Here is a 72,089-nt window from a genome sequence, read left to right as displayed (position 1 = left end):
AGCACTGAACTGTGAACTATTTTTATAAAGTCCAGTTCTCAGTAATATTACTATAGACAAAATAATTCCTTTTTTGCTTATATCCTACAATTGTTAAGGCATTAATTAATTTATGATTTAATGATTCATTAAATCATTGATTTAAATGCATATCATTGAAAGACATCTTAATTTAAAAATATATGTCTCCAGGAATGCCTGGGTGGCTCAGTTGATTGAATGTCAGACTCCTGGTTTTGGCTCAGGGTATTGAGTACACGTGCTGCCGAAGTGAGCACTCGGCTCAAGGACTTGAGATCTAGCCTCCCACTGGGCTTCCTACTCAGCATGGAGTCTGCTTGAGAGTGTCTCTGCCCTCCAGCTTCTCCCCCAAAACATGCTCTTTCCTTCACTAAAAATAAATATATCTTTAAAAAATATACATATATGTCTCTGTAAAGACTATATAGTAGTCTCGTGTGCTTTTAAACATATGCACATATGTTATTACATCTCTCCTTGTAACTTTTTTAACTCCAATATGGTATTTAGCTCAATTAATGTAAATTAATATGGATCTAATGCACACTGTGACTGTCTATAATAGTTCATGGTATGAAGATACTATAATTTATTACTCACTCAATTAGGGGCATTTCAATATTTGCAACACACAATTTTTTTAACAATAATCTGGCAATAAACATTCTTAAGCAGGTCTTCTGGTCTAGAGGAATGAGAATGTATCTAGGATATATATACATGGAGATAGAGTTGATGGGTCAAGAAAAAATAATTTTAGTGTTTATTAAATCCTCCTATACAATTTCTAAAGTATACTGTAATTTTAGGAAATGTCCATAATTTTACTTGGTTAATTTTTAACTAAACTATTTATATTTTCTTGTTTAATTCAAATAATTTATCTTTTATAGACATTAGGGATATCTCCTAGTTTGTTTTTTTGGTTATAAGATTTTAATATTTCCTTTCTTGGTAAAAGGCTTTTTAGTATAATTTAAGGAAATTTTAAATATATCTTCTTTCTTTGTAATATTATCAGCAGTTTCTATTTCTTTGATGTTTAATACAATTATAATTCATTTTGTAATAATGTAACATGAGGCTATTTCTTTTTTTCCGTATTGTCGACTGTTTTTCAAATAGCCTGTTCAGCCACTGATTTATGTTGCAATATTAATCTAGGTGGTGTTTTGGCCCCTGTTATCTTCCACTCTTCTACTTGTCTAATTCTTTCTGAATTCTGCACTATTTTATTCATCATAGCTCTGTAGTATTTCTTAATATCTGATGGGATAAAATCTCCTCATCTCAGTCTTCCTTTTAAAGTTCTTTTAATTTTTGTGTATTATCTTTCATATGTATTGTGGAATCAGTGAATATTCCACAATTCAAAAATTAAGAAATAATGAAAAAATTAATAAATAAAAGGATCTAATTTGAGTGTAGTTGCATTAAATGATTATTAAGAATTTAATGATGTAATAACTTTATATGATGAATCATCCTATTCATGACAATTTATATTTCTGCATTTATTTGGGTCTTTGTAAATGCCCTTCAATAAAGTTTTGAGGTTTCAAAAACCATTTTGCTAGTATTTTCCATTTATATCACTTTTGTGATAAATAAACGTTTTCCTTATTAATTCTCTAATTTATTTATTTATTTCAAAATTTCTTTTCAGCACAGTATTCATTGTTTTTGCACCACACAGTGCTCCATGAAATACATGCCCTCCTTAATACCCACCACCTGGCTCCCCCAACCTCCCACCCCCTGCCCCTTAAAAACCCTCAGGCTGTTTATCAGAGTCCATAGTCTCTCATGGTTCACCTCCCCTTCCAATTTCCCTCAACTCCCTTCTCCTCTCCATCTCCCCATGTCCTCTGTGTTATCCATATGCTCCACACATAAGTGAAACCATATGATAATTGACTCTCTCTGCTTGACTTATTTCACTCTGCATAATCTCTTCCAGTCCCGTCCATGTTGCTACAAAAGTTGGGTATTCATCCTTACTGATGGAGGCATAATACTCCCTACTGTATATGGACCACATCTTCCTTATCCATTCGTCCATTGACGGGCATCTTGGTTCTTTCCACAGTTTGGTGACCGTGGCCATTGCTGCTATAAACATTGCGGTACAGATGGCCCTTCTTTTCACTACATCTGTATCTTTGGTGTAAATACCCAGTAGTGCAATTGCAGGGTCATAGGGAAGCTGTATTTTTAATTTCTTTTTAAAAAATATTTTATTTATTTGACAGAGAGAGATCACAAGTAGACAGAGAGGCAGGCAGGGGGTGGGGGAAGCAGGCTCCCCACTGAGCAGAGAGCACGATGCGGGGCTCGATCCCAGGACCCTGAGACCATGATCCGAGCCGAAGGCAGAGGCTCAACCCACTGAGCCACCCAGGCACACCATCTATTTTTACTTTCTTAAGGAATCTCCACGCTGTTCTCCACATTGGCTGCCCCAACTTGCATTCCCACCAACAGTGTAAGAGGGTTCCCCTTTCTCCACATCCTCTCCAACACACGTTGTTTCCTGTCTTGCTAATTTTGGCCATTCTAACTGATGTAAAATAGTATCTCAATGTGGTTTTAATTTGAATCTCCCTGATGGCTAGTGATGAACATTTTTTCATGTGTCTGATAGCCATTTGTATGTCCTCATTGGAGAAATGTCTGTTCATGTCTTCTGCCCATTTTTTGATATGATTATCTGTTTTGTGTGTGTTAAGTTTGAGAAGTTCTTTATAGATCCTGGATATCAACCTTTTGTCTGTACTGTCATTTGCAAATATCTTCTCCCATTCCATGGGTTGCCTCTTTGTTTTGTTGACTGTTTCCTTTGCTGTGCAGAAGCTTTTGATCTTGATGAAGTCCCAAAAGTTCATTTTCGCTTTTGTTTCCTTTGCGTTTGGAGACATATCTTGAAAGAAGTTGCTGTGGCTGATATCAAAGAGGTTACTGTCTATCTTCTCCTCTGGGATTCTGATGGATTCCTGTCTCACATTGAGGTCTTTTACCCATTTCGAGTTTATCTTTGTGTATGGTGTAAGAGAATAGTCAAGTTTCATTCTTCTACATTCTCTAATTTATTAATGCCAATTTAAAAGAAAATCAACATGTTTTTAAATGTTGGTCCTAGATCCAGATAACTTGTTATCTTCTTTAATAATCTATACGTTGGTTCTTTTAAATTTTTTCTATTAAGACTATAATACTGTCTGCAAGTAAAGCCACTTTAGTTTCAATCATTTGAGTGTACCTACTTTCTTCCTTTTATTGCATTGACTGGGGGCTCAATTACTATGTTAATTAGTAGGCATGAATAACAGGAATGATCTTCTTCATTCCAGCTGCATCATTAGAATTCTCCCAAATTTTTAGCATGAAACCTGCATGCATCTTCCAAACTTGCTAATTTTAAAGTCTTTGATCAAATGGTACTAAAATCCAATTCCTTATCAATTTTGCAGAAGAAACCAAGGTTTCCTGTACTTCAAATCAGAAGGATGAGACAATAATTTACAAATAAGGATGATGTTTATGGGATGTTTACAACTTTAAAATACTGATGCATATGAAAACACTGAAGAAGAGTATACAGTATTCTGTACTTGCAGAACTGCAAGTTAAAATGAGAAAAAATAACAGTCATGAATGAATATATTTTCCTTGTTTTTACTGGGGAAAGAACAAGAGATGATATAGGAAGAACCATATATTATGGCATATTCATTGAAAAACTATTCCAGGGCACCTGGATAGTTAAGCAGCTGCCTTCCACTCTGGTGATGATCTTGGGACTCTGGAGATCAGGCCTGCATTAGGCTCCCTGATCAGTGGAGAGTCTGCTTCTCCCTCTCCCTCTGCTGCTCCCCTGCTTGTGCTCTCACTTGTACTCAAATGCTCCCTCTCAAATAAATGAATACAATCTTTGAAAAGAACTACCTAAAGGTAATTGAGTAATTACTGAATTAAGTAAAAATGTATCTATTAGGTAAAAGTGATCTCCTCAGTAAAGATTAATCCCCACCCATACTACCTTGAGGATGGGTTAGACGTAGTAACTCATTTTGAAAGAATAGGGCAGGGAACGGGAAAAATAGTAATCGTAGATCAGAAACCTCATAAGCACTATCTAAGTGATGAAGTGGTGAAGGTTAACATCACCAGGAATGTCAATGGATATCATATACTCCCCATATCATTTGAAAGAAGAGCCTTGACCTACATTATATTATTTCCAAATACTCATAACTCCAGTTTTATCATGAGAAAAACAATAGATAGGCCCAGATATGGGGACATCCTACAGGACACCTGGCCATTACACCACAAGACTGTCAACACAAAAAACAAGCGAAGACTCAGAAACTATCAAAGACCTGATGTGCCTTGGGAGACATGATAACTAAATGTAATGTAGTAATGTGTAATGTAAAATAGAAAGAGCACATTAGGAGAGGACATTGATAGATAACTGGTGAAACCCAATAAAGTCTAGAATGTAGCCAATAATAATATATCCATATAATTGTTTATTCTGACAAATGAAGCACAGTAATATTAGAAGTTAATAATGGGGGAAAGTAGGTGAAGGGAATATGGGAACTCTGTGTAATCTTTGCACCTTCCCTATAAGTAAAACATCCCTAAATGAAAAGGTTATTAAGAGAGATTTCTCTTTTTTTCCTTTAGTTTTATGCTTTTTGGGTGTGTGTGTGTGTGTGTGTGTGTGTGTTTTGGATTCTTTATCTGGCTCAGCTATTCCATGATTTTAGGATAAAGAGATAGAGGGATTATCACTGTCTTCTAGTAATCAATGAACTTTAATGGATACCAATTTCCCAATATGAGCTGCATTAACTTCTTTTAGAGTAGGTTAGAGGCTGGAGTAGGATAAAACAACAATAGGATGAATTCAGACCCCTACAGGAAATGGACTGTGCATTGACCCTCTTGTTCCCAGAAGATTATCCGTGCCATTTATAACTTGGGGTTGTAATGTATGACACAGCCATAGACACTTAAGTTTCCATAAAAATGTTCTACTTGTGCATTAAAAAAAAAGTATGATTTAAACAGTAAATAGTAGGTTGTATGCCATATACCTACAAAGTAATGTCTGCTTTTATATACTGTTTGATAAATATCTTATTGACTTAAGTCATGCCAGCCATTCAGTCACATACTCTAGTAAAGAAGCAAGCTAAAATTTAAAAAAAACCTGAAACCCTTGTTCTATGATTTCTACTTCTAATTAAAATATTTTGTGTTTTGGGAGACTCTATACCACACATTTCATTCTTGATGTGCCGTCCATCTGAAAACTGGTTGCCAGGACTCCCAAGGTATCCACGAAACAGATGCCAGTCTATGTAACTATTCTAGTTACATCAGGGCACAGTTGAGGAAGTGCCACCTCCCAATATGTTCTCTAGTTTGGATCAAAAGCCTTCAATATTTACTCCCAAAACCAGTATTGCCAAGAAAATACATGTGCACTCATTGGCAATGTGTATAATGGAACCAGAATATTCAGAAACCATCCTTCTGCCACTATGGCAAGTTCCAAGTTTTTGTTCCTTTGTTTTCCTTGTAATTTGCTCTTTGAAGAAACTGGGTCATCGCCCTGTAGAATTTCACACAGGCTGGTTTTGCAGAATCCATTCCATGGTGCTGTTTAACATATTATTCCAAACTGCCCACTTATCTGAATTGCCTCTGTAAAGTTAACTTCTCCTTATCAGCTATGCTGGTTATCCTTAGCTATAGTTTGCAGAGTAAAGGAAGACCACACAACTTCTTGATACTTTTTATTTATGAGGATTTCAAAGATCAAGAATTAGTTTCTTGGCATCTTTTAAATGTGTTAATGAGGGGTGCCTGGGTGGCTCAGTGGGTTAAAGCCTCTGCCTTTGGCTGGGGTCGTGATCTCTTTGGCTGGGATGGAGCCCCACATTGGGCTCACTGCTCAGCAGGGAGCCTGCTATCTCCTCTCTCCCTGCCTGCCTCTCTGCCTACTTGTGATCTCTGTCTGTCAAGTAAATAAATAAAATCTTTAAATGTGTTAATGAGCTTTAAAATTTTTTAAAGTATCATTATGAACTCATGAATTAAAATATATTTGAAATGTTTTAAATACATTTCTATTGTTGTATTCATATTCAAACTGACCTAAATTAGGTCGGCTGATCCTAAATAAATGGGTTCCTGGGTCCTTTGATCCAGATTCAGAACTCTTTGATAACTTCCTCTTTCCTGATAACGACAAAATTCTCCCAGTGCATTTTGGATGTTCCTACATCTGGAATCAGTGATTTCTCTGAAGAATCTTGGTTCCTTTTAGAGACATATATTTATAGACCACAATCTGAACACTACGGTTGGTCATTGTTTCTAGAATTTTCACTTAAAAAGATGAGGAAATAGTTTTTGACAAAATATTTCTTGAGTTTACACTGGCATTTCCAATTTAAACTCAGAGGGTTTAGAATTTTAACTTAACTTCTTTAATCTTCTATATGTTTCTTCTTTTTACCATTCTGATAATCTCAGCTCTCTTGTTTCATCACAGGCTATAAACTTTAAACAGTCTCAGAATCATAATGCCAACATTATACTAACAAAATCATTGATAAAAAACATTTTAAAATTTTTGTTTCTTGGCAGGACTGGGTGGCTCAGTCAGTTAAGCATCTGCTCAGCTCAGGTCATGATCTCAGGGTCCTGGAGCCTGTGCCCCTCACTCAGCAGGGAGACTGCTTGTCCCTTTCCCTCTGCCCTCTCTCTGCTCATGTGCACGTATGTTCGCTCACTCTCTCACTCTCTCTCTCAAAAATTAAAAAAAAAAAAAATAGCATAAATAAATAAATAAATAAATAAATAATTTTTAAAATGATTTTTGTTTCTTTTGTCCTCAAGTGTATACAACCTGTGACGTGGCAGCTTAAAATAATTCCTTGATACAAGGTATAATCATCTGTTATTTTTTATCATTTTTAAAGGTATTACCAGACTTTGTTTTATATTATAATAAGTAAAATATGTGGAATTTTCAAAAATAAAATACATGAAAGAAGCTACCTTCAGGAAAATCCAACTTCCATTGCTTTCCCCTCTATCATACTCTCTACTTTCTTTTACAATTTAAGTTTTTTATTCATTCTTTTATTTTAATATAAAAAGGCACACATATATTCATCTACTTTTATTAGATGGGTAGATATATGAATATATGCTAGCAATACTACATGCATTTTTCTCTACCATGCTGTTTTCACTTAATATAATCTGGAGATCCTACTATATGAGTATTTGGAGATATCCTTCATTGCTTTTCCAATTGCAGAGTATTCTATTCAGCAGGATACCAACTTTGTTCAAGTTGTACCATATTACTGAAGCTGTTTTCTAATCTTTTACTAGTATAAATAGACGCATAATAAAGGGTCCTGCACATAGATTTATTCATACCAGCATGACTGGGATAGATTCTTACAAATGGAATTGCTGGATTAGAAGATAATATATGCATAATTTCACCAAATCTTCTTTTAGGGATTGTATTGTAACATTTTGTATACACGTAAGCAATATATCCAAGTACTTACTTCCCTACTACTGCACCAACAGAATGTGTTATCATACCTTTGATTATCGTCAACATGATAGCCTTCTCAGTTTAATTTAAACTTGCATTCCTCTTATTATAAGTGAGGTTAAAGATCTGTATATATTTTAGGAACCATTTGCATTTCTTTTTCTGTCAACTCTATTTTCCTGACTTTCTATTGTGCTTTAAAGGTTTGTTTTTTTAAAAAATTCTTTATTTTTAAAATCTCTTTATATATTAAACATATCGCTTTTTTCTAGAACAGGGATTGGCAAGAAAATTTTCTCTGTAAAGGTCCAAATAGTAAATATTTTAGGTTTTGTAACTGTATGTCCATCTGTTTTAGTTCATTCACGTTGCTATTAAAAAATATCATGAACTAAGTGGATTATAAACAACAAATATTTATTTCCCATAATTCTACAGACTAGGAAGTCCAAGATCATAGTCTTGGCAAATTCTGTGTCTGTTGAGGGCCCACTTCCTTATTGATGAACATCTTCTTACTTTAACCTCACATGGAGGAAGAGTGAGAGATCTCTGTGGTTCTATTTTTTAAGGGCACTAATTCCATTCATGGGAGCTCTACCCTTAGGATGCAATCACCTCCCCAAAGCTTCACATTCTCAAACCATCTCCTTGGGAGTTAGGTTTCAATGTATGAATGAGGGTGGGAGGAGGCATAAACATTCAGGCCATTACATCATTCACCTATTACAACATCCCTGCATAAAAATTCATCTTTCTCCTGCTGATTTGTGTTGCTACTTTTGGAGTATATGAATGACTCTTTACAATTAGTTCTATATCGAGAATTTCTATTACTTCCTTAGTGTGCCTGTGTCTATTTATGTGACAGTAACACACTTAAAGTTAAAGAAATTCTATATACATTTTAACATCTAGTAAAACTAGGCTAACTCCCTCCATTGCTCTTCTTTTGGGGGATTTTCCAGCTTAATTATACTTGCATGTTCTTACAAATATATTTACAATCAACTTGTCTGGCTCCAGAAAAAGAAAATAATCTAAATATAATTCTATTGTGAAAGAATTGAAGTTGCCACTAAATTAGAATTATTATCTATAGAAGGTCAATTATTCCTATCCAAAAACATGGTATGTCTTTTCATTTCTTCAAGTTTACTTTTGTGTCTTTCTGGAACCTTTTATGGTTATTTCATAAAGATTATATCCTGTTTTGCTTGTTCAATGGCTTGTTAACTTGTTTTGTTTTATTATCCTATCTGTAATCTTTACTTTCATATGAATTCTAGTTGGACTTTGCTTTAATTTTTGAAAGTTATCAATTTTTACATGTTAAATCTATAACTTGCTAATTTTGCTAATTCTCTTCCTATTTGAAGTTTTCCATTGATTATTCTAGGTTTTGTAGAAACATAATTAAATCAGTTGCAAACGAAGATGCTTTTACTTCTTCCTTTCCCATTTATACCTCTAATTGTTTTCTATTTTCTAACTTAATACTTCCAATATAATCATTATTAACACTCCCTACATAATAGGCACCCAAGAAATTTTGAAATCTTGATCTAAATTGATTGAAAGTAAATCTTTAAATTAAAAAAATTATTTTTAAATTAATAAATAATTTTATTGCACTTTGGTTATGAATACTATTTGTATTTGAAACTTTTGAGGCTTCCTTTGGTGCCTAAGACAATTTTTATGAATTTTATCTATTTTATGAATTCATTTTTTATGAATATTATCTATTCACTTGTAAAGAAGTTGTGCTAAGAATCATTTTTGTCTACTTGACTTTCATGGATTGAAGATGTATTAAAGTCTGCTTCTACCATTGGTGTGTTATTGCTTATAATTACATCCTTGTATCTATTCTAAGAAAGCTGTTGTATTGTGGGAGGGTACATAATTATTAATAACTATTAAATCTTTACTGTGTTTTGTAGTCAAGAGCTGTGTAAAGTTCTCTTTTTTTTTGTATGTCTTGGTCTAAACTTCACAATAATAAATATCAAGGCTGTGAACTTTGTTTTCTTTTTCTTTAAATTTATCTGGTATATTATTTCCATCTTTTTACTTTTCATCTTCTTAATCTTCCCAAAACATCTTGTTTTAGTATGTATCTTGCAAAGGTCATAGTTTTGAATTTTCCTTTGTTAGTCAACTGAAAGTCTAGGTGTCTCTCTTTTTTTTTTTTTTTTTTTAAGATTATTTATTTATTTATTTATTTGACAGAGAGAGAGAGATCACAAGTAGGCAGAGAGGCAGGCAGAGAGAGAGGAAGGGAAGCAGGTCCCCTGCTGAGGAGAGAGCCCGATGTAGGACTCGATCCCAGGACCCTGAGATCATGACCTGAGCCGAAGGCAGTGGCTTAACCCACTGAGCCAGCCAGGCGCCCTAGGTGTCTCTTTTTATAGCCAAGTTAAGCTTATTTGTAGAGATGGATAGAACTGATGTATTTCAACTCAGTTTTGTCATATTTGCATTATACACATATATATTGTCTTTTTTTAATCGCTCTTTTTATTTTGGAGGATATGTTTATTTAAATAGGTTATTTCAGGGGCACCTGGGTGGCTCAGTGGGTTAAAGCCTCTGCCTTCAGCTCAGGTCATGATCCCAGGGTCCTGGGATCAAGCCCCACATTGGGCTCTCTGCTCGGCAGGGGGCCTGCTTCCTCCTCTCTCTCTGCCTGCCTCTCTGCCTACTTGTGATCTCTCTGTCAAATAAATAAATAAAATATTAAAAAAAAAAACTTAAAAAAAATAGGTTATTTCAATATTTATAAAAATAAGACATTTTGTCCTAAAGGTCACATTTGTTGTAATATCTTTATTATAAAATCATTAGTCCTTTCTTTTTAACCATTCTGTCTTGGTTCACTGCTATGAGCAATACTGAAATTAACTCATCAACTCAATCTTTCCTTTCCCTTCTCTCTCATTCAGCACCTAATCTAATGCAATAAGTGAGCCTAACTTACTTTTCATAGTTTCTCCAATTTTCCCTCATTTAAAGAAGTTATGTTGTATATACATTATCAGAGAATATTTGATTATAGTATATCTATAATACATAATATATAATATAAATCATACAGTATATACATTTCCAGAGTACATATCATTACATGCTATCTTTTCATATTCATCATCTTATTTTATTTGTAAGGAAAAGTATATACTGATTGTTTATTAGAAGTCCTTACATTAATACCTCTGGAGTCTTTGGTTGTCTCAATTTATTTACCAGAAGTAAATTCCTTCATATGGGCTTATGAGAAAAACATTCCTTAACTTCTTGCATGTTCACTGCATGTCTTGCATGTCTTCATATTTGAAGGTCTTTCTCTTTTTGGATACCTCAGTATGTTACTCTACTGTCTTCTAGTGAAATTTTTGCTTTTGAAAAATCTGATGTAAATCTGTCCTTTTCCAAGTTACCTTTTCAGGTGACTTCTCCATTTTGTCTTTTTTTTTTTTTTTTTTTTTGTAAGACATTTTCTTTGGTGTTGGCTGTTCTGAACATACCCATTCATTGAGAATTTTCAAAAAGCAAGGTTTTTTTTTGTTTTTTTTTAAAGATTATTTATTTATTTATTTATTTGAGAGAGAGACAGTGAGAAAGAGCATGAGCGAGGAGAAGGTCAGAGGGAGAAGCAGACTCCCCATGGAGCTGGGAGCCTGATGCGGGACTCGATCCCGGGACTCTGGGATCATGACCTGAGCCGAAGGCAGTTTTCCAACCAACTGAGCCACCCAGGTGTCCCTCAAAAAGCAAGTTTAAATTAACAAAAAAAAAAAAAAAAAAAAGCAAGTTTAAGTCTCCTTCACACAAGTTCATTTTTTGAACTATGATATTAACATTTTTGTTTGTTTCCTGATTTGAGATGAGATTTTTTTTTTGTTGTTGTTCTCCAGTAAGAGAAGGAGATTTAGAATATCTTTGCCACCTTCATAGTTCTGCTGATTATTCTTTTGCCATTATCATAAAGTATTCAACAATAGGGTCATTTACTTTTTGAGATGTCCTCATCTTTTTTCCTTATATCTTCTTTTTAATCTGGTTTTTCTTTTTGTTATGCCCATAATATCTTTTTTTTATTCAATCTAGATTTTATCTCCAGCAATTTCTCCTCAATTATGTGGCTTTGTCCTAAAAGTAAACTTACATTATTAGTTTTAAAAAAATCAAATGGAATTATACTACCTGGCCTCATCCAGCCTTTTCCTACTTAGTTTCTTTGCACTCACTTGTGAATTGGGGCCTGCACTGCCTAAACACAGAGTTAGTAATTCTTAGACAGAGCCTTTCATGCTTTCTACACTGGAAAGGAAACCCTCTTCTTGGGGAAGATAAATTATCATGATTTATTGTTAGACTGTCTGTGTCTCAAGGCCATCAAAGTTCCCTTTTCTCTTCACATTTCCTTCTGCTCAACTGCTCATACAACAATTTGATCTAATATTGCTATTAGTGATTTAGGCTTAAACACTATTAACTAGGGTACTTCATTTTGTCACTTAGTTTTTATTGTTTCTTCCACCTTCTTACTATGAAGTTCTTCTAATTAAATTTAAATTAAACATATTACTACACTATGGAAACTCTTAAAATTAAAATATCTTCCATTTACAACAATTTAAAAAATTTTTACTATGTTTTATATTTTTATATAATTTTCATATTTTAATTGATTCTTAGAAATAATACCAAGAAATGACAATCATGTGAAGCTGGGAAATATATGTCAAAAATAACCAATATGGAAAGATAGCCAAAGCACTTCTAAGAAATTTTCAATGAAGCAGTAGATAAAATTTGTGGATTAAAAATAAACTATTTGGATTACCTAATTTTGGGGGCATGATATTTTTGCCTCATTAATACTTACCATAAAAACTTGTGTTATTCTTTTTCACTAGTAAAGTTCTGTCTATAAAATTCAAAATAAGCAATCATTTTCCAACCATCAAGCCATGTCTATCTTCAAGAAATCATTTAGTTCAGACTAAGTTAATTTCTAAACAATGTATTGAAAATAAATACATTCAAACCTCTCAGGACATTCTTATTATTTTCTCAAGAATCTATAAAATCCCATTAACTGTTAATAGAGTTTGATGTAGACTGAAGAAAGATAAGTGTATCACAAATCACTTAGTGATGAAATCTCAAACTGAGCCACTTATTGATTCTTAACTTCTGTTTACCCTACATCATGTTTAATTATACCAATTTTACTCTGTTTATTTGGTGAGATATATTTGAATGCTAATACCTGAACTGATAGAATGACGAAATTCTATTTCCTTGAAAATAAGTGCTATTCTTTTGCAACATGGGTAATGCTTAAATTGAAAAACGATGTATTTTTCTACATATATGGCACATGATTTCTTAGTTTATTCTAATAAAAAACCATCTGCAAGAGTTATTCTATTTTTCTGTTTTGATGATAAGTGATAAACTGTTGAAGTAGTAAATGAATATAGGAGCTAGTGTTCTTGTAGAAATATAAAAGAGAAATAGTGTTCAAATCTAAAAAAAAAAATACACAAGCATGAAATTTTAGAATACATGAAAGAGGTATTAGTATATACTTAACAGGGTAAAATATAAGATATTTTACCAAAGGATATTAGATAGGAAGGAAGCTACTGAATCTGACATTAGCAATGAAATGGATCATTTCTATAAAAATAAAAAACACAATTTCATAAAAATTAGTAAGTTCTAATTCAAAAAATAAATAAACCTTGCTTAAAAGTATCAGATTTTTTATTTAGAGTGGCAAATAGCTAACATATCATAAAAGGATCTCTTCTAATTTGCTTTAAAATAGCCATAAAGCCAAAAAATAAAAGAAAATATTAATGAGCTGCATAACTGAAAAGTAAGACTAAGAGACAACCTGTTGATAGTAGAAGCATTTTCTCCACCTTCCAAGCTTTGGAAGTGAGATCGTAATTCTAAATGTAAAAGCTAAAACTAAAACTCTCAGAAGAAAATATAGGAGAAAATATACATGCTACTATCGCTCACAAATTGGTCCTCACCAAAATTAAAACTTCTGTCTTTTTTGAGACACTGTTAAGATAATGAAAAAGTAAACTACAGATTTGGAGAATATATTCTCAATGCATACATCAGACAAAGAACTTTTATCCAAAAATATAAATGCTACAATCCAATCATAAAAGACAAAAGACCCAATTAAAATTGGCAAAGGACTTGAACAGAAACTTTACTAAAGAAGACATTTTAAAAAGCCCATAACCATTGCATAGATGCTCAACCTCATTAATCATCAGGGAAATGCAAATTAAAACCACAAAGAGATACCACTACACACTCACTGGAATGACTAAAATTAAGAAGCTTGTCAATGCCAAAGGACAGAGGCTCTTTCATTTGATTCCTTATTCTAGCTTCTCAGTTTGGATCATTGAACTAACTGCTGCTTGAACCTCAGTATTTGGCACACCATTAAAGAAGAGCTATGTGAGGAAATTCACTTGCTCATTAATAAAATTGAGCACGGATTTTCAAACATTAGTCATAGAGGGAAACGTCAACCTTAGCTTCCTGCTCCCACCCTCACTCCTGCTAACCTTGGATCTGGGATCTTTTATGAAGTAACAAAACCAATGGATTTTCTTACAACCTCCCATAACAATGAGGTGAATGAGAGATTTTCAAAATCTTATCTTTGGGAGATAAAATTATGAGATCACTCACTTTTCCCAAGTGAAAAGTTTCCCTCCATTGATCCTCTTGAATTTTCTTTGTTTAGCTTTCTTAAAGAAGTCAGCAGATTTCCACAGTGTCCCCAAATCACACGCATTTAAAAACTAGAAAAAATGCCCATAGTCAATGGCCATAAGATCCTCAGGAAAGGCAGTAGTCATAAAAAGAGTTCCCTACAAAGCCATGGTAATTGTTTATAAGGGAGAGACATTTTACTATATGAATAACTTTTAATCCCTCTGTATCCAGAAAACACAACAACACAACTGTTTAGAAAATCACTGGAGTGAAACTCCTAAAAAACAAAACAATACAACATAAAACTAAGTTTAAATGTTCATGAATCCATTAGATCATGTTTTGATATTTTCTTGGCAAAAATAAATACACTGAATAAATGCATTTTGAATAAAGGTGCACCTGGAAAATTACTCAGTGACTTGTGGGAGGCTATTACAAGTAAAGAAATCTGAACTAAATAATGCATGAACATACGTAGTTGCCACTTTCTCCTTGATTTTATTTGAAAAAGTGCTTTGCAAAGAGTAGTTGCTTATGAAATATTTACCAAATGAATGAAGGGCACACATTTAAATTCAAACAGATAAATTTTAAAAAGACAGTTTCAAGATAATGATGTGTGGAAGGTGAGAAATGCCTTCATTTTTAGTAGTCGAGATGAGAGTTTCAATTGTTTTATGCCCAATTCCATTGAGACAATTAATTTGTATAAAAAATTAATCCCATACACATCGTGACTGAGGGAATGGTGAAGAAAGGATGTGGTGGCAGTTGCACAGCTTCTGCTTATTTCTGGGGAAAAATACCTAATCAAATTGATAAACTGACTTTTTAAATATATTTTAATCAAGGGAATAGTTTCTCCTTCCAAAAAGCTCTGAAACAAACTACCTTGTAACATTCTAACTTCCCTATTTCCATTTATGAAAACTAAGATAAATCACATGTTAATCAGTTAAATGGATTTATAAGAGTAAGTGACCATTTCACCCCTAATTCATCATATGCTATTATATCTATTGTCTTTTAAATTCTTCATCCTAAATACAGAGACACAAACACATTGACCTTTTCTTTAAAGCGAAAGAGTTGCTATTAATTCACTTTCTAGAGTTCTTACAAATGGAACCAGAAATAAATTTTTCTTCATTGTTCGACTTTATTGCAAAAACAAGGAGATAAAGTTTTTTAAGAATTTGATTATATTAACATACATTTGAATTTTCTATTTTTCTACTGAAATCCAATGATTCCCTACTCAGTAACTACTAAACTGAGTAACAAGATCTGAAAGGGAGTTGAGAGAAGTGTGCACCTACACACCTTAATGTGTGGTTTCTGCAATGCTATAAACTCTTTACAGGGGACACAATTAATTCATCACTGGAATTTAGTTCCAAAGCATCATAGCCATAATAAAATCATAGATTCTCCTGGCTATCAAACAAGGTCTTACCTTTTTGTAAAGATACATGTGTTAAAGACTATTTCTTGGAAGTATACAGGTAACATTTACTTTTTGAAAGTTCTCATTATGTCACTTTACTTTTAGGAAAAACCTGATTTAGTATCTGTTTTCAAGAACTGAAGGAAATGCAAAGAGGATTTCTGTTTTCATATAAATATATATGAAAACATATATATATGAAATATACATATGAAAAATATATATATGAAATAATATATATGTGTACATGAAAAAATATATATAACATATATGTGAAAAAATATATATAACAAAAATATATATAACCCAAAAACATATATAATCAAAACCCAAAAATATATATATATAACCAAAATATATATATGAAAAAAATATATATATATAAAACCAAAAAGCCAGAATATGGTTCAGCATTTGTTCTGCACTGAGCTGTTAGGCAACATGCACTTCCAGCAGTGACAGTGATACCACCAAGCTCTCTCCCAGGGACTACATTCAGCATCTCCACTTCACGCCACCATAGTTTTGAAATGTGTCTGTGAGCACCTGTGCTTTTTCATCATGTGTTTTGTAAATGTGTGAGCAAGATGTGTCCTAAAGTATCAGGAAAGCTTAAGAGAGGTTATTTTGGGGGTATGGAACACTCAAAATTTTTCATATAAGTCAATGGTAACTGTTTAGTTACATGCCATTTTGACTTATAAAGTTTTCACAGGAATATGATTTTTGAGTAGGAGGGGAAATCTGTATTTGAGCCTGGGCCATTCACTTCTGAGGATTCTATTTGTTCTCGCATATCATTATAAAATATTTAGTTTTGTGAATGACAATATTCCTAATTCAGCTGCATTTTTCAGTACAGTTTTTATTTTTCCTTGCAGAAAGTCTTGTCATTCTTGTCAATATTTTTATTTACCACTTACACCTTTTTTTTTTGCTTAATATACTTTTATTCTTTATTCTGTTAGCATTGTCACACATAAACAATAGCCCAGCATACCTAAATTTGACAGTGAACATTGGCTTTGTGTCTTGCCCATTTCTTTTTTTGTATCCCTTTCCAAAGCCTTTCTTTTTATTATTTCATGCTTTAGACACACTACCTTCATCCTTTCCCTCGCAGATTATGCTTCACAGGGAGCTTTTCTCCTACTCTACATTTCTTTCAAACACAACTGACCTATTCAGTTCCCAAGTTTGTACCAACAGATTGAAAAGCCAAATTTTTTATTCTCCTACATCAAAATGTTTCTGGATATGGGTATTGTGAACCACAGTACATGAGCACCCTTTCCCCGCTCTCTTGATATCTGAATCCAATTTGCTATAGGTCTCTTCCGACTTACTCAACCACACATTGTCCAATATAATAAAATGTCTAATTTGCAAATAGTTTCCTGCTTCCAGGTCACCTTACATAAAAACAAATTCTTTACCAAATTGCCAAAGCCAAAATGACATTTTTAAAAAACACATATAATAATTTACTCCACCATGCTTCATTCACATTTGAATTTGTAGCACATTTTGGAAGGCTAAATGAACTCTTTCAGAATTATAAAGAATTAGGTAATCTGAAACAATAGGATTAGTTCATCATTAGAATATTCAGGATATTTAAATGGCCATGTGAAGCAAGATATTTTAGAATAACATAAGTGTATATAGCAGATCGTTTAGTATAAATCTACTTAAATTACCCAAAGTGCTTTCTTAGAACCTTGCTTAATTACTTAAGTCTACCATCGCTCCATCATTTTATATAACAGAAAGCTGCTGCAGGATTTGGGGTTTAGTATCTTAACTATGCAAGAATGTATGAGTTTTCTTCAATATTAAATTTCTCTCTTTTTTTCCTCATTTGTCTGTATTTACTTTTATTATTCTTCTACTTTCCAATGTGGTTTAACACCATATAATCTAGGAACACTGAGGAATTTATAGCACTGTTTTCTTCTCCCTGATCAACTAAGCACATTTAAGGGGCACCTGGTTGGCTCAATCATTTGGGTGGCAGACTTGATTTCAGCTCAGGTCATGGTCGTGAGATTGAGTTCCATGTGGGGTTCTGTGCTGGGTGTGGAATCTGCTTAAGATTCTCTCTCTCGCTCTCCCTCTGCACCTCCCCCTGCACTCTCTCTCTCAATAAAAAGAAAATGTAATGGGTCTGACATGAATCCCTCTGATATCTGAAACACCTCCACTGCTCCTCATGCATTGCTGGAGAGCCCACCCCCATTTTGTTAATTTAAATGAAATACCTTAGCCAACTGAGAGTAAAGGGAGACAAAAAGCTTTCCAAAAGGAGGAGAATAGAGGCTGGCAAATACTACAAACAGGAATATTAAGTACAGGAACATGACTGATTTTGATGAATTTACAAATAGAGTAGAAGACTTTCTCTAGCTCCCAACTTCCCTACCTCCTCAATAGCTCTGATGCAGAATACTCTACAGGTAAAGTTCTTTCTCTATTTTACATTTTAAACATAAGGTATTTGAATCTTGGCTCTATCTCTCTGATGGATTTTATTGTTGTTGTTCAGATCAGTGATCAGTTGACTCTGGAAGCATGCTAAAAGGAGAGCTGTTCGGTCATTTTCAGTCTTTGATCCAAATTATTCCAGTTGAGTAAATTTAATGATTTTTTTCACCCATGGCTGATTAAGTGAGTTGAACGGATCTGAACATTTTTTACTCTCATCCTCACTCTTACATATGCCACATGATTGCTCTCTTCTATCTCTTTTTCCAATGAATGGACAGTTAGCTTTTTCCTTTGAAGTCCACTTAACTTTGTTTTTGTTTTGGACCAACCTAAGACAGGGATTACTGACACTAATTTTTTTTTTGTTCGAAGTAAAGACTTCAAAGAGAATCATGGCTGCCAATTCTTCAGTGCTCTGACAGGTTTAGACATACCAACAGCGCCAACATGATAACAATTTGTTGCTTGGTGGAGGGGGGGGGTCAATACTCAGTGGGGAATGAATTATTTTACTTTTTGTGCATACTCATGTCACCTAACATGGTTAGTGTCAGGATCTGACTTTTTGCCAGACCATTTGCTTGTCAGGCTGCAGAATTTCTGAATACATTTGAAGAATGTGAACAGGACAAGATGATGGCCTTTACTCCTAGGCAGCTGGTCTAGCATAGGGATCAGCAGCATACTTCCCCTGAGGGTCTGGCTGAGAAGTAACATGCAGTAATGGCCAAGGGAAAACAAGGGAAATAAAGAGATCACAGAAGAGGAAGATTAGAATGTGAAAGGTACTAATGGAAAATGTAAATATTGGCAAATGGTGATGCTGTCAATACTAATGTCTCTCTCCAGGTAGAATACATTTTCCCCCCTGAAACTTTTCAAGCTTCACTTGAAAGTACAGTAAATGATACATGCTGTTTTTAACATCTCAACTCTATTCTATCCATTTTAATCTTGTCCATTTAATATCATCCAACTCAAAACATTTTGAAGTTCATTAATGAATTTTTAATATTTGAAGCCTTTCTATATACTTTTCTCCCTGTGAGTATCTCAAACCTGCTTGCTGACTGGCTAATTTCTAAGCTGAAACCTTTCCACCTGGTCTCTCTTCTAGGAAGACTTATCCTTCTCCTCTTCTGTCCAGGGTAAGAACATTCTGCTTATACATGTGTTACAGTACTTACCACATAGGACTGTAAGGATATGCTTGCGGGTTTATTTTTTTACTAGTATGCAGCTCCTAATGACACAATTAATCTTATTTTTTTAATCACTCATTGAATGTTTCATGAAATAATAGACTGTGGAAAAAAGTTGCTTCACATATAGATAAACCCTTAAAACAACCATGCAAAAATAAAAGTGATAAACTAGATAAAGTACTGGTATTTTTTCTATTTTTTTTCTTTACTAATAATATTAATAAGACTAATAGCTACCATTTACTGCATGCATGCCATACACAAAATCCCACACTAAGTCCTTTATAGTCTTCATAAATTAATTTGAATTTCACCAGAAACCTAGGTGAATAGAAACTGAGGTTTATGTTATTTATGTCTTTGACAGGTGATAAAACACAATTTTGAGAGGTGAGATATATTTCCAGGTCACATATTACTAACATGGCTGAACTGGATTCACCTCTAGGTCCTCTTTGTACAGAGCTTATGCCCTTATCCACCATTCTAGGCTGACTTTGTTTCATTTCTCTTGTTGTTATTAAATATATTAAAGAAAACAAAACCCCACTTAACAATATATGGTACATGTTTTATCTAATCAATTTAGATATTTTAAATTAAAAGGTTGGTATTCTTAGTCAAGATGATATCACCTTCCTTCCCTCTCAGGACTTATTACAATGATTAGAAAGGAATAGAAAGGCATAATCTCAGAATACTGGGAACAAAGGAAGGAATCAGCTGAGGCAAGAGGTTTCAATATTTTCCCTAGAATTTAAAAAAGTAGAATAATAAATACTGATAAAAAAAATCAGAGTAGAAAAGAAACTTCTCAGAACACCCAGAAAGTAGAGAACAGACAAAGGCATGCGCAGACCTCCCTAGTCAGATCTTGGAAAGATGTGGAATTTGAAAATCCATGTACTTGGAAAACAGGAGGCAAAAGTAATGTGGAAAACAGGAGGCTTAATTGATAGTCTTCAGTGGAGCCTTACTTTCTCTCTACTACCAGGAAAAAAACAAGCTATGGCTTGGTGTTTACACTGCAGGTTTAAAAGAAAAAAAAAGAAGAAGAAAGGTGCTTTTCCAAACAAATGGAAGAGACTATTTGGGGAAGAATTAGGTCAGGTAATATGGGCTTTGGCATCCAAACTATTTGGGGGCATCCAAGTACCATCATACTTCAAACAAATATTCCAGTCAACAAGGATTTGCATACATAAATCTCAGGGTTATTGACTCATCTCTAAGTATGAATAGAAAAAAAAACTTATTTGATTAAATCTTGAACATGGCAGAGCACGTTCAAAGTTAAAAAAAAAAAAAAGGAGAGATCACAGATGCAAAAGGAGAAAAATATGTAAAAATTAATTTGAGTGAAAACAACTTTAAATTAGTATTAGTGCGGCTATAAATTAACAGAAAGAGAGCAAGAAAAACTGAGAAAGTGCTCTAAGTAACTCACTATAATTACAAAAATAATGTTCACAGGAATTGTCCAATGATCATGTCAAAAAACAAGTCTCCCCAAAATACAGAACAAAAATATACATAAATTTTTTTTTAAAACATGTAATACAATGGGTTGTATAATGGATACTTTGAATTCTAAAAGGAGAGAATGCAGATAAAGAAATAATACTTTAACATAAAAACAATAATAGGGACTATGACCTAAAGTTAAAGAAAAACAGTAGTTTTCTGAGTAAAATTACCCACAGTAACTAGCACATGAAATGAAAATCACCATACTTAAAAACCTCAATGAGAAATCTCTGAACACAAAGAAAAAATATAAGATACTAAATCTACAGAAAAGAAGAAAAATGGTCACATACCAAAAAAAGAAGAAAAAAGAACTAATGAACAAACGAACTCAAACTGGAAATATACTTCTCAATAGCAATGTTGTTTGCTAGAAGACAATGAAGAAACACATTCAAAGACCCATGAAAAAATTCTTTGAGTTCTATACTCATCCTTATCAAGTAAAGGGGAGTGTAGTTTTTTTTCAGACATGAAGAAACAAAAGTTTAACTTCTAACAGATCTTCTTTTGCAAAATTATATGAAGATTCATTGGAAAAAAACATAGATGACAATAAATAGAGACATATAGCCCAGAAAATATAAGTGAATGGAAGTCACAACTTTGCAAAAGACTTAGTAAACATTTAATCTAGAAAGGAGAAGAAACAGAGAATTTCAAAGAGAAAGGTTCAGGAAAAAAAAAAAAATGGAAAGGGGACAACTGGGATGGAAGGTTTTATAGACAAAACTGAATGATTTGTAGTTTATAAGAACTTGGGGAAAAAAGAACTGGTATTATAATAAAGATGTATAATGTGAGTAAAAAATCATAATAAAAGGTAAGAAAGACTTCCAAAAATTTCAAGAAAAAAAATCTAAATGTTAGATTAAAAAAATCATTGTATAGATCAAATGGGTCAAATTAAAATAGTGACTTTAGAGAAAAATGGAATGGATTCCAAGCAAAGTTTTAATGGGCAAGAAGCTGGAAACTATCAGGGATGTGGAAAAGGAGCCATTTTCCCAAAAAGAGTAAGAGATAGCCATCAGACTTGCTAACAAAATTTTTTTAAAAATTTTTTATCTTTTATCTTTATCTTTTACTTGACAGACAAAGATCACAAGTAGGCAGAGAGAGAGGGAAGCAGACTCCCCATCGAGCAGAGAGCTGGATGCTGGGCTCCATCCCAGGACCCTGGAATCACGACCCAAGCTAAAGGCAGAAGCTTTAACCCACTGAACCACCCAGGCACCCCTTGCTAACAAAATTTTAAAAGAAAATTAACACTGTGCATAAAAGGCAAAGTACGTTTTGGCATGGTTTGGTGGTTAGAAAAGGAATTAAAATTAATATTCTCCTTTGAATGGACAAAAATCTTACTTGTAGAAAAGGAAAATAAAATACAATGATAGGGTTCTACTCAGGATCTGCAGTGAGTAATGTTTGCATCATTTTCCAGAGGTTTGTTTTTTCGTTTTTGTTTTTGTTTTTGTTTCGGTGAAGGGGAGACCTAGTCTAGAGTTAAGGATTGGTACCTTCATCGTGGTTATGAAATAGAATGCAAATGCAATCAACCTTGACAATGTAAGAGCTCAAGTACACATGACAGAAACTAGGAGCTGAGGGTGGGAGGAAAGCCAGGGCACTCAACTGGAAAGAGGAGAGTACAAACAACGAAATTCTCCTTTATATAGCAGGGAGTATATAGATAATTTAATAAGTTCATAAATCAAGAAACAGCAAGGTATGTGCATTTTTAAAGATATAGATATAAAGTCAAAAATAATGTTTTCCATATTATGGTCCATTACCCTGTTTGATTTTTAAATCATGTGCATATATTAATTTGATAAAAATTTAAGAAGAATTTAAGTACTATATTTTACACAATCTTGACTGGTTTAGGGCTTGCTGCGTCTGCCTCACAAGAAAATTTTCATATACTTTGACCAAGACTTCTTCCTAGTTGACAGCAATTATACGACATCAGCGATTGTGAGATAGGCCTCAAATGCAGAGATACTAAAATGTGAACATAAAAATGAGTGTCTTAGAATCTGTCCATTAAGGTAGATCAGATTTAATTCAGACAGATGTCCCTATTTACCCAGAAGAAAATCTGACAGAAACCACTGCAAGGTTGAACAGCTAACAGTGACAATCATTGGTTCATTTCAAAGGATGACACATTAGCAGGTTATCAGAGCTGCAGTGGGTGATAGCTTATCAATACATAACCTTAGCTCTGGACAGTAATCCTCCCACAAATATTACTAATGAAAAGGACCTCATTCTCTAAAGCGTTGCTGTAAGAAATCCATACATATTGAATGGTTAGTTTACAACTGGACAATAAAACAAAGAAGCTTAATTATTAATTTACATAAGAGAAAGATCAGCTTCCTGTGAGAGCTCCAAAGAAAATGACCTGACTTTGATCACTACGTGACATAAATTCCCAGTAAAATGATTTTGCTATACCAAATTAAGGTCATAAATATTTGCAACAGAAGAACAACAAGGTATGTCAGTTCTTTGTTCATTGTAGGCATTCTCTGATAGACAAAATTTGCCTCAGTAAAATCAATTACACATCGATCCATGGAGATTCTGAAAAGATGCAATTATTTGTTCACTTCTGACTGAGGACCTTAGAGGCCACATGCGTCCATAAAACAGTATATGGTATACAGTAGGTTCTGAGATAGTTTGAGGGTGGGACATTATTGCAGTAATGAAACTTCAGGGACGGTTAGATATTCTACTGAGTATCTGAAAATGTTTCAGGTGCTTTAATGATATTTCAAAAACAGTTTAATCTTGCTTTCCACAGAAAAGAGAAGGGTTTAGGCAACAGTGGATTACCACATAGACTTGTTCAGCTATAAGCAGCTGGATTATTGGAGTTATGTGATTTTTCAAATAGTGGAGTTAATTGATCCCCAGTTGTGGTAGTGGAGACAAGTAAAAGCTCAAAGTACAATACATTTTGAAAGTCTTCAGAGGTTCACAAAACATGTATGAACAATCTGAGAATTGATAATAAAGACAATACCCATTGCACCATAATCCAGAATAAGAAGAGCACATTGCTATAAACTTGGAGCCTCTCACTTATGTGCTTCCCTATCACAATTCACAATTCACTTACTCTTCCCAACAATGGTGGACATTATCCCCAGTGTTGATTATTCAATCTCTTGATAATTTTTTAATGGTTTTGCATATTTTTAACTATGTGTTAATGGAATGGTACTATGAACCAACCAACAAGGCAGTCAGAATCAAATATCTATATCTGTGTATACTTAAAGATATAATTTTATATTGCATAATGTAATCATTTCTAGTTTTTTGCTATAACAAGGCAACAATGGTCATTCATGTCTATATCCCTAGATATGAGTATTTGTCTAAGTATGTTTATAGGATGAATGCTTATAAATTTAATTGTTGAGTTTAAAAGTACAAACTGGAAGAGATTATGCTGAGTGAAATCAGTCAAACAGAGAGAGTCAATTATCATATGGTTTCACTTATTTGTGGAGCATAACAAATAGCATGGAGTACAAGGGGAGTTAGAGAGGAGAGAGAGTTGGGGGAAATTGGAAGGGGAGGTGAACCATGAGAGACTATGGACTCTGAAAAACAATCTGAGGGGTTTGAAGTGGCAAGGGGTGGGAGGTTGGGGGTACCAGGTGGTGGGTATTAGAGAGGGCAAGGATTGCATGGAGCACTGGGTGTGGTGCAAAAATAATGAATACTGTTATGCTGAAAATTTTTAAAAAATAAAATAAATAAAATAAAAAAATAAAAGTACAAACATTTTTATTTTTATAGCTTTCTAAAATTTATTCCTCTTTATATTTTTTTATATTATACACCAATTGGACAGATGAGTTCCTATTTCAATGCATTACTGTTTCCTTACAATATTATTGATCTTAGTTTACATACCTTTAAAAAAACTTGTCCTTAAGATATATCTTTTCTTCAAAATTCGAATACTAAAGTTTTCAATTGTCTAAGATGTGGTACTAGAAAGACATGAAAATCTCTGGATATATTTCCAGTGAAATTCATCTAAAGCCATTTAAACTCCTTGATCACTTCGCCATTGTACATGCTAAAGTGATGCCATGTACAGAATGTGCCTTCTTACAAACAAAAAAGAAGACGAAGAGAGCGTGGTGAAGAGCAACCTAATGGACTGCGGAGATACAGGTCTCTAAACCTAACAGAATATAACCACTGAGGGACTGGCCCTTGTTTGAGAGTCAGTTAACACTGCTTAGGAGATATCATGGCTATTCCAATAAAAATAGTGTGATTTTCATGCACCAATTTTCCTATTATACTATTAATTCTAGCATTAACATCCCACATACTATTGCACATAAATGATAGGGAGTTTTGCCAACATGATAATTTAATGAGCACCATCAAAATCAATCGCAGAAAAATCAGACTTAAAAGCCAAAAAGATTTTACTGTGAGGCAAGGTGATTTTAGCTACTGAGTCATGTGTGTACATACATATACGAACACACAAATACATATATACACATAAATCTGTCTTCACATATAATAATCCTTGAATTCTAAAGAAATATTTAAAAATCAGAGATCATTTTTCTCTGGAAAGACTAATCAATATTTTAAAATCTTTTGATCCATTGTCCAGCTTATCTCACATTCTCCTTTCTTCAGACAGCTAATAATTGATCCCATAAGGTCGACTTCTTGCTTCAGGTCAGTAAATAGGGTTTATCTATAACTTGGCATTAAGGACACAGATTACGCCTTTCCTGCAGCAGATATGCAGAAAAGATAAAATAAATTACACAGTTTAAGGCAGTTTATCATAAAACATTTATAAATTTTCTGTCTAGAAAGAGGATAGTCAACACATTACCATGCTTTTATCCCATAATTCAAGTATAACATTTTTGAAGTTCAATATTTTTTAATAACTATAACAAAATAAAAAACAAATCTCAGCATATCATTCAGCAGTTTATGATTCATTTATATTTTTATTTCCTCCTATCCTGAATATAGACTTTTCTCAGCAGGATAACTTAAATATGTTTTGTTTTACAAATCAAAATCCTTGTCCAAATCACCTTCTCCTCCTGGAAAATCTCCTCTATATGTGTTTTCTGTAACTCTTCAAAGTAATAACAGAAATATTACTATATACAAGCACTATGATGTCGTTAGCTTAACAAGTTCAATGATCATATCAACTTATGACTTAATCATTTTTTACTTGTTATAAAATAGGGATACTGAAACTTAGACAATTCAGTTATTTGCGTGAAACCCCATTGCCAATAACTGAAGGAATAGGGATTCTATTGAAAACCACTGTGATCCTAGACAATAACTCCTCTACATTTAGGTACTCCCCTTACTTACTGTATGACATCTTCTCTCATCCTCACAACTGGAAAGTTTTCTAAATGCATTAAACAATGTGTTTATTCAAAAGTATTTTAATACTATGTTTTCCTCCACCTACTAGAAATTCCATCTTCTCATTTATTTCATTTTAGAATTTATTTGAATCTCTTTCTGGACCTGTACTCTATAATCTGATTCACCGATCTCTGATCTTTTGCTATGCCATTTCTCTGTATTTGTGAATCTTAGACTTTATAAGATGTTTACAATCTGTTAAGGTAAGATCTCCACTACTCCTTAAATAATTTTTAATATTTTCTTTTCTTTATCACTACAGAAGTTGAAGCATCAATGTGTCTGTATACTTATAAATCATTTTCTCTAGATCTAAGGTTCCCAGAACATGTTCTGTTGAGCTTGGGCAGTTTTCAAGAGACTTTCAGGAGTCCAGAAAGTAAACACTATTTTCATAATAATAATGAGGTGCTATGTACCTCTTTTACTGTGCTGATATTTGCATTAATAAAGCAAAAACAGCAATAGGTAAAGTTTCTGGCATCTTAGCATGAATCAAAGCAGTAGTAACAAACTGTATTTATATTCACTATATTTTTCATACCACACGCAGGAAAAAAGAAAAAAACAGTTCCACTTACAAACGTCCTTGATGAAGCAGAAGAATACTACTACTTTATTAATATTAATACTATAATTAATATTAATTAATTAATATTAATACTACTACTTTATTAAATATCAACCCTTGCTTTTTCAAATATTCTGTGTGACAAAACCGGACATACATATAAAGCATTTCTGCTTTGTATCAGAAGTATAGTAATCATCTGAAAGGATGACATTTGTGTGATATTTTTGAGTTACAAGCTGAATTACTTGTTTTCACTGAACATATTTTCACTGAACAGGAATAACTAGCAAACTATGGTTATTCAGGCAGGGTTATTTGTCAGGCAGGCGTTTTCTCAAAATGAATGAAGTATTTTAAGAAAAACAGTATTTGCTGCCAATAATGATGAAAATTTAAGCTTTCAAACAAAAATTATAATTTTGGAAAATGTGTATTCTCCACCATAAAGTGGAGAATCTTTTTCAAAAGTTAAAGACTTTTCTGATGAGATGAGTGGTGATATTAGCAAATGTTATTTTTACATTGTATAATGAAAAGTGTCAACATTCAGATGAAATGTATACTCAGGAAACCAATGTTTTCCATTTGACCAATGCATCATATCACAAAATTTTCATGAATAAAATATCCTTTTGATATCTAAGATAAACCAATAGTGTTTAGCTGAATATAAAATGTTTTTTATAGGTTTAAGATTCCGCACTGAAACTAACCTTTACGTAACTGCCATCTGTCAAGTTTTGGTGTAGTATCAAAAAATATTTGCAATTATGTGAAAAAACTATTAAAATATGCTTGCTTTTTCCAACTACATATCTGTGTAAAACCAAATTTTCTTTTTATATTTCATTATAAACACCATATTGCAACAAACTGAATATAAAACTAAGTATGATAATCAAGTTCTCTTCTATTAAACCAGACATTAAAAGAGATTATTTTTTAAATGTAAAATAATAACACTTTCTATGACTTATTTGAAAAATGTATTTTTTATAAAAATACGTTTTATCTTAACACATAATAAATTTATTATTGTTACCTTTTTTTATTGTGTTATGTTCATAACATACAGTACATGACTGACAGTGTTCCGTGATTCATTGCTTGTGTATAACACCCAGTGCTCTAAGCAATACGTGCCCTCCTCCTTAATACCCATCACAGGGCTAACCCATCCCCCTACTCTCCCAAAACCCTCAGTTTGTTTCTCTGAGCTCATAGTCCTTTATGGTTCACATCCCCTTCCGATTTTCCCCCTTCATTTTTCTCTTCCTCCTCCTAATGTTCTCCATGGTATTTCTTATGTTCCATGAATAAGTGAAACCATATAATAATTGGTTTTCTCTGCTTGACTTATTTCACTTAGCACAATCTTTAAATAAAATTCCTTTTTATTTATTTTTAAGATGTTATTTATTTGTCAGAGAGAGAGAGAGAGCACACCCACTAGCAGGGGGAGCAGCAGGCAGAGGGAGAAGCAGGCTCCCTGCAGAGCAAGGAGCCCAATGCAGGACTCAGTCCCATGACCCTGGGATCATGACCTGTGCCAAAGGCAGACGCTTAACCAACTGAGCCACCAAGGCATCCCTAAAATTCCTTTTTAAATTTTTCACTTTAATTTCTAAAACAATAAATATTGATAGACATAATCCACATGAACAAAAGCTCTTTGGCATGATCTCCTTAATTTTTAATGGTGATTAGTTCATAAGAACCCAAAATGGTAATCTAGACACACCGATGTCACTGAACACTAGAAAACTTTGCTTTCAAGGTTATATAAATTCATATGTAAAATCTGTCCTTGCTAGATTTTGAAACTACCTTACAATTTTCTTAGGTAGGTTTTAACTTTCTTACTTAGAGTTTTTCATAAGTTTATAGGACACCTTTTTTATTTACCTTCCATAAATTTTAATAGTTATTATTTTGCTAAGATGTCATTTCTTTTAAATTTTCAACTTCATAACCATAGAGTGATGCTCAAAGATCTTTGGCATTTTTAATTAATCTGTTTTATACCTGTAGTCCTAGACTTACATTTTTATATCCATATGTAAATATGAATATGATTGATGTTTATTCTTTACCTAACCCTATTTCACCCCTCCCCCACTCACCAAAGTATCTCAGTTATCCAAATTATCACTCATTTTCACTCTTTTGCATGCCATTAAAATGAGCATACTTGTCAAATACTGTGTTGTTTTGCTTAAAAATTTTGAAATTTTACATAAACCATATTTTTATATTCTACAATTTGTTTTACTGAGTCGTTGTATTTGAAAGATTCATGTAGTGTGCTTTAATCTTCTCTATGCATTAACTGCATTGCATGATTACAGCATAATTACCTCTTCTATTAAACATTTACATTTTTTCCTTTTTCATCATGATTTCAAGAAATGATATTTCGAAGAATTACATATCGTGCATTCTTGTTTCTTTGCTCTTGATGTCATATGTGACCATCGGTGATTATGAGAAAGGATGAGGATCTTCTTATAGCCTTTAATGATTCTTGTTTCATCATTTGTTAACTTCCTAGAAATGTACTACACACACACACACACACGCACACACACACTGGATTGTTTATTTTAATTTTTATATAAATGAAGAGACAGAGAGAAAGAAAGAAAATTAAGACTTTTTCCAAGTCTAAATTTAAAAATCCTCTATTTTTGCAAATAGTTCCTGTACCAGAATGTGAACCATCATTTTTTAAATAATGAAAAATTTAATTTTCCATTTATTATTTGGGAATTTAATTTTTTAAAAGAAAACTTTCATTTGAAATCATAAAGATATTCACTTGATTTAAAAACATGACCTTTTTTCCTCAAATTTTAATTAATTGCTATGTATGGTATGAGATAGGCATCCATTTTCATTTTTATCTACTGTTCTGTTATTAACCAAATAAGCTTGCTCACTGATCTGGAATAGCACTTCTGTCATATATCAGTTGTGGGTTTATTTCTAAGGTTTGTATTCATTTCCCTCCATCCAGTTCCCTACCACTGCATCAATAATGAAATATCTTAATATTTTATTGAAGAGATAGTATTTTCTACTGTGTCAGTGCAGAGGCTCTGGTATGTCTAATGATTTGAATCCTAGAACCCCATCCACTAGCTAGATGGCAAAATAAAATTATTTAACCTCTCTTTGTCTCTGTTGTCTTTAATATATAAAATTAGAAATAATAACAGTGTCTACCTCATATGATTGTTATGGGAACTCTGTGAATGTATATAGAGAGAGCATTTGAATACTGTCTGTAAAATAATTAATGATATAAAATGTTTAACCATTATCATTTCTTGTGAAACTCTACTTATATTTAGGACTTCCAAACAGGTTTCAATAACATATATACTTTTCTCCATAAAGGTCTGGCATATATTTTGTTAAATTTATTCCTTGATACTTTCATTGCTATTACAAATGCCATCTCTTTAAATACTAAATTTCTAAAATTATATTGCTGCTGTACAACAATTGAGTGTGGCATTCTCTTTAATAACAGTGCTGGATTCACCTGGATGACATTTTATTTAAGATTTTTGCACCTATGTTCATGAATGAAATTGGTCAGTGATTATCATTTTTCTTGACAACTTTCAAAGAATTTTATATGAAGGTCACACTGGATTCATTAAATAAATTAAGAGGTTTTCCCTCCTTTTTATCCTTTGGAATAGTTTATATAAGCTTGGAATCATCTGATTTCTTAATGTGTGAAACTTGCATTTCTGTGTGAAGACAACCTCAGATTCAATTATAATCATTCTCACTCACTTCTGTTTTGAAAATGCCTTCTACTTCCATTTTTGATACTTTTATCTTCCTCAAAGATTATTATTTACTTCTAGAATCCAAATTTCTTGATATGAAATTATCTAATTCTTTTATTATTTTAGATTTCTGCTGTGTCTGAGATCATGTTCAATTTTTCATTCCTAATATTAATTATGCTACCTTTTTATCTTTGAACAATCTTGCCAAAGATTATTTTTCTTTTTTTATTTAAATTCTATTTAGTTGACATATATGGTACGAATGGTTTCAGGTGTAGAATTTAGTAATTAATCACTTTCACATGCCAAGGATTATTTTTATTTTATTATTCTTGTCAACCAACTTTTGATTTCATATATTTTTTCTATTATGTATTTCAACAACAGTTGTCATTTTTCTTATTATTCCCTGCCTTGTAGGTTAATTATTTTCCCAATTTATTTTTCTATTCCTATTTTTAATCCTTATGATGAATACTCTGATCACTAATTTTTAATCATTTTACTTCTCTAATTAAGCAGTTAAGGATATAAATTTCCTTCTGAATACAGCATTTCATAAATCTAACATGTATTATTTGTACTACTCTTAGCTCAAACTATTCACTAATGTCAATGATGAAATACACTCTGATCATTAAAGGCTTAAAAGTTGCGATTTTTTTTCTCCAACCAATGATATTTTATTTTATTATTAAATTATAATACAATCATTCTGGCCAGATGCATTCTGTATTGTGGAAATGATTAGAAATTTGCTGAGATTTTAGTTCATGGCTTAATATGTAGTAAATATTTCCTAATTTATGTGAGACTTTAAAAAAAATATGTATTCTCTGTTGCTGGGAATCAAGTTCAAACTTACTTTTTGTGCTGTTCAGATCTTTCATAGCCTTGCAATTGTTATCTGTTTGACCCATCAATTGTGGGGAAAGATGGTTAAACTCACCTACTACAATGTTGCTTTTACCAATTTCTTCATATAATTCTCAATGTTTTGCTTTATGTCCTTTAAAACTAGACAATTGAGGCTAAACTATCATTTAAATTTGGTTTGCATCCCTGTGTGGTTGTAGTTTTTACCATGTTCATCATGATTTGAGACTTAAGTATAATGTGTCTGAGAGTATTATAGATATATCTACTTTATTGTGATTATTTGCTTGAGGTATATAAATATATGTATTTCCATTCTTATAATTTTAACTTTTCTGCTTCCTTTGGTGTGTCTTTTTAAATAGTATTTATCTGGGTTTGTTTTCCAGTCATCATGATGTCAAATCAACCTTTCTGCTTCTTTCATACTATTTGGTAAGTATTTTAGATTGAATCAACCAGTGTAATTTACATTTACTTGGAGGTTTACCAGTTGCTTTATTCATCTCACTTTCTTGTATCTCAAGATTTCTTTCTGGGTTTCTCTTTCTCCTTAAGTACCAGCTTCATAATTCCCATTATATGAAGGCCTGTTAGTATACCATTTTTGTCAGTCTGAGATGTATTTAATTTGCATTCATATTTTAAAGATCATTTCATTGCATGTTAAAAAATCTAGTTTTATTTATTTATTTGTATTTTTATATTTATATAAAAACATTTATATATATTTATATTTTTATATTTTATATTTTATTTATTTATGTATCTTTTCCCTCAGTACTTCAAAGTGTTGTTCTTTTCTGGATGGTATTATAAAAGTTTGCAGTCAACATAAATCCTTCTTGTCGGGTAATTATTTTGTTGTTTCATGATTTTTTTAATTTATCTTACTTGTAATTTGTGTCACCTCCTGAAATGGAAGGTTTATGTCTTCAATTAATTCTAGCATATCTCGTCTGATCTCTTTAAGTATTACCTTGTTATCATTCTCTTTATTTACTCTCTCTAGAACTACTATTCAAATTTTAAATTATCTATTTTTTTCTTTGTGAAATTAATGCTAATTTACCCAGCTTATTTTTGCTCATTTATTTCATCATCTGCATCTAATCTATCCTTTAATCTACTGATTACATTTTTAATATAAATTTACATTTCTACAATTCTTGTTTGATTATTAAACAAAGCTGTTCTTTTCTCCAAAAATATAGGATTTCATTTTTATGTTTTTTTTTATGTTTTTCATGCCCTCATTTATTTAACCATTTAAAACTATTTAAAATACATGCATTCTAATATCTCTGGTAATACAATTGTCTGGTATTATATTAATTAAACAAGGAGGCTGTGGGACAGGTATTTGGCAGTCTACGAAAGCATCCTGAAATCTAAGCCTATAAATGTCTCAGTGATACAAAATCAAAACTCTAAAACACAACCAATCACCAAGAGCCAACTAGGTTTAAAGCTACAATCAAAGAGTTTCCTTTCTTTGCTTCTGCAGTTTCTCTAGAAAGTCTTTCCCCTGGCTCCTATTGCCAGTGCTCCTAACTACTTCCAGTTTGGTGCTGCCTGATTCCAACTGAATTTTTACTCAAATAAACTCTTAAAATGTTTAACATGTTTCAGTTTATCTTTTAATACTGCATACTTTAGAAGTCAAAAAATTTTTATTTCATAAAATCCTTTTTATAGGGGCGTATTTCCTTGAGTCTAGTAATTTTCAACTTTAAACTTTATCTACGGGAATGTGTAGTTTGCTTTGAGGGTATGACCAGCTATAAAGTGGTTTTTAGTTTTAGTTTGATTCTATTTGGTGTCTTAATAGCTTTACCTACACAGGAGACTAATTTTTATTCATGTGTTTTTTTTTTCTTTCAGTGTAGAAGACCACATTAATAACATAAATATGAAAGGGCCCTTGAGGGGTCATTATAGATTAATAAGGGATATTTTGCTTCATTTTGCTTTACTTTTTCTCACCTAAATTCCAGAAAAATGTTAATAAATTTTCTTTCTGTCTCCCTTTATACTTAGGAAAGATGCTTCTTTTCCACACTTTTAGCAAAGTTGTGACTCTCTTCAGGGTATCTGATTTCAAGTGTGTGTGGACAGGAGAGTCTAGGGAGCCAAGTTTCTCAGTCCTAATACATTTCTCCTGAGCCCAAAGCTCTACTATTTCCTGTTTCTGAGGGATTCTAAAACCTAATGCTCTTGATTACCACATTTGCAAACACCCAGAGCAAGCAAGGATTTATGATTATTTTTAATATCCTCTTTGTTTATTACAACTAGATTTGATGAGATCAAAATGGATTTAAAGTAATTATCTACACAGGGACTTGAGCAAGTATTTGCACACCAATGTTCATAGCATTCATAATATCCAAAAGGTGGAAACACAAATGTCTGTCAACAGATGAATGGATAAACAAAATATGGTATGTACATACAGTGGAATGTTATTCAGCTTTAAAAAGGAATGCAATTCTGACACATATTACATCACAGGTGAATCTTGAAGACTATGCCAAGTAAATAAGCCAGTCACAGAAGGACAAATATTGTATGTTTCCATTTACATGAGTATAAATGTACATGTAAATAAGATTGTTGACTGTATTATTAAAATCTTTTCTTCCAATTTATTTTTTGTTTCTGTAACCTGTGAAATCCTGAACTAGGATTAAGGATATACCACTGTCATTAAGCTTGAATTTTATCAAGTTTTCCTTGTAGTTCTTGAAATTTTTGTTTAATAATATCACTTTTATAAATGTGGATGTCATATACTTGAATAAAAAAGGTTTTTGACCATTATATGTTTTTTTAGATTTGGTCGAGATTGATGATGATAAATGGCAGGACTCACTGAGCATTTATGCATATTTAAAAATTTTTCACCTTAGTTATAATGATTATAGATATCACATTTTTTATTTATGTAGTTTGAGTACTTCCTAGCACATTTTTCTAATAATATGATATAGGGTTATATACAATCTGTTTATGCTTAGACCTAAATCTCTAATGAATATCAGAATTTAATTTCTAGATGCCTACTTGATATCTTTGCCTGGATGACTAACAATCAAAACAACATTAAATGTGAAATTTAATTTCTATCATTTCCCCTTAAAAATGAAATGACTTCCCTGATCTTTCCTCTTTATTTAGTTAAAAAACACTTATGATGTACAAAAACTCTGTCAGTGTTTTATGTGCTACGAATATAGTAGTGAAAAAAACAGACAAGTCTTTGTCCTCATGTAGCAAATGTTGTAGAGAGTGGGGTATTGGCAGATGATAAACACATTAATAGAAAATCATGCGGTCATAAATAATAAGAGGAAAAAATATGGTTAAGGGGGTCTTATTTAAGACAGAATGGGAAGACTTCTTTAGTAAGGCAATAGTTTAACAGCAGATTTCTCAAGAAACTCCCAAAAATTCTCAAGAAAGTGAGCCATGAAGCCATCTAGGGGAAGAGAAGAGATCAGAAATGCAAAGGTCTTGAGGCAGGATCATGTTTACTGGGGTCAAGGAGAAGCGAAGTTCAGTACAGGTAAAGCAAAGACAAAACCAGTAGGAGAAGAGGCCAGAGGAGTAAGAGGATGTCCTAGCATATAAGGCCTTTGAGGCCATTTCTTTGTGCAATACTTGTTCAAGTCTCCTACTTATTTTTCCCTTAAGTTGTTCTGTTTTTGCATTAATTTCGCATGAATTTCCTTAAAGTTTTTCTCTGTATATGAGCAAGCCTTTAGTCCATTATACATATTACAAATATCCTTTCCTAGTCTGTGGCTTGCCTTTCACTCTTTGTGCATCGCCTGATGAAGAGATGCTCTTAATATTAATATTTATAGAGTCCAAACTGAGGGTTTTGGGGGCCAGGGGATGGGTGAGCCTAGTGGTGGGTATTAAGGAGGGCACATATTGCATGGAACACTGGGTGTTGTACATAAACAATGAATCTTGGAACACTGCATCAAAAATTAATGATCTATTTTATGATGACTAACATAACACAATAAAAAAAAGTGAGTAAATGAAAAAAAAATACTGATACAGTCCAACTGATCAAACTTTTCTTCTAGGGTTAGGACCTTAATACCTTTTTAAAAATATTTTCCAGAGTTTTGAAGGGGGTGGAGGTGGGAGGTTGGGGGAGCCAGGTGGTGGGTATTAAGGTGGGCATGTATTGCATGGAGCACTGGGTGCGATGCAAAAACAATGAATACTGTTACACTGAAAAGAAATTACAAAAAAAATTTTTTTCCTTCTCCATGGGCATGAAAATATGTGATTTCTATTAGAATCTAGAAGATCTATTGCTATCTTTTTAGTACGTATATCTTCAATACAGCTTAATTGTTCTTTTCATATCATAATGTAGATGTCAGGTTTCATTGTCGTTAGGTACAGAGAGTCATACTGCTGCAATACCATTTATTAAAAAATTGTGTTTCCCCCCCACTGTTTATAGTGTCTGACTTAATAGAAGTGTCATGTATTTATGAATATGTTTGAGGTTTCCATCATGTACCGTTAATCCAATTCACTGTCTTTAAACCAATACTACACTTTAAAAGTACTATAGCTTTTACAATACAACTTAATATTTAGTTGAGTACATCTCTCCATTTGTTATTTTTCAGGAATGTAATGGATTTACTTGGCCTTTCAATTTCTATAAAATTTTATAATCAGCTTGTCAAATGTCTTTTTAAAAAAGATTTTATTTATTTATTTATTTGGTTGGTTGGTTGGTTTGAGAGAGAGAGAGAGAGCATGTGAGTGAGCAAGGGAGGGGTGGAAGAAGAGGAAAGGGAGAGGGAGAGAATCTTACGCAGGGGCACCTGGGTGGCTCAGTTATTAAGTATCTGCCTTCAGCTCAGGTCATGATCCCAGGGTTCTGGGATCAAGCCCTGCATCAGGCTCCCTGCTTGGTGGGACGGCTGCTTCTCCCTCTCCCACTTCCCCCACTTGTGTTCTCTCTCTTGCTGCCTCTCTCTCTCTCTCTCTCTCTCTCTCTCTGTCAAAAAATAAATAAATAATCTTAAAAAAAGAAAAAAAAAATAGAATCTTAGGCAGACTCCTGGCTGAGCACAGAGCCTACATGGGGCTCAATCTCATGACCCTGAGATCATGACCTGAGCTAAAACCAAGAATCAGATGTTTAACCAATTGAGCTACCCAAGTGCCCCAAATGTCTCATTTTTTTAAATACTAGACTTTGTTTATGACTTCATTGAATCCAGAGAGCAATTCAGACAGAAATAAAGTATTTTAAATATTAAGTCTTCTTATGTATGAATATGATACATCTCTCAATTAATCTAGAAGTTTCTTTAAGTTCTCCAAATAGCATTCAATACATTTTGGGATTTAACCATTTGCATAACTTCAATTAGATTTGCCACTAGATCTAAGATACATCTTGATGTAATTTAAAATTAAATATTATGAAGTTTCAGTTTTGTTATTAACACGTAGAAATAGGATTAATTTTTGTACTTTGATATATATCCAATACTCATTTCTCAATTCTAATTTTATTTATATATTCTTGTGGATTTGTTATGCATAGGATCATACTGTATTTGAATTATGATTATTTATTTCTTTTTCATTTCTCAGTATTTTCAATTCTCTTTGCTTTCTTTTCTGACTATAAGCAAGCATCCTGGTCTTATTCACACTGTGAAAGAGAAAGTTTTCAACATTTCACCATTCAATATAATTTTTGCTGGGTTTTTTTGCATAATTCCTTTATCAAATTAAGGAAGTTTCTTATAACTTTGGCTTTACTGTTTTCTTTTCAGATTTTGAATTTATCAAATTCTATTTCTGCATTTATTCAGATTAGTCATAATTTTTTCTTCCTTCCATTAATGTGATATATTACATTTATTGATTTTTAACTAACCTTGAAAGTAATTTTCTACTTCTGGCTGTTTTTAAGATTTTTCCCTTTCTCATTGCTTTGTTGCATCATAATGTGCCTATAACATACAGATAGATTCTAGATATTGTTTGGTGTTTGTAGCATTTCGTGAATATACACCATGATGTGTTTCATTATATTACAAAACTTTCAGTCATTTTTCCTTGCTCAAATATAAGAATTAATTTCTGACTTCAATTTCCAATTGGATTATATCCTCTTTCATAACCAGACTTTTTCTAATGCTCTTTAGTTAACAGTTTACAAATGTTTAAATATTCACCTGCACACAGTACATTACTTTGTTTTCTTTCCAACTATAATATTTGGGTAAAAGATAACGCTTTCTACTGTGAGTTATAAGATGCACTAGTTATTCTCACCCCGTTTGGCAGCAGAATGTCAGGAATTGAATGTCTCCAAGTATGGGTCTCATATCATTATCATTATCCAACCATTTCTCTTATTTGTCTACAATAACCCGCCTTGGTTCTAACTTGTTATCTAGACTCTGTCTGAATTAAGAATAAATTTGTTACAAGTGAAAAGAGGTGGTAGGCAAGTGGGTAATTGCTTTGTTCTCTTTACAAATACCGCAATATTGAAAAACAAATTCTATAGTGGTTCCCAGCCATTAGAGTTTGCTGTACCCACCTAATTGTTTATACTCTCTGGGGTAGGAGTAATAAGCACAGAATCTGTCCTCCTGCACTCTTAGTTATGATCCAGGGGAAAAACACTTCTATAATGCAAAGAGAATGAGTTAATATTAAATGAGAAGAAAATGAGGTAATATTAAAACAATGTCCTCTCCATCAATTATTACATTCCTATCACTTTTGCATATTTTGATTTCTTATTGAATAATTTTGCAATTATACTTAATGAGCAGCAAAGAGTCTCCATATTCTATCACTACAACTAGAGCAAGTATTTTAGGCACTTTAACTTGGCAAGGGATAATCCAGAATATACTTTATTCAATTATTTTCATGTTTATAGTTTTTTCTTAATCCCTCTGACCCTAAATTTCTTAAAAAGTACTTTACTTTCACCAATATCTGTACCATCAATAGGCTTCTCTCTTCAATGTTCAATTTGTGTGATTTAATAAAACAATGTGCAAAAATTGATCATGTAAAAGTTGGAGTCAGACAGGCTTGTATTTGACTTCCAACTTTGACATTCACTGGCTTGGTGGTCTTGGGCTAATTGGCTTAACTATAGGTCTCTGTCCTCTTGCCTATAAAATAGGGAAATAAAAGATTCCTTGTAGTATTATTCTGGGGATTGGAATCAATATGTTAATACTTTTTAAATATAAGATACTTGATACATAATTATATAAGCAATTATAAAATATTAAGTGTTGTTTTGAGTCACATACATACAATACCTTTTAATTCATACATTCATACATATACACATACTTAGAGAGAAGAAACAAGAGAGATTTGTTTTTCTTTTCCCCACACTGTGAGTGAAGTTTGAAAAATAATTGTAAAAAAAATTAAGTTTTATTGTAGAAGTGTGTGTCACTAGCTCTGATAGTTTAAAAAAGCAGGATTTAAAAGTAGAATAATAGATACAAAAGTAAGCCCCTAATTATTTTTAATGGAAGCTCCTGAAAGAAGTCATGAGGATTAGAAATTTTTCTTCCAAACCTATTCCATTTACCACAGATAAATGGAGCTTTAAATTATAGTTAAAGATCATTTTCATTTTGCTGTAATTTTTCATAGGAATCTTTTTTTTTCTCAAATAGGATTGGAAAGATAGTATTAGAAAATATAGGAAGGCTTTAGTTATAAAGCCTCCATATTCAAATTATGAGTAAAATGAAATCCAAAATTACTGTTTGCATATCAAAATCTGAGTATACAGTATTTGCCTAAGGGATGGACCACTTACAAGAATGAAAATAATAAAAGTACTGAGAAGTGGGAGAATGACTGGCCTAAACCTCCAAACTTCTAAGCCTGGACATGCAAAAAAGAGAAGACAGGAATATAGAAAGGAAATAAATTTAAGTGAATATATATTTAATTTGGTAGCTTACTTCAATAAGAGCATTTGATCAGGGATACCTCTACCTTTCTGACTGAAAGTAGAGCTTGAAGTAGAATAACAGATATAAAGGAAGCCCTCAATATCTTTAATCCTCGTGACTTCTAGAGGAAGTCTAATCATGAGGATTAGACATTTTCCTTCCAAACATACCCCATTTGCCACAGATTCACAGTGATCAAAATTATAGTTAGAGAACATTTTCACTTTTGTTTTGATAGAACAGAGTTCATTCACTGCCTTTTGCATATGGCCAATAACTGAAACTATATTCTTATTTTCTAAGAAATCTAATTCTTACAGTGGCTCAATAATTCTTTAAAAGGCAGCAGAATTTTTATAGTACTCCAATAAAGCATTCTTTGTTATCTTTCAGTGCCTCTGAATCTTATCTTATACACAACAGAGTTCTGAGACTGTGGAAGATCAAACACTTTAAGGCTCAGTTTATTGACTTCACTCAACATCTTCTGGTTTCTTATGCTCCCTTGTCTTTCATCCAACTTCTTTCTTACACACATAGGCCCCACCCCACAGGTATGTGTCGTTCCTGAATCATGGCATTGTAGTTTTACAATAACATTATTTTTTGATGTTTTAAGAAAAATCACATTTATTGAGGCCTTACTATTTTTCAATGACTCAGAAAAGAATGTCTTAAGCGTTGTTTTACATAAGCTCACAGCAACCTGAAGAGACTGGCAATATTTGAAGATAAGGGCTAATCCCTAAAATATGACTACCTGTTAAGTAGTTATGAGTAGAGTTGCTGAAAAGTCTGGGAATTAAAGTAGAAGGTGGTGAATCCTCAGGAGAAAACATGCTTAGAAACTCAGGAAAAAAACTGATGTATGGATGCATACAGAAAAACAAGGGTCCAGGTGACACAGAGAGTTTCCCCATATTGTGTACATGACTATGCATCTTTCTCCATTCCAGTATTATAGACAAAATATAAAAGACTACAAAAAAAAAATACAAAAATCTCAGTTTAAAGAGAATTTGGAGAGGTCATTTACTCAAGCATTCCACCCAACATAGAAATCCTTTTGGGGAAAGGAGCAAAAGTAGTTTAATGGTTGAATGGAATGATAAAAGTTTACTTATTAAAATTATGACCAAAAATAATGACTACAGAGAGCAAATAATACATCAAGGGGGGGTTGAGAGAGAGCCTGTGAGGATATTGATCTAAAAAAGGACTTGTCAGTTTGGAGTTGTGTCCTGGGATGGTGTGCTTCAAGTGCAAGGCCCTGTTGATTATCTGATAATGTAAAGTTGATATGGAAGTGAATGGAGCCAAACAAGGTCAGAGAGTTATCTTTATCAGGGTGTGACTAAGGGACAGAATTCCCAATGGGATGCTATAGAAGTTAGTAAGTGGAAGTATAGAAAGACATTACTGAGAATAGTTGAGACCCAAACAACAAAGCAGAAAAAGACATGAGGATCAGACTACAAGTGGCTTCATAAATGGCCAGCCCCTCATGTAACAAGCGTAAAGAAGTGCACAGTGAAGGCATGCCATGAAAAGTTTGGCATATTATACATAAAAGCGTGTATTTATTCTGAAGGCAAGGTAGAAATGTAGAAAATGGACTAGAGAGAAACTCATTTTTTAAACTAGAGGCCCTAGTTTGAGGCTATTTCAGAAATTTAGATGAGAAATGTTGAAAGCCTAAAACCAGTAGTAGTGGTTTTAGGTTGAAAGCCTAAAACCAGTAGTGGTGAAATGCAGAGAATTATTTAATCCACTTAACTGATAGTCAGTAATGTACTAAAGGCAGTTTTTTGTCTTGAGCATCCAGGGGGAGGGTGGGTTATTTCATGAACCCCATGCTCTAATTCATTTGGTATAAAGAAAGATCAAGACTTAGGAAGGCCTTTATGTGGAAGGATTCAGTATTAGACAAGTTGAATTTGAGCTACCACAAGGCATTAACAAAAGGATGTTTCAAAGTCAATTAGATTGGTCAAGTTCCATCTATAACACAATATGCAACATTAGTAGAGTGAACCCATGCACAGTCACTCACAAAATAATGTGTTTAGCACTTCCTTTTAATTCTCAGATAGTAAAGATTTTAAATAGTAAATAATGTTTTCATTTTCTTACTTTGAGATATATATAGAAAAGCCATACCCTGATTTCCAACATATTATAGTTCTCTATTTATAGCAGGTTATGCTTTATGTTTTAACTCTAAATCTAGCCTTAGAAATATGTAAGGAAATATTTATGCAGTCATTATTAATTTAATATATCCATTATTAAAATTTGTAGATATAACTGAATACATATTTGCTTCTATGTTAGGGATCTAAAACTGTAGTTTGTTGTTGTTGTTGCTGCTGTTTCCAGAAGATTCTAAGATATATATTCATATATAAAATTCATAATAACAGTTGCACTTACTATTGCCACTGGAAACACATTACGTATAAAATCAGCAAATAAAAGAAACGCTGAGCTTTCAGGTTCTCACAGCAACAGGATGCTCATAGCCAAATTGAAAAAGGCTTAACTAAAGAGATGTTCCTTGCACAGTGAGTTGAAATTCAATAGGCTGAGGTTTTTATTGAACCATGAGAAAACAGAGTATCCAAACTTCCTTAAAACATGCTTTTTCCTAAGTCACATGTGTTTTTAATCTAAGAATTATAGCTACTGAATTGTACAACGTGAATTTAATCAGTGACATATTACTACAAACTAAAAACAATCAATAAATCAAATATATAGATCAAAGTAATATCTTCAGATTGTAGCAGCTAATATTTATTTAAGTGCTCAGCTTAAAGTAACTCAAAACTGAAATAGAGACAAAGAAAATATAAGACTGTCTTGGGGGGAGGAGTCAAGATGACAGAGAAGTAGCAGGCGGAGACTACTTCAGCTAACAGGAGATCAGCTAGATAGCTTATCTAAAGATTGCAAACACCTGAAAATCCATCAGCAGATTGAAGAGAAGAAGAACAACAATTCGAGAAACAGAAAACCAACCACTTTCGGAAAGGTAGGACTGGCGGAGAAGTGAATCCAAAGCCACGGGAAGATAGACCCCAGGGGGAGGGGCCGGCTCCGGGCAAGCGGCGGAGCAACAGAGCACAAAATCAGGACATTTAAAAGTCTGTTCCGCTGAGGGACATTGCTCCAGAGGCTAAACCGGGGAGAAGCCCACACGGGGTCAGCGTGGCCTCAGGTCCCGCAGGGTCACAGAAGGATCGGGGGTGTCTGAGTGTCGCAGAGCTTGTGGGTATTGGAACGGGAAAGCCAGCTACACAGACAGCCTACAGTAAGCTCACAGCTCGGGGTTACCTTGAAGCAGCCACAGGATCGGTGAGCTCGGAGCACGGCCGGAGGTCAGGCAGACGGGAGTGAGTAACTGGGCGCTGTTCTCTGAGGATGCACTGAGGAGTGGGGCCCCGGGCCCTTGGCTCCTCCAGGCCGGAGACCAGGAGGCCGCCATTTGTATTCCCGTCCTCCGGAACTCTACCGAAAGCGCTAGGGAACAAAAACACCTGAAAGCAAACCGGAGCTGATTACTCAGCCAGGGCCCTGGTAAGGGCGGTGCAATTCTGCCTGGGGCAAAGACACTTGAGAATCACTACAACAGGCCCCTCCCCCAGAAGATCAACAAGAAATCCAGCCAAGACCAAGTTCACCTACCAAGGAGCACAGTTTCAATACTAAGGAGAGCAGAAGAATTCCAGAGGAGGAGAAAGCAAAGCAAGGAACTCATGGCTTTCTCCCTGTGACTTTTTAGTCTTGCAGTTAATTTAATTTTTTTCTTTTTCATTTTTTTCACTTCTTCTGCTAAAATTTATTTTTAACTTTTACCCTTTTCTTGTATAAAGTTTTTTAACTAGTTTATCTAATATATATATATACTTTCTTTTTTATACTTTTCTTTATTCGTTTTCTTTTTTTTTTTAATTCTTTTTTTTTTTCTTTCTTTCTTTTTGAACCTCTTTTTATCCCCTTTCTCCCCCCTCACGATTTGGGATCTCTTCTGATTTGGTTAAAGCATATTTTCCTGGAGTTGTTGCTACCCTTTTAGTATTATACTTGCTCCTTCATATACTCTTAGCTGGTCAAAAGACAAGGTGGAAAAATTCACCACAAAAAAAAGAACAAGAGGCAGTACCGAAGGCTAGGGACCTAATCAATACAGACATTGGTAATATGTCAGATCTAGAGTTCAGAATGACAATTCTCAAGGTCCTAGCCGGGCTCGAAAAAGGCATGGAAGATATTAGAGAAACCCTCTCTGGATATATAAAAGCCCTTTCTGGAGGAATAAAAGAACTAAAATCTAACCAAGTTGAAATCAAAAAAGCTATTAATGAGGTGCAATAAAAAATGGAGGCTCTCACTGCTAGGATAAATGAGGCAGAAGAAAGAATTAGCGATATAAAAGACCAAATGACAGAGAATAAAGAAGCTGAGCAAAAGAGGGACAAACAGCTACTGGACCACGAGGGGAGAATTCGAGAGATAAGTGACACCATAAGACAAAACAACATTAGAATAATTGGGATTCCAGAAGAAGAAGAAAGAGAGAGGGGAGCAGAAGGTATACTGGAGAGAATTATTGGGGAGAATTTCCCCAATATGGCAAAAGGAACAAGCATCAAGCTTCAGGAGATTCAGAGAATGCCATCAAAATCAATAAGAATAGGCCCACACCCCGTCACCTAATAGTAAAATTTACGAGCCTTAGTGACAAAGAGAAAATCCTGAAAGCAGCCCAGGAAAAGAAGTCTGTAACATACAATGGCAAAATATTAGATTGGTAGCTGACTTATCCACAGAGACCTGGCAGGCCAGAAAGAGCTGGCATGATATATTCAGAGCACTAAACGAGAAAAACATGCAGCCAAGAATACTATATCCGGCTAGGCTATCATTGAAAATAGAAGGAGAGATTAAAAGCTTCCAGGACAAACAAAAACTGAAAGAATTTGCAAACACCAAACCAGCTCTACAGGAAATCTTGAAAGGGGTCCTCTAAGCAAAGAGAGAGCCTACAAGTGGTAGATCAGAAAGGAACAGAGACCATAAACAGTAACAGTCACCTTACAGGCAATACAATGGCCCTAAATTCATATCTCTCAATAGTTACCCTGAATGTTAATGGGCTAAATGCCCCAATCAAAAGACACAGGATATCAGAATGGATAAAGAAACAAAACCCATTTATATGTTGCCTACAAAAAACTCATTTTAAGCCCGAAGACACCTCCAGATTTAAAGTGAGGGGGTGGAAAAAAATTTACCATGCTAATGGACATCAGAAGAAAGCAGGAGTGGCAATCCTTATATCAGATCAATTAGATTTTAAGCCAAAGACTATAATAAGAGATGAGGAAGGACACTATATCATACTCAAAGGGTCTGCCCAACAAGAAGATCTAACAATTTTAAATATCTATGCCCCCAACGTGGGAGCAGCCAACTATATAAAGCAATTAATAACAAAATCAAAGAAACACATGAACAATAATACAATAATAGTAGGGGACTTTAACACTCCCCTCACTGAAATGGACAGATCATCCAAGCAAAAGATCAGCAAGGAAATAAAGGCCTTAAACAACACACTGGACCAGATGGACATCACAGATATATTCAGAACTTTTCATCCCAAAGCAACAGAATACACATTCTTCTCTAGTGCACATGGAACATTCTCCAGAATAGATAACATCCTCGGTCCTAAATCAGGACTCAACCGGTATCAAAAGATTGGGATCATTCCCTGCATATTTTCAGACCACAATGCTCTAAAGCTAGAACTCAACCACAAAAGGAAGTTTGGAAAGAACCCAAATACATGGAGACTAAACAGCATCCTTCTAAAGAATGAATGGGTCAACCGGGAAATTAAAGAAGAATTGAAAAAAATCATGGAAACAAATGATAATGAAAATACAACGGTTCAAAATCTGTGGGACACAACAAAGGCAGTCCTGAGAAAAATATGGAGAGGTACAAGCCTTTCTCAAGAAACAAGAAAGGTCTCAGGTACACAACCTAACCCTACACCTAAAAGAGCTGGAGAAAGAACAAGAAAGAAACCCTAAGCCCAGCAGGAGAAGAGAAATCAGAAAGATCAGAGCAGAAATCAATGAAATAGAAACCAAAAAAACAATAGAACAAATCAACGAAACTAGGAGCTGGTTCTTTGAAAGAATTAATAAAATTGATAAACCCCTAGCCCGACTTATCAAAAAGAAAAGAGAAAGGACCCAAATAAATAAAATCATGAATGAAAGAGGAGAGATCACAACTAACAACAAAGAAATACAAACTATTATAAGAACATACTATGAGCAACTCTACGCCAACAAATTTGACAATCTGGAAGAAATGGATGCATTCCTAGAAACATATAAACTACCACAACTGAACCAGGAAGAAATAGAAAGCCTGAACAGACCCATAACTAGTAAGGAGATTGAAACAGTCATTAAAAATCTCCAAACAAACAAAAGCCCAGGGCCAGACGGCTTCCCGGGGGAATTCTACCATACATTTAAAGAAGAACTAATTCCTATTCTCTTGAAACTGTTCCAAAAAATAGAAATGGAAGAAAAACTTCCAAACTCATTTTATGAAGCCAGCATCACCTTTATCCCAAAACCAGACAAGGATCCCATCAAAAAAGAGAATTACAGACCAATATCCTTGATGAACACAGATGCAAAAATTCTCACCAAAATACTAGCCAATAGGATTCAACAGTACATTAAAAGGATTATTCACCACGACCAAGTGGGATTTATTCCAGGGCTGCAAGGTTGGTTCAACATCCGCAGATCAGTCAATGTGATACAACACATCAATAAAAGAAAGAACAAGAACCCTATGATACTCTCAATAGAGGCTGAAAAAGCATTTGACAAAGTACAGCATCCCTTCCTGATCAAAACTCTTCAAAGTGTAGGGATAGAGGGCACATACCTCAATATCATCAAAGCCATGAAAAATCCACTGCAAATATCATTCTCAATGGAGAAAAACTGAAAGCTTTTCCACTAAGGTCAGGAACACGGCAGGGATGTCCATTATCACCACTGTTATTCAACATAGTACTAGAAGTCCTAGCCTCAGCAATCAGACAACAAAAGGAAATTAACGGCATCCAAATCAGCAAAGAAGAAGTCAAATTATCACTCTTTGCAGATGATATGATACTATATGTGGAAAACCCAAAAGACTCCACTCCAAAACTGCTAGAACTTGTACAGGAATTCAGTAAAGTGTCAGGATATAAAATCAATGCACAGAAATCAGTTGCATTTCTCTACACCAACAACAAGACAGAAGAAAGAGAAATTAAGGAGTCAATCCCATTTACAATTGCACCCAAAACCATAAGATACCTAGGAATAAACCTAACCAAAGAGGCTAAGAATCTATACTCAGAAAACTATAAAGTACTTATGAAAGAAATTGAGGAAGACACAAAGAAATGGAAAAATGTTCCATGCTCCTGGATTGGAAGAATAAATATTGTGAAAATGTCTATGCTACCTAAGACTGTCTTGGGTTTGGCATTAAAGTTGTATTTCTATATTTTTAGCACCAAAAAATAAAATGCCTGTGACATTATAAAAAAAAATTGTTCCAGGCTACAAATGGACAGAAGAATCTAAGAGAAGGATATTAAGAATTTCCAGCTTTAAACTGTACACTGTAACAGTTGGGACAGGGGAGAACTCATGTATTCATCTTTGTATCCCAGTCCCTAGTAAAAAGACTACATCACATATTAAAAGTGGTCCATATATATCTGCAGATATTTTCTTTCATGAAAGAATAATTTTAGTTGTCCATTACTGGCAAAATAATACTGATAATGATAAAGCATGCCATCAACCTGTTCAGCATGTCATCAATACTATAAATGGGGAATCCTCTTCTACCATAAAATCTCCAAAAAGAGCCTTTCTCCAATGTGGTAGTGTTTACTAAGATGCTTCTGATCTTCTCAAAAAAAAATAAATAAAAAGTTCAAAAAGTAAAAGCATTTGTCTAAAGCATTTGTCTACATCTGTCCATTTTCATCAAGATAGAGCCAACTGAGTAAGAAAATTAGGCAGATATCAACTCTAACTTATCCTTCCTTTCCATGATTCTCAAAACTATGTAAATATTCTAAGAATGACTCTTCCAAATGAAGAGCATCAATCTACCAAATATATTGAAATACCTGTACTCTGTAGCTAGAATTCGTATGCTCTATTAGGTAGTGTTTTCACTTTTCAAAAACCCTTCTCAAATCATGAACCTAATGGATTCCGGTTTAGAAAAACTGAAATGTTAGAAGGAATTAGTATTTGAGTCTCTACTTTTTGCCAAATACTGCAGGCTCCCTTCCTAATTTTATGCAAATACATAAAAGTTGAGTTAGTAATGACTTCATGCAAATACATTAGAGTTGAGTTAGTAGTAAGTTCTTTAATCTGTTTTCATCTATAACTCTTTCATTGCCCTATTGTTAAAAAAACAAGACAACTGGCCTCAAACCAGGTTGCTTATGATTAAGTCATACATCACCAAACCAAGACTTAACTTAATTACAATATCAGATCTCCCAGAAATGGAATCTTTTTTTTTTTTTTTAAAGATTTTATTTATTTATTTGACAGACAGAGATCACAAGTAGGCAGAGAGGCAGGCAGAAAGATTGGGCGGGGGTTGGGGGGAGCAGGCTCCCTGCTGAGCAGAAAGCCTGATGCGGGGCTCTATCCCAGGTCCCTGGGATCATGACCTGAGCCAAAGGCAGAGGCTTTAACCCACTGAGGCACCCAGGTGCCCCCAGAAATGGAATATTAAGTAAGTCAATCAGGAATTGCAAAATCAGCCCTACTTAGACAATCTGCCTAACAGACCCCTGTCATCCCGTAAAGGAAAGTGGTCTTGCCACAGCCAATCCATTTGTGGCATATTACAACCTTGTTGTAGTTCCCTTGTGCTTATGGTACAGCTTCTCAGAGCTCCCTTCTATCTGCCATACTGGATGCTGCCCAATTCATGGGTTGTTGAATACAGCCAGCTGAATTTTGTTTTTTAATACTATCCTTCTCTGCCTTTATTCTGCATTCTACTAATACTTTTATTTTAGTTTCTTTTCCAAAATTATTTTTGGCCTTTTGACTTCTTCTTCTTCTTCTATTTCTTCTTCTTCTTTGTTTGCCTATTTTCCTTATTTCCGGTCTTTAACTTTCTCTTTGTTTCTGATCAGTGGAAATCTACCCAAGCACATAGAAGACATGAAGGATAAAGGAGTGTATCATATCAACAGATGTTTGACTAACACTGATCACCCTATTATACCTAGTTAAATAAGATTTCAATGATATCATTTCCTCAGGAGGAATAGGATACAACTCAATTTTCAGAACACTTTCTTGGTATCTCTCATAACACTTATAATTCAACCATGTATAATGAAAATATAACAATTAGAATATAGTGAATTTTGAGTTATACCAAGAAATTTGTATATATTTTCTTGCAATAATGCCTATGTTGACTCAATGAAAAGTGAATGCAGCAAGATCTCATGGCCTGTTTAATATTTCAGTGTGCATGTGGCAAATCTGAAATTAAAACAATCAATACAAAATCTGAATATACATTGCTTATCACTCCTACTAGATCATAAATTCATTAAGGGCAGACACTATTGCCAGCTTTCTTTGTAATAACTTCAATATCTAACATAAGAGATCAATAATTGATTTTGAGTAAATTAATGAGTAACTGAATGAATAATGTGGAAAATTATCTGCTAGTCAAAAGATATATATATATATACATATATATATATATATATATATATATAGTAAGATATTCTCTGCAGTGGGACGCCTGGGTGGCTCAGTTGGTTAAACGGCTGCCTTCGGCTCAGGTCATGATCCCAGCGTCCTGGGATCAAGTCCCACATCGGGCTCCTTGCTCAGCAGGGAGCCTGCTTCTCCCTCTGCCTCTGCCTGCCATTCTGTCTGCCTGTGCTTGCTCTCTCCCCCTCTCTCTCTCTGATAAATAAATAAAATCTTAAAAAAAAAAAAAAAAGATATTCTCTGCAGTTGTAAAGCCCCAATATAAAGTTAGAAACATGAACAAACAACAGAAAGTATCATTAAATTTTTGAAAAATATAGACTTTATTTTCTAGGAAGAAATTATGCAAATTAAAAATGTTTAACAGCAAAAGACCTGTGGAAGTAATAATCCAAAAAAAAAAAAAAAAAAAAAGACTGACCTTAGACAATCCACAAGAAGAGATAATCTCACAGGTTATGGAGTGGCTATTATTTAATAATATGGCCTATGATTCTTTAGCTATGGAGTCTGAGAAACAGAAAGCTAGAAATAACCTAAGGCATTTTTGGTCCATTTCTAAAGTAGAAAGTGGTTTATTTCCATAGCAGAGATTGTTTAAAAAAAAAAAAAGATAAAGATAAAGATAACTAAGCTAATTAAGCAAAAGAGGAAATTAATTAAGCAGAAAAGATCAAAATAGAATTTGGCTAGGCTCTTGGTGAAGAAAGGATAGTATACCATTATGAGGTATTTATTGCCTTATATAGCAAAAAGCAAAAGAGGCTAAAACTGGATATTGGATATTGTAATACAGTACACTTTTATAATGAGCACAACTTGATTGTGTAATACTACTAAGTAACATTTTAACCTTTTTAGGAACATTTTAAAATATTCCTGGAGAAGCTACACCAATATTTTCTATATCTACAGTTTTCCTACAAACCTCAAAACCAATATACACAATATACTAACACACAAACTTAACAAATCTCAGCTCAGAGTATGACTCTAAATTACAAAGTTTCTCTTTGCTGATGACAAGATTGATAGAGCATTATTTTAAACATTTAGCTAGAGTGCTATATTAGATTATTCCAGTTCCTTTGCCCTCAACTTCTTATAGATTCTATCTAAGCCATTTTTTGGTATTTGCTTTGATAGGCCCCATTGTGACTTCCAACACATCTCCCTTTTCTGCATCAATTAAGTACAAGTTGAGCTCCTAACTAGAAATTATGTGGTCATACCCAGAGTTTTGCCATCTGGGAAATAGAAACAGTCATTCCTCCTAGAGTCCTCTGTATCACAAGCCAACTCACACAGAATTATGTTTACCTGCATCAGCATTTAAATAATTTTTAAAGAAATTATGATTTGTTAGGAAAACTAGTACACATAAAACAATATGAAAATTATAGTTAGCGAGGTTCCTCTCCTTGAGGTAGTTGGATAGAGGAATAAAATAAGCACAGGCTGAGATTCCAAGTTCACCTCTACCATTACAAACTTAATGATCTTAGGAAAACCCTCAGCTTATCTGGGCTTCAGCTTCCTTGTTTTATAAATGAAGATTGTGATGTAGATGGTGTTTCCTGTGGCTGCCTATTCCAAGCTGTGCAACATCCAAGATTGGTTGCCCAACCTCCTGAAAATTCTTCAAGCTACCGTTAAGTATGAATTACAATAAGAATAGAAAAGTATGGTTTCACTTATTTGTGGAGCATAATAAGTAGCATAGAGGACAAGGGGAGATGGAAAGGAGAAAGGAGTTGAGGGAAATTGGAAGGGGAGGTGAACCATGAGAGACTATGGACTCTGAAAAACAATCTGAAGGTTTTGAAGGGGCGGGGGGTGGGAGGTTGGGGGAAACAAGTGGTGGGTATTAGAGAGGGCATGGATTACATGGAGCACTGTGTGGTGCAAAAACAATGAATACTGTTACGCTGAAAAAAATAAATAAGTTTAAAAAAAAGAATAGAAAAGTAAAGGAAATGTGAAAATGAAAGACTTCATAAAGGAAAAATGACAGGACATGACTAAAAAAAGTGAGGGTCAATGAGAGAAATTAGCTTAAATTATTTATCTAAAAGAACAATGTAGTCATTGACAAAGGCAAGGAAGTAAGGTTTAAGGGGCGGCAAATGGGGATTCAGGAAGGAAGAGATGTTCTAACAGGAGCCTGCTCAATTTGAATAGGTTTGATTTGAAATATAACATGAAAGTTTAGGAAACTGACTACCAGAGGTAGATGAAGCTGCGTATAGCAATTTCTTTGGGATGAAGCAATGTCATAATAGGCACTGACATCATATAACTATTCTTTCCGAAAATGAAAATGATAACTATATAATTTCCACCTAAAGCATAGGTGGTTTATTTTATGTAAGTTTATTTTTCTTTTTAGGGGTGCCTGGGTGGCTCAGTGGGTTAAAATTGACAATACTGGGGTGCCTAGGTGGCTCAGTGGGTTAAAGCCTCTGCTTTCAGCTCAGGTCATGATCCAAGGGTCCTGGGATCGAGCCCCGCATCAGGCTCTCTGCTCAGCAGGAGGCCTGCTTCTCTTCCTCTCTCTCTCTCTCTGCCTGCCTCTCTGCCTAAATAAATAAAATCTTTAAAAAAAATTGACAATACTTGTCTACAACTCAACTTTGGAAATGTAATACATTGATTAAGTCAGAGAGAATATAAATATTGTTAAAATACATAAGTCAGGGGCGCCTGGGTGGTTCAGTTGGTTAAGCAACTGTCTTCGGCTCAGGTCAGGATCCCAGAGTCCTGGGATCGAGTCCCGCATTGGGCTCCCAGCTGCATGGGGAGTCTGCTTCTCCCTCTGATCTTCTCACCTCTTATGCTCTCTCTCACTGTCTCTCTCTCAAATAAATAAATAAAATCTTTAAAAAAAAATACATAAGTCATCTCTGGCTCATATGCAGGAGCAATAAATTTTTGCAAAATGTGTTTGTTTCACGGTGGTATATGAAAATAAAAACCTACATTATCACATTGAGTTTGAATACAACACAATTCATTAGAGTTCTCCACCACTTAATTCAACATAGTGATACAGAGACAATATATATTTGAGACATTAGATGTAAGAGAGAAAAAAGACTTAAGTAACAACTGTATTCTGCCAACTAAAACATGCACCAAGGATTTCTGCTTCCTTTGTTGGCATTCAAATTCCAGTAGGGGCCAAACAAAAATTACTCTTTGATAAGCCATCTAAGAACTCATTTTTATTCATAATTAGATGTTGGGATACTCTGAAACTGGAATTTTAGAAATGTCAATACTGTTGCTAATCAAAATGTTGAATTCATATTGATCTACTTGAATAATTTTAAGATTTCTCATTACAATAAACTTAACCACTCTATGCACTTTCAGGAGAGAGTAAAACCATAGTTTTAAAAACTGAGAGCCAAGCCTCATAAACTTATCATTTGTGCCCTGAGTACATTCTAAATGTAATTATCACCTCCCTCCAGTGACACACAAATCATGTTTTCTTTCTTTCTTTTTTAAATATACTACCTAATCATGAATTGGGAGGTGGCACGATTATGGGAAAAGCCATAAAATGAAGTTTAAGATTCTGGATCTCTTTGATCCGATGCTTACATGGACTATATAATCATAGACAGAATTCCTTGGGGGGGGGGGGTCTGAAGAAGACAATTATCCACATCATCTAATTAAAAATCCAGCTGGAGCAGTTAAGGGCCATTCAGCATCAAGTACTTAATAGACAATTTTGGTTAATACTTTTGGAACACTGCCTTAAATAGGGTAGCCATGATTTCACCTAGTTACTTCGCTGAATATCTTGAAATAGGAGCTTTCTGTTGTATCTTACAGTTTTCAAACACATTATTTTATTTGATGTATAATGCAACACTAATAAGTAGGGAGGATAATAAATGCTTTCAGCCTTCTTTTTGCTTCAGCTGGGATATGTCTGTTAACAAGTCATACATCTCTCCCCTCTGCATTAGTTTCTTCATTAACAGTATATAAGCTATCCTGGTAGAAATAGAGTAACAGGGTACATTAATCTCTGTTTACCATAACGACACCTTTTTACCTACATTGCATCCCAACCCCCAAATCTGTCTTGGTTTTCTTAGAGTCTAATGCATATTCTTTTCTGATAAAGTTATTTTCTCTTTTAACTTCCTAATGGTCTTCTCAGAGGTCTATTAGAATAAAACTGATAAAAAGAGAAGAAATTCCACAGCTGCTCTCAACCTAGAAATGATGATACTGCCTTGAGTCACCGTGACCAAAAGAATTAAATTGCCCCCAAATTTTTTATTCTCTTGGCTCATGATAAGTTAGAAACATGGTCCCTTATTTATTATGAATAAATCTGTGCTCATAACTGAATTCTTTTTAAACATTGTTGATAAAAGCTATTGTAAATTGTATGCTTTAGGCTTTTAAAAAATGTATATGGTGAAAATAATGTGACTTATTCACTAGCTGGTAGACAACTAGCATCTTTAAATCCAATAGAATTAAAAAGAAAACTCTAATGTAAAAAGAATATTTTCTGTGTGTTTATTCACTCATAGAATTAGCTGTCATTCACCTGTTGAACAAACAAGTACTAAGCTTCTACTATATAAAATACATCTTAGCTGTCTGTGCATTGCCAAATGGGGGAAAAATAATTGTGCTTTGTCAGATGGGGGAAGAATGATAGGCATATGTATTTGGAAGAGAGATGTAAGCAATTAACTGTAATATAAGAATGTGTTGGACATCTTCTGTTTGTCCTTCCAGACCTACTTTCTATAATTCTTACCCTACTTGTAGCTTCAAGAGGTTGATTTATTTAGGATGCATCCCTGGGATTCCAGTTGGGTTTGGCAAATGGGAAGGCACAGAGACATAAAGGGAGTAAGATCAGGTATACATTTTCCTGCATCTTTCTTTCTTCTATCCTTTATTTAGCTATATTTCTTGACAGAAGGCCATAGTACCATCATGTAGCTCTTTCCTGTAGCTCTCCATTCTGATAAATTCTACCTTCCTTTCTTCTTCAGAAAAAGAAGTAGAAACTCAACTACTTCTATTGAGACATATGGCACTGAACTACCCCTTGTTGGCTTCCGTAAACCCTGCCTCAGCAATTTAAGACATGTATGAAAATCCTTTTTCACTCCTATTGTTCAGTGAAGTCAAAGACATTTCTACTAGGACCTGAGTTGGCCTTAGAGACCCTCACAGCTAATACAATGCAGCAGCACCTGTGTTCTGTGACTTCTGAAGCTATCTCAGAAATGGACATTCTGCTTCTGCCTTGCTTGTTTGGACACTCGTGTTTAGGGCCTCAAGACACTGTATGAAAAGACCCACTATAGGGGCACCTGGGTGGCTCAGTGAGTTAAGCCTCTGCCTTCGCCTCAGGTCATGATCCCAAGGTCCTGGGATTGAGCCCCACATCGGGTTCACTGCTCAGTGGGGAGCCTGCTTCCTCCTCTCTCTCTCTGTCTGCCTCTCTGCCTACTTGTGATCTCGCTCTGTCAAGTAAATAAAATCTTTAAAAAAAAAAAACACTATATCGTGACAAGTATACTGCAAAGAAGCCAAGCCAAGCCACATGGAAAGACCATATACATGTGGTCCGTTCAACAGTGCCAGCCTAGGTAGTGGACAAATGAGTGAAGATGACTTTAAATTAATCAAACCCTAGCCATCAAGTCAAACCCCGCTTTGAACCTTCCCAGAGAAACCTCAGACATCATGGAACAGAAAAGAATCATCCTCTTTGTGATTTTCTCTTACTCCTGACCCATAGAATCCATGTGCACAATAAAATGCTTATTACTGTATGTCAGTAAGTTTGGGGTGGCCTGGCACCCACTAATATGGATCACAGCCCCTATTTACATATTTGTGAAGTACTCCTTTTATTCAATGCTTTGCAAATTGCCCAATTCGAGTGAGTTGCCTTTTTCTTGAAAGACTCCTGAGGGATACAAAGGGAATTCCAAGTAAGCGTCATGCGATTGGCATGAACGAAATCCTGTAAGAGGGTGAAGAAAAAAGAATTCGCTTCCAGTGGGTGCTATCAGGGGAGTCTCCAACAGGGCAGGAGCTATGTCCGTTTGACATCCTAGATACTTAGTGATATCTCTTGAAGTTTGCTAAATGAGGAAGTGAGATTTTAGCTGGGCCTTGAGAAACATCTATGATCAGGATGGGATGAGATGAGAGATGAGAAAGTAGACATGTATCATAGACAAAAAGAAAGTAAAAATGAAGATCATGACAACAAGAACCTGCATTCAAATAACAAATTCCATAACAGAACAGTCCAGCAAGAACATACATTCCATGTCTAGGACCCAAATATTTCTCCCTTTTCCTGGTATACAGCCTTCGCTCATTCTCCATAGCTCTCAGGTGAAAATGCAAACTCTGTAACATAGTACTCTTAACCCTTCTGGACTTATCTGCCTCTCTCTCTGGTCTCGTTTTTTCTTCCTAGCTCTCCATCCACACCTGTGTGTCCTGTACTTATGTTAATTATCTGCAAATTCAGCCTTGCACGTTTTGTAATTTTGAACATGCTGTTCTCCTTGCCTAGAGTAGTCTACATAGCCACCCTCCTCCTCTGACTTACTTGCAATCACCTTGAATCAAATATTCAATATTCAAATATGAATCCTCCTCTCCAGCTAACCTTCCCAGATACCTGAAATGTGAGGTAGTAATTCTCCCTAATGGTTAACATAATTCTCTATGCTCACAAGTATAGAGGCACTTAGAATGTTGCTTTATAATAGCTTTTACTTTTGGTCTGACTATAGACCATAAACTCCTCAGGCATGGACAGGAATTTGGGTCTTATAATGCTTGAGAAAATAAAAAAATGGAATGTATTAATGGATGCTAAAAGTAAATATTAGAGCAGCGAGTGAAGAATCAATAGGTTTTGGCAATGAGTATCTGTGCCCAAGACTGCAGATACTGCAAAACCCTGGAAACCAGAAGATTGCCCATTACGAATGTTTGTTGACTGAATAAATGCAGCATGAATGAATGGTTATAAATGAAGTAGGAGCAACCGTCTCTAAGATTACCATCTTAGAACCCCAGGCAGAACAGCCATTTAGAATTCATGTATAATTGCCATTCCCAGAACTCTTTGGAAAAGGGGTTCAGTTAATTATATTTCTATGTTTCAGTCTATTGAAAATCAGGAGGGAATTTTTAAAAGAGCAACAGGATGAACTTTCTACTGCCCTTAGTCCTTGCTTCCTCTCTCATTGCTCAAGTATACTGCTCTCAAGCACTGAATTTAGTTAACACTTTGCTCAAGGTCCTGATTCTGAAGTCTCTTGTCTGAGATGGGGTTCCTGGTTTATCTTTCTGTAGTTAGGGATAAAGAACTGGTTCAATTTACCAGAAATGTTTACACAGTTAATGTGTATTTCAACTTCTGTTTGCTTTGATGATTTAATGTTACCTATCTGCAAATGCTTCTATTTGAAGTACTAATTTTATGGATAGCTACAATTAATGAAGTACCTTAGGTATTCTGCTTTCAAATACCATTTATACATGGTATTGTATGTTATGAAACTTGGATCCAGTGTGCAGAAAACTGGTTAATTCTATTTATTTAACAAATTTTGATAGTTTACATTTAAATTATTCTTGATTTACTACTATTTTGGTAGGACTTTGTAATGTCAAAAGTTAGAAGCTTTTAAGCTTATTTTAAATAAAGTTCAATTTAAGGAAATATGGGCAACTGACTTAAAACAAAGTACCAACTCTCCCATATTCCTCAGAACAATGCTTCCAGTTTTCAGTAAGCCAAATCCTCGTGAACCTAGAGAATGATATCTAATCTTCAGTAAAATTGTACCATAATCACGATTTTCAAAACTTTAAAAGCTAGCTTTATTGTATTTCCCAATTATCATAGTTACTTACAGTTACTTAATAATCAAATGACCTCTAATCATTGTTGTGACTACATTTCACTTCATGTTAGTCAGATCACTTCATACACAGGTGCTATTGTGAATGACTTTGCTTCGAGTCAACCCTATTTGGTTCATTTTTCTCCCAATAACTTTTGTTTCCTTTATTGACTATATATCAAGTTCCCTACAAAATTACCATTTGAAGCTCTGAATCTTTGAGTTTAAAGTTTGCTTCATGTACCATCTGTTGACATTTGATTTATGATTTGTGCATTGAGACCTTCAAGCCATAATAGATAAGACATTCATTTCCTAGGTCTTCCCAGATTGGTCATTTGGTTAAAAATACCCTTAAAAACTGCAGAGAATCAAAAACAAATGAGCTAGCTTGAGATAATGTCTGTTCCGCCTCAGAAGCAAAAGTTACCATTTAAAAAATTGCCTCTAGCCTGTGAGCTTTAAAATTTTAACAAAGTGCCTGGGATCCAGCTGCATGCTTAACTTGCATCTCTCTCTCCACACTCTTGCAGCTGAATATGTTCCACATGTGAATATATTTTCTAATGGAATCACCGGAGAGACACTATACAGAAAAAGATCCATAGTTTTCAGCATGGATCATAAAATTGCCTAGGTACTTAAAATTTTTAAATAGCTGGTTTCTACCCACCTTAATTCTTCTGGCTCCTGGGGATACGAATCAATGGCCAAACAGAGTACCTAATACAATTTATAAAATAAACTAGGGTGCGTTTTTTTTCCTAGGAGGAATTCATAACACTCAAGATCACATCCATGAAGAAAAAAACAATCACCATGATGTCAATAAAGTTTGGTCATCAAATGCACCACAAAGAAAGCTGAGTCACAAGAGGTAATTTGTGTCCATTAATTCATTTGGTTAAAGAAGGTTGAAAAAGAAAAGTCAAGGTTTCCTTTTAACCTCCTAAATTATTTGAGAGAATTATCCAGAGAATAAATGTCAAGCTTTGACTTTCAACGGAATTCTTATCCCCAGTTAAGTTACTTAAAATTTATGTTGTGAAACCTAAGAGGAAGCAAACAAGAAGGCTTTTTGTATTAATCAATACAAACTACCTTTAAAAAAATGCCAATTTTTATTTCTGGCACATGAGTATGTAACCTCAAAACTAATCTTCTTGCTGGAAACAACTACAAATACTGGATTAAAAAAAAAAAGGTTTTGTTTTTATTTTATAAGAATGCAAGGGATGTCCTCAGAAGCCAAAACAAATGAAAGCAGTAATCTAGAGAGTTAAGAAAACTCTAAAGCTACTGGCTACTTTGAAGGGACCTGATAATCTCTGGTGACCTTGAGTCTCATTTTTGACAACCACACAGAAACAGGGAAACAGGAAAAAAAAAAAAAAAAAAAAAAAAAAAACAAAGCCTGGGGCCCACCCTTGAAGCAGCCTGTATTAGATTAGAAGACCACCAAATAAAATCCGAACCCTTAGTACTGCATCTTCGGGAAAAGTACAGTAGAATTTCCGTTAAAAAAAAAATTATACATATACACACATACACCCAAACATTCGTGTTTTCTTTTCCTAGTCTATGTTAAAAGCCATCATAGGATATCTCACTTTTTCTTTACTTAACTATCCAATGATTCTATTTCAAAAAATTTTAGGAGGAAGTATTGTATGGAATTAGTGACAAGGACAAAGCAGCTGTGTCTGCTAAAACCAAGTTGCATCATTTTTGCTTCTTAGAAGGAAAACCTGCCCTTGCTGTGGACTAGAATTTCTTCTTTTCAAATTACAAGTTTTGGTGTCTAGTCCAATTATATATTTCTTTGTAACAAACAACAGCAAAATTTAGTGGCTTAAAATAACATTTACCTTGCTTATAAATCTGCAATTTGGGTAGAGCTTTCCAGGGAAAGTTCATCTCTCCTCCAACTGGCACCACTTCATGTATCTCAATCGTTAAGAACTAGAGTCATCTGAAATCGCATACATGCAAATGATGCCAACTGCTGTCTGGGACCTTAACTGGGCCTGGCTGCCAGAACACCCCCACACAAGCCCTCCATGCAGCGTGGGCTTCCTGATACCATAATGCTTAGATTCCAGGCAACCTTCCTGAGAAAGACACATACATACAAGCCACATTCCTTTTTATGACATAGCCTCAGAAGTCAGCTGGTGTCATTTCTGTAATATTCTATTCACTAAGGAAGTCAAATAGTCTTCCAGGTTTAAAGGAAAGGCAGAAGATCTACACTCCACCTCCTGATGGGGGTGCAGTAAAGTTCCTGGGGAGTATGCAAGACCAAAGATCTTGCTAAGGTCATTTTAAGGAAAACATAATCTACTATATTTCTCAATCTCACTCCAGAACTGCCATTATATTTGTTCAAGGTTTAACCAAAACAGAGGAAGAAAGAAGATTTATTGGGAAATGGTTAGCCAGAAAGTACAAATTCAACCCTTGTTTAACCGGATGCCACCAGAGGTGGCCCTTCAGCTTCATCTTCCAAGCACTAATGCTTTAGGAATGTGCCAGGGAACACATTAGGAATGTGCCAGCCAACAATAGTGCTTCCTGCTACCTTTGCCACCACGTGGGCAAAAAGTGCAGGGTGCTGGCAGGAAGTCATCATGAATGCCCTCCATGCGCCTTCTGAAGGACAAAGGGGAGTTTCTATAGTGTGATGAAAATTGTTATACGAAAATTTCACCATTTAAGTGTATTAAAATGAGTTTTCAGGTTTGTTTTTGTTTTTTAAGGCAAGGTCAAGGCTATAATAATAATAGAGCAAACAAAGGACAGAGAAGAGAAAGATACAAGACGAGGGGCAGCAGGTTATCACAAGCGCTGAAACTGTGAAAGCCAGCGTAGATCATATCTCCCCCATTCAAACCGCTTTCCATCAGCAAGCACAGGGCACAACAGCTTCACATCCCTGCCCCCTCTTCAGTGTTTTCTTCACATCCTATTAGTGTAGCATTCCATGAAGCTTTAAGAGGAAACAACAAGAAAGTTATCCCAGTAGTCTTAGAGCATCAATAATCTCTCTCCTAAATACATTTCCGTATTAATCCTTTCTAAATGTGAAAGAACTGACTCTCTAAAATATTTCACAGAATCCTCACCGAAGTGGAAGAAACATTTGAGGGAAGAGACCATAGACAGCAGTCCTTCCATTTCCCCCTGAAATAGTACCAAACAGGTAGATGCCCCAGAGTTAGAGTAGTAGGAGCTGTGGTGACTGCAGGGGAGTAAACTCATTACAGATGACTGAGTACAGCTAAAGAAACATGTACTCCGTGACCACACAGGAACCTCAGCACCTGACACTAAAGAAGCTAATGCCCTAGCTTTCCTGTCATTGGCAGTTCTGTCTGAAACAACAATGCCCTAACTGCCTGCATATTTCCCTTTCCATTTCTGCATTTCTTAGCTGCTTATTGAAATGTATCAGGCAGACAAATGTTTTGCTGTCTAAAAGAGGCTTTTAAAAGGACCAGCTCAAAATGATTTTAGCTCAAAATCCAGTAATCCATTTTCCAAGTGGAGATGGGTTTGGAGATTTAAGGAGCATAGAAATCTAAGCCTCTGGTCCCCTTTCTCCATGAGGGAAAGGTTTCTCCTACCTCACTCCTTGGCTCTTGCTTGACCCTGGTTCTCTTGACTCTTAGCCCCATTCATGGAAACTTTCTTTTCTTGTCACCACTTCCTCTTTTTTTTTTTTTTTTTTTTTTTTAAGAGAGGTTGAGAGGGAGCGCAGGAGGCCAGGGAGAGCAGGGGAGGTGGGGAGTAGAGGGCAGGGCAGAGAGAGAGGGACAGAGAAAATCTTAAACAGGCTTCATGCCCAGTGCAGAGCGCAATGTGGGGTTTGGTCTCATGACCCTGCAATCATGAACTGAGTCGAAATTTAAGAGTCAGATGTTTAGCCCACTAAGCCACCCATGCACTCCCCTCCCTGCTCTTCAGTCCAATGATCAATATTAGACCTGTGTTACTGTCACCAAAAGGTTTCCTTACAAGTAAAAAGCTTAAGCAATTTCTACCGAAGTGTTTCTATCACTGCATTATACAACACACCTAATGAAATTCAGAAAAACAGCTGTGAAAACATAAAGGAAACAGAGTAGGCCCAGAGAATTCCAGCAAATGTGGACGTTAAGTTAGAGCCATCCAAACACATGGGTACCAGCTTTTTCTAGAACGTGGGCTGCTGGGAAGCCCTAAAACAGAAGTGTGAATTAGATGGAATTTCTTTTGGGTAATTCCCCAAGTTCCTTCCAAGTGACCTTGTCCCCCCTCAAGCATTCAGTGCTTTCACCTTTTGCTTGGTTGCTTACAACTGTCCATGGGGAACTTCGTAAGACAGTCCTCTCTTCCTCACTCATCAGTGCTTCAGCTCCAAGTCCTGTTTTCTCGAGCCCTACTCCTGACCTTGACAGCTTAATAGATTTCATGCGGGGATATCAATATCTATCTGGAGTTAGATGATTTCTCACTACTATTAAAATCAGGTTTTCTAGAAGTGATAGTTTCATTCATCTCAGCAGACTGGAGTTTGGAACAGTCAGAAATCCACGTACAGGTCAAAAAAAGAAGGAAGGAAGGAAGGAAAAGGAATGAATCCATGTATAGTTCAAATCACACTGGGTTAAAAATTGCCTGGTCTCTAGCAATAAGAGCAATCCTATTCACACCACGCTATATCATAAAAACACGAATATGCTAGTCTTCTCAAACACTCTGTCCCCATTACTACTGATTCTACATTATCATAAGTCTAGTAAATTCTTGGTTTTTGACACATTTACATCTATATTGCAATTACTCTGGCTACTCTGCCAGTACAGAAATTCCATTATTCTTGCAGTATTCAGGCTGACATATCCTTACTATCGAGGTTACTAACTAGTCTCTTGGTCTCTACATTTCCCCAACACCTTTTTACTCAACACAGGAGCCAGAGTTTTCCTAAATGAAAATCAGGTCATGTTACTCCTCTACTCAGAACACTACAGGGATTCCTATGCCATTAGAGTCAAAACAAAACTTACAAAGCTACAAGATCTATCCTCTCCTACTCCCCACCATTTTCTCTCATGTCTTATCCCCTTACTCACTTCCCTCCAGATAACTCAGCCTCTTTACTGTTTCTGAAACGATGCAGGCACACTCCCACTCCAGGGTTTTGCATTGGCAGTTCTCTCTTCCTGACACTCCCTTCCCTCAGATAGCAACACGGCTCATTTTTCCTCCATGAACACTTTGCTTTTCAGAAAGGCACCTAAGATTATTCTACTTAAATATGCAATTCCCCTAAACTCCTTTATCTTGAACTAGTTTTTTCCATGGGGCTTATTTTCTTCTATTATACTACACATTTGGATTATTCAGTATGTTTATTACAGTTTCCTTCTATTAGAATGGAAGCTTACTGGAAGCAGGAATTTTTGTCAATTTCTTCACCAGTACCTCCAGGGCCTATAAAGCAGCCCAGCAAATTCATGAATTATATATCTATATCTATATCTATTTCTATATTATATCTATCTCTGTGTGTGTGTGTGTGTGTTTAGTGAATAAACAAAGGTTTGGGGACTTCTTTTCTCACTTCCTATTTTCAAATTTCTTAGAAAAAAAAGCAAACCTTATTCATTTGCAAAATTAATGTCAGTAATACATGTGGATTTTGGTCAATTGTATATGGTTCAAAGCAAGTCCATCATGTGATATGTTATTTGAAAGTACTTTATTCTCTCCCCAATAGTCTTTGCTCACCTAATATGATAAGAATATATTTTACATTATCATCACACTATTTCTGGGTACAATGTCTCTTATGAGTCCTGCAAAACTTGTGAGAAATTATTTGAAAATAAACATGCCTGGGTGATTTAGTCCCTCAATATCTTATTCAAATATTTGTTTCATAATATAGTGACTTTATGGAACTGTGACGACAGAGTCACAGATGTGCAAACAAATGTGGTTTGCTAAATTCTTTTTGTATCACAGTCCTGTACCAATTTCAGTCATATTGTTCACTGGTTGCTTATTAGGCTTTAATTCACAAAATCAAGAAGACTATGGATTCTGAAAAACAATCTGAGGGTTTTGAAGGGGTGGGGGGGTAGGAGGTTGGGGGAACCAGGTGGTGGGTATTAGAGAGGGCACAGATTGCATTGAGCACTGGGTGTGGTGCAAAAATAATGAATACTGTTATGCTGAAAAGAAATAAAAAAAATAAAATAAAGGAGTTTACACAAACTTGCACTGAATGATATTCAGGATTGTGGAGAAGGCAGGGGAACCAGTAACAACCGTTCAAATTCGGGGTTTCCAAGGTGAGTCCCGCCATGCGTTTCTGCTTAATTACAGAAGGTGCTTTTTTATTTAGCTGACTACAAAGACTACCGTCACAGGGATCAGTCTTGCTAGTACAGAGTTTTCAAAAGCATTCAGTCTGGAAATATGCATTGGCATTACCCACACATAACAGAGCTACGATTTGCTCTTCAGGCCATTCACACCTTATTCTACTGCTTTTCACAGAAATGGATTAAGAGGGCACAAGTCTATACCTGTAGAGACACATATAAAAGAAAATCAAAAGGGAACTGAAAGCAGACACTGAATATATCAGATTCCTTTTAGGCATGATGCCCAAACATCAATAGAACCACTCCTTAAATTCCTCTAGACCTGCACTGAGGATCCCTTCCAGCTCAAAGATCCTATGCTTGACTGATTCTTTTAGACCCTCAGGATTTTGACGTAAACTAATTTGCGCGGCTGAATTAGGATGAGGTTTCTGATGTTTAAACAGTGACAATTTCACGGTACAGGAAATACAAGGACAAGAGGACTAACCTGGTGAGAAAGAGCTCACTGTGTCAGGACTTTTTACTAAAACAGAAAACAAAACAAAAAACAGCAGCAACTTTGTTCATGTCCAAGCAACTCAAATTTCTTGTGAGGCTGCCAATCCTACACCATCGGGAGGGCGTGGTCACAGGAATAGGAAAAATGATCCAAGGAGGAAACAAGGAGCACAAAAGATAGAAGTATGCCAAGGGAGAGAAAATAAAAAGTCATGTACCACCACAGCACAGATATTAGTGTAATCTACTTCAGCTGCTTTATCTAATTAAGTTAAAAGGCAACCTGGTCTAATCGAAGAAGTATTGCTTTGGAAGTCAGGAAAACCCACATAATGTAATCAGCTTGTTTGTGCAAGGGTCTTCATTTCTCTGAGCATTATTTTTTTTTAAGATTTTATTTATTTATTTATTTGACAGACAGAGATCCCAAGTAGGCAGAGAGGGAGGCAGAGAGAGAGGGGGAAGCAGGCTCAATGCTGAGCAGAGAGCCCAATGCCGGGCTCAATCCCAAGACCCCAGGATCATGACCTGACCCAAAGGCAGAGGCTTTAACCCACTGAGCCACCCAGGTGCCCTTTCTCTGAGCATTATTCTCCTTAATTATAAAACCAAGGTATTTGTCTCTGAAGAGTTATGTAGGGTTTATATGTCCAAAGTACCTGAGTTTGAATCATGCCATGTTTATGTACTATGTGTGTGTGTGATTTAGGGCAAACTGCTTTCACCTCCAAGTCTCCAGTCCTTCACCTGCAAATGAGGAAAAGAACATCTAGCTCAAAGCATAGTTATTTGGATGTAATAAAAGAGAATACCTAAAAGTATTTGTCACCTATTGGTTCTTGATTAATATTTGTTTTATAGCAAAAATCCTAAAGATGATCTTGGAAAGGAGTTAGAAAGAAGATAAAATAAAAATAAATTAAGATACATAAAAACTCCAAAATTCTATTTTTCTTTAATTTTATTATTGTGTGTCATGCTATTAATCCATTCTAAATGATACACATGTAGTGGGTGATTTTACATATATGAAAAACCTTTCTAAATTAAGGTTGGATTTTGGAAGCCCCAATCAGCAACAAATCCTGAGCCAAGAGCAGTCTTGAAAAGGGATGGGAAAGAGCAGACAGAAATACATGGCTGGCCCACTCCAGAGAGGAGCCAAGAGTATAGTTTACCAAATCCAAGGGGTGTGGTACTTTTGATTTCAATCTGAACCACTCTTCAAATCCAAGAGATCTGCCCTGAGGACACAGGGCAGAGAATAGCTCCAGTTGGCAGAAGTTTTCAGTGCAAGTAGAAATCTGTGCCATAGCTGGTAGTATGGGACGGGGTTGGGGGGGGGTTAAAAAACATATCCAAAGCAGAGGCTATCCCTGGGGAACCAAATGCCAGGCCCAGGATTTAAGACACCTAAGTAAGAGTTAGGGTCATACGAAGAAGGTGACTGGAATAGGAACTGGATGCCAGAGTACTGAGCAGAAGTCAAGCCAAGAGACTGAGCTGTCCATGGAAAGAGCAAACCTTTTCTAGAGCTCACTCATCCAGAAAGAAAGGAGCTACAAATATCCCATCAGCCCAAGCTCTTGCTGGTTTAAAGATCAGATAGTTCTGAACCTGCACATGGGAGAGGTTTAGGGCCCACAGCTGTGGAAAATGGCACTGGCCCTAATTGGTAACATCTGCAGATAGAGCTGGTTATTCATTTTGCCACCAGTTATGACATATCCCCAACATTCAACAACCCGAGATATTACCTACATCCCAGAGAGCAATCTATCTACTGGAGAATATAGTCCACCAGTGAGCAAGGAATTCACCACGACAAAGACACAACTGAGAGGAAAACCAGAGGAAGGCAAGTTGACAAGTTGGAGATCCCTTCTCAAGACATTTACTCATTCAGATGAACACTAGGTATATTCCATACTGACTCCACTCTAGTGTTTCCCTTGTAAATTTTTCATGAAATTAAAGGTAAAGAAGACATTTAGATTCTAAATTCAACCCACAGGCATGTGGCAGAGCCTCAAGGCAGTATTTGGTTCTTTCAGGCTAAACTGGAAGAGTAAATGCAGATGGAGGGTTTTCCTCTGCCAACCATAAAGCAATAAGCAATATGGTATTCAACCAGGCAGGGGCATGCACTTAACCCATCATTTTAAGAATTCTGCACATAAGGAGAGACAGTACCTCAACAGATACAAGAGTCCTAATTGTATCAATAATAGTCCCCTGGCAGAGGGCGTAAATGATTTGCCTCTAAATGAGATCAAATATTTCACAAGCACAGTTGGAAGAATCTAGCTGTTTAAGCTGGCAGTTTTTAAAATATGAACAATTAAATGTTTGGCTAGAAAAGAGTTTTAGAAACTTTATTTAGGACCGAAGCCAGCTCTGGTAGATTGAAACAAACATAGTGTGTTTCATTATGGGGCTCAGGAAGTAACATAAAATATTTTCCACCAAATTTGCCTCCAGGTAGTTGTAGTGGGATTCAGTCAGCAATTTCAGTATAATTTGAAAAGAAATAGCAGGCAGTCCCTTTAGCAATTAAAGACACATCTCAAAAGATAAATAAAATGGAGTTAACTCAACCCGACTCTGAAGGTAATCAATCCTGCATGGTGCTGAGAACAGAAAAAGTGAAGTAGTAAAGGAAACAGTTGGGACTAGTCCTTATATAAAGGAATCGAGTTTAGTGAGAGTGACAAGTAGGAAAGTATGTGGAAGGGATAACAAAACTGTAACCATTGATCAGCCAGCTGAATTAAAGGCAGAATAAATGACTGGAACCTAAATGGATAATAGTTAAGGGAAACCAACAGGTCTACAGACAGAAGACAAAATACTAATGAGATTGATCATTGCCAGTCCAGAGATGAACCAAGAGAATGTATTCTTAAGAAGTCTTAAGGCATATAGGCATCATAACAGAGGGAAGTTCACCATCTGTAAATTATTCTGCTCTAAGATCCTTAAAGGGGATACTCTCATAATCCCCTGATGCCCCAAATATTCACCACTTCACAGCATGAGGATATAAGGCCGAGTAGTAAACTGAATAGAGCATGGGTTTGAAATAAGAGAATCAGGGTTTAAGCCTAATACTATAAATTCCCAGTTATGTGACCTTGGGCCAGTGCCCTCTCCTCTTTAAGCTTTAGTGCAGGCAGAAGCTTTCAAAGGAGATGTACTTCATAAGAATGTTCTCAGGATTAAAGGAGGCAAAGTCAGAGATAGAAGCCTATAAAATATTCATACTGAATGTTGAAAATTTTTGAGGATATGTTATGTGTAAGTCAAATGCTAAATGTTATATATATAATTAATTATTGATCACTAATCATTTATTATTATATATTAATTATATTATTATTATATAGTTAACATTACTATATAATTAAATATTAATTATTAATAGTTAATTTTATATTATATGTAATAAATATATATGATATATTTACATTCAAGTAGTAAAACTGTCCTGAAATAGAGGTATGTTATCTCATATTACACGTGAGAAAACTGAAGCTGACTTCCAAGAGTCTCCTTTCTTTTTCCAAATGATGACATCAAAATTAGAAAAGCAAACAAAAATCTTTTCAGGCATGGAATTATCTATTGCACATATAACCACTTTAATAATCAACGAGGGACCTCAAAATCACTAAGAATTCTGAGGAAAGGAGAATAATTCCCTGAGAGTTTTTTTAATCCTGGAGCAATTCCTAATACATCGTTGTTTTTTATTTGCTATTTCCTCATTTGTTTGATTCTCCCCATGTATTTTTCTGAGGTATAATTGACATATAACATTATATTAGTTTTAGGTATACGGCATGATTCTATATTTGTAAACACTGAAGTGATCATGACAATAGGACATTATATCTAGTCACCATCTGTTACCACACAAAGTTACAAAAAGTTTTTTTCTTTTGATGTAAAATTTCAGGATTTGTTTTCTCTTGGCAACTTTGAAGTATGCACTACAATATTATTGACTATAGTCACCATGTTGTGCACTACATCCCCATAGCTTATTTTTTTTTTTAATGTCTAATTTTATTTTTTATTTTTTTATAAACATATATTTTTATCCCCAGGGGTACAGGTCTGTGAATCACCAGGTTTACACACTTCACAGCACTCACCAAATCACATACCCTCCCCAATGTCCATAATCCCACCCCCTTCTCCCAAACCCCCTCCCCCCGGCAACCCTCAGTTTGTTTTGTGAGATTAAGAGTCACTTATGGTTTGTCTCCCTCCCAATCCCATCTTGTTTTATTTATTCTTCTTCTACCCACTTAAGCCTCCATGTTGCATCACCACTTCCTCATATCAGGGAGATCATATGATAGTTGTCTTTCTCTGCTTGACTTATTTCGCTAAGCCTGATACGCTCTAGTTCCATCCATGTTGTGCCCATAGCTTATTTATTTTATAATTAGAATTCTGTACCTCTTAACCCTCTTCACCCATTTTGCTCACTCTCCAACCACCCTCCCCTCTAGCAACCACCATTTTGTTCTCTGTATCTATGAATTTTGTTTTGTTTGGTCATTTGTTTTGCTTTTTAGATTCCACATATAAATGAAATCATAGGCATTTGTCCTTGTTTGTCTGACTTATTTCAATTAGCATAATTCCTTCAAGGTCCATCCATATTGTTGCAAATAGCCAAGATTTCATTCTATTTTATGGCCAGGTAGTATTTCAGTGTGCGTGTGTGTGTGTGTGCGTACACAATATAATGTACATAATGGAAAATATGTATCTATCTATATCTATATATAACATAGCATCTTTATACCTTGATCCATTAAAGGACACTTAGGTTGTTTCATATCTTGGCTGTTGTAAATAAAGCTGAAGTGAACATAGGATTGCAGATGTCTTTTTGAGTCAGTGTTTTTGTTTTGTTTGAATGAATACTTAGTAGTGGAATTTCTGGATTACAGAGTAGATCTATTTTTATTTTATGAGGAACCTTCATACTGTTTTCCATAATGGCTACACGAAGTTATATACCCCCCAACAGTGCAAAAGAGTCTTCGTGTCCTCTGTGTGATCTACGAATGTCCAATGGCTTTAGCTGGGCAATAAGAAAGTGAAGGAATTGTGGGTACGTGCCAGCTTTAGCAGGCTGGCATCTCCCCTAGGATGTGACCAACTTTTTTTTTTTTTTTTTTTTTTTTTTTTTTACTGATATCACCAGTTTTACTAATCACTCCCTTCAGGCTGAGTATGAAATAGAAATGGTATATTTCTTTACTCCCTATGGAATAATTTCAGAGTTTCTGTAAGTCCACTAAAACAGAAAAAAACATAACAAATAAACTGCCGATCCTTAATCCAGAGACAACACAGATTAAAACAAACCATAATCTATTAGCCATTACTAATGCCCCATGAAGTAATATAATCTTATTTTCAGAGATCTAGTGCTGTCAAATTCCCTTACAGCTGTTATGAAGGAACCTCCGATTTTAAGCCATTCATCTTTCAAATTCTTCCTTATGGAGATAATCATCATAACATCTATGGAAGTCGAGAATACTGAGTTGGATATGCTGATGCTATCTAGAGGAAAACCAGCTGGCCACCCTCACAGGCACTAAGCAAGTGACAGCAAATTGGGGAAATCAACATGGTTCATGACTTAGTTGTAACCCATCCAGAGTTATTCCCATCTCAGTTTATTTCTGTTTTGTTTCCTCTTCCTGAAAGATATTCTCTAGCCAGTTATTAAAATAGAGCTACCATACAATGGAGTGAAACATCTCCATTTATTACTTGAAGGAGACTAGCATCACGCAGTCTCATCAGAGTTATGTGACTTCCATGCCACTTTGAGGTCCTCAGAGTTAGATGACCAGAGATAGTAGTTTAAATTCCACACCCACTCAGCAACACAAGTTTTTGTTGTTGCTTTTGTTTTTGTTTAGGGGGATTTTTTCAAAGTTTTTTATTTAAATTGCAGTTATTTAACATACAGTGTAATATTAGTTTCAAGTGTACAATATAGTGACTTGACATTTCCATACAATACCCAGTGCTCATCACAACAAGTGCACTCTTAATCTCTATCACCTATTAACCCATCCCTCCACCCACCTCCCCTCTGGTAACCATCAATTTGCTATCTATAGTTAAGAGTATGTTTCTTGGTTTGCCTCCCTCTCTTTTTTCCCTTCCTTTTGCTCATTTGTTTTGTTTCTTCAATTCCACATATGAGTGAAATCATATGGTATTTTTCTTTCCCTGATTTATTCTGCTTAGCAAAATACTCTCTAGCTCCATTCATGTCATTGCAAATGGCAAAATTCTGTTCTTTTTTTAGGGCTGAGTAATAGTCCACCATAAATATATACCACATCTTCTATATCCATTCTTCAGTCAATAGACATTTGCGCTTGCCATCACTTGGCTATTGTAGATAATGCTGCTATAAACAATGGGGTACATGTATCTCTTTGAATTAGTATTTTTTTATTCTTTGGATAAATACCAAGTAGTATAATTGTTGGTTCATAGGGTATATCTATTTTTAACTGTTTGAGGAAACTTCACACTGTTTTCCAGAGTGGATGCATCAGTTTCCATTCCCACCAATAGTGCAAGAGGGTTCCCTTTTCTCCACAATTTCACCAACATCTCCTGTTTCTTGTGTTGTTGATTTTAGCCATTCTAACAGGTGTGAGGTGATACCTCACTGTACTTTTGATTTTTATTTCCTGATGATTAGTGATGTTGGAATATGGTCCCTGAACACAATTCTGAAGAATACTTCCTAGGATAATAAAACAAAATGATACAAAAGAAAACAAAAACAAAACAAAACAAAAAACCCTTAGTGAGGTGTGTGAGCTAAGGCCATCAACAATACCTGCGAGTTTTCTAGAACTACAGAACCTTGAGCCCAGCCCAGATCTCATGTATTTCTGAAATCAGATCTCTGGAGATAGGAACATGCGTTGAAATTGAGAAGCCCTGTGCTAGAGACTCAGTCTTTAACTTAAATCAGCTGAGACTCATGCTACCAAATTCAGGTAAGTCAAAAGGGTTAGAATGAGCTGGGAAATTATGTCAAGAGTATCTAGTACTAGTTGGAACCCAAATACTAGTTGGTGAGAAGCTGGAAAAAGGAAAGAATCCCCTTGATCCAATTCAGCTGAGATACTATGGCTTTTATATTCACTATGGCAGCTGTGAGTAAGAGACCCTCCTTGGAGCCCTCAGCTGAGATGCACCATCATGACCACACCTTGCTGCCTTTTCTTATACCTTCTTCTTTCTGAGAATGTGGAGTGAAATGTTACTCCTGCTGCCTGGAACATCCATGTTACCCTTCCACAGAAAGAGCCTTATTCATGATAACCAGCTCCAGGACAAATCTCTTGATTATGGCTCCCTTCATGGAGGATTTGCATCCTACTAGCTAGCATTTGGTGGTGAGGTAATTAGGCCCACAGGAATTGTGGAGGACTATTCAGGAGGAAGTGTCTTTGGTTTACAGTTGTCATAGCTAATTAATCACAGTTGGGGCTGTGAAACAAACCCCTGGCCAATCACACTGGAATTTAGGATAAGAAATTCACTAAAACCGGAAGTGAGGAATCTGT

At 34.8% G+C, this 72,089-nt stretch overlaps 1 long non-coding RNA gene across 1 annotated transcript; it reads right to left on the bottom strand.

The window, feature by feature from the left end:
* Positions 1-25,733: 25,733 nt before the first annotated feature.
* LOC132022277 (uncharacterized) lies at positions 25,734-43,272 on the bottom strand. The gene is made up of 3 exons (XR_009405570.1): positions 43,117-43,272; positions 38,385-38,472; positions 25,734-25,851 (listed from the first exon to the last, which is right to left on the bottom strand). It is a non-coding gene; the product is annotated as an uncharacterized LOC132022277 (long non-coding RNA).
* Between the last annotated feature and the right edge of the window lie 28,817 nt (positions 43,273-72,089).

The sequence above is a fragment of the Mustela nigripes genome, chromosome 7, assembly GCF_022355385.1.
Source record: "Mustela nigripes isolate SB6536 chromosome 7, MUSNIG.SB6536, whole genome shotgun sequence".
In the NCBI taxonomy this organism is placed as follows: Eukaryota; Metazoa; Chordata; class Mammalia; order Carnivora; family Mustelidae; genus Mustela; species Mustela nigripes.
Note: the sequence above shows the minus strand (reverse complement) of the source record. Positions and strands in the feature narration are given on the sequence as shown.